Here is a 72,089-nt window from a genome sequence, read left to right on the forward strand (position 1 = left end):
AAGAATGCTTGAATGAAGGCACTGAGAAGACAGAAATAATGGTGTCTTCTTTTGCTTTGAAGCTTCCTAATTGGAATGCAGTCCTTTGGGGTGGAAGGATCTGCTTTATTTAGAGAATGGCAATTCAAACCATTCTTTTCCACTGGAAATATTTGTCACAGGAAGATTTTCCCAGAGTAAAAGCATTTTGTTAATAAACTTTTTTTTTTTCTTTTAATGTTGAGTTCCCTTACATGTAACTAACTGGAACCATGCTTTAGCCAAGGTTTCAGGCAAACCTCTGCCTTTGAATTGTACAGGCTTGACATGTCATTGCAGAGACACGTCACATTGCATTATGTTGTCGTTTTGCATCCTTGGCATTTCACTGACGTACTGCAGGCTCTTGTTCTACTTTTTTGTGCTTCTTTCCACGGTCCCCATTACAGGCTCCAAGACCCAACAACTCCTGTAAAAATTGGTAGCTTTTTTTCTCCTGTGAACAATCACTTCCTTATTTGAATGACTTAAAAAAATGAGCCTTTGGTTCTTAGTGTATGGAAAAAAAAAATTTACTTAGGGTGCTTTCAGCCTATTCAAATCACCAGCAGCTCTCTCTGTATCCAGATGTAAAGCGGGGATTCCAAATCTGCAGAAATAAACTGCATGAAACATATTAAAATAAAAACAAGTTGATTTAAGTAGGACATAAAAATTAGGTTTAAAGCGCAAATATAGGTAATCTCCTTATGAAAAATACAGTATTTTATGATTACAGAGGTTACTCATTTTTATAGTAGGGAGCTTTGGCAGGAAAGTAAGCAAAATGAAAAAATTAAAAATCATGTGTAATTCCCGCATTTAAAAATAGCCCTCCATCATTTTGTCTATTTCTATTTATATCTAGAGTGATACTGACATGTAATGCACATACATAAATGGTATCACATACAAAAAATATTTTAACAAGAAATTATATTATAAACATGTCCCCGGTCATTAATATTTGTGTAAAACATTATGTCCATGTATTATTATTGTTTGCGTGGTTATGCTATATTTCCTCAAGATAAATTTCTCAAAGAATAACGTATATCTAGATGGATATTTATCAAATTCCACTTCACTCCTTCAGAATTTGATGCCTCTTTCCCAGGTCCTCATGAATATTCTCAATGACAGTGTTTAAAAGTGTTCGTTTTCCCTTTTCTTCATCAACACTAGGTACTGCCATTTGTTAGCATAAAGAGTATAATCTGTGTCATTCTGATATATAGAAAAACAGTTAATATCACTTTAATTTGTATTTCTTCAACAGCTAGTAGAGCAAAGTCTTTTATTACATGTTTCTGGTCATTTGTAATTGCTTCTGCCAATAAACAAACAAACAAAAAACTGTAAGCAATTTTTGAAAAGCCCATGACATTATATTTTAAAGGTCCATTTTAAAGCAAAAAAGTAAGACTGAATCATTTCTGCAATCAGATTACTTTTAATTAAAGCATTTCACACCTAGAGCCCTCTTGGGAAGGTATGAAGTTTCTACTTCAACTAATAATCCATTCTTCTGCAACCTAAATGGTTCCTATTTGAACAATGAAACATTCATTATTCCTTTAGGACACATGATTAGTAGCCTCGGGATAAAAACAAAACCAGAAATACTCAGTGTTTGCATCATAAAATCGGTCTCTTCTCCCCGGCCCCACCAGTTTCTGTGGTATATCATTATGATTCTTTCTCTACAGCTTTCTGTATCTCCCTATTTCTAGCTTCCTTTTTCATTTCAACTTTTATTTCAGATCTCTGCAGTCCCACGGGTAAGTTCAAAGTCTTGCTTCCTTATATACGGGATACTTTGGAATTGTTTTTTCTTAAGTTTTATTTCTTGCTCCCGGTGAGAACAACACAGATGACTAAAAAATGAGATTGTGTTTCTTCAGTTATTGCAGAAAAATACCTATCTCATGAGCACATTGAAGATTTTTAAAGATTTATCTTTTTGAAATAATAAAACCGAAGACAATTGCTGCAGCCTTTATCATATGCTAGGAACTTTTATGTAGTATTTCATTTAATACACACAGAAGTGATATGAGATCGAAGCTATACCTCCCATTTAAGAGATGAGAGAACTGAAGCCTGAGGAATTAGGTAAATGGATTTAAGAATATCTAACCCAATGGTGTTTTTTACATAAGAATCAAAACAACATAAGTGAAAGTGTGTGTGTGTTTGTGTGTGTATGTGTGAGTGTACCACATAATTAAAACTGAAATATATTGTTAAATAAGTGCTCACTTAAATTCTCTGCCAGGAAAGCAAAACAAAACTTTCTCATCTCTTCAGATGTTCCTCTGTTTTGTCTTTATTTGTCTCAAATCTTTATTCACTTTGTTAAAGATGTTTCATAGAAGTATCAATATTTATCCACCTTTCAAGGCTGCTCCTAACCCACTTACCCATTCACCCAAGAGCAGAGTCCATGGGTGAAATGTTACACACTTAAGACATATCCCAAGAACCATGACAAACAGGATGATGGGTTGTATAACATATGCTGCTTCAAAACGTAGCCTTGGAAAATAACTTTTTTGTTTTCGTTTTTGTTTTTGTTTTTGAGATGGAGGTTCTCCCTTGTTGCCCAGACTGGAGTGCAGTGGCACGATCTTAGCTCACTGCAACCTCCGCCTCCCAGGTTCAAGCGATTCTCCTGTCTCAGCCTCCTAAGTAGCTAGAATTACAGGCATCTGCCACCACGCCCGGCTAATTTCTGTATTTTTGGTAGAGACAGGGTTTCGCCATGTTGGCCAGGCTGGTCTCTTAACTCCTGAGCTCAGGTGATCCACCCTCCTTGGCCTCTCAAAGTGCTGGAATTACAGGCGTGAACCACCGTGCCTGGCCAGAAAGTAATTTTTTAAAAATTGTTTACAAACTTTATTTTACTAATTCTTAGTAAAATAAATAATATAATGTAATGTAAATACACACAGTATTTTAAAGTTTACAAACCACCTCTATGTATCTACTTCATTCTAATGACTTAGACAAGAAGATGTTATTTTCTTTCTTGAGTTAGCAAAACTACAGCACACAGATAAAGTGACTTGGCAAAGACCTTATCCAGCTAGAAATGTGCAATTCCAGACTTGAAATTGGGTCCTCTGAACCTAAATCATAGTTAATCCCTTACCTTTTTCTATGCCTCAGCAGTAGTATTCATTCATCCACTTATTCATGCTTTCAAAGAATATTTTTTGGGCACATAGTATGTATTAAGGTCACAATAAGACTTGAGAGTGAAGGGCATGAAAAACCTAACCTTTACTCTCTTGGAACTTGCAGTCTAGCTCACGATTTCTACACTGAAACCCAACTAGATTATATCACAGTATATGTTCCAGAAGTGTCCCAGATTTGGAAGAATGGAGGAAACAGGATCCATGCATCTGTGTAGGAAGAAAGACATCTTTAGGACTGAGTCAGATTTTAAAGTATTTGTGGTTTGTCAGGTATTAAAGATGAGGAAGTTAGTCCTAGCGTATCTAATAGCATGTGAAAAGCCATGATGAAAATGCCTGATGGGGTATCTGTAGAGGGATGGGCTACAAGGTTGGCCAAATAAAAGGGACTGAGATGAATAATATGACATGAGTTTGTAGACATAGTAAAACCAGATTATGGGGGCTTGATATTCTAGCATAAGTACATGAGTTCTATCTCACATAGTGTGCATGTGCTCGCATGGATAAGCGTATGTGTGTGTTTCTGTGTGTGTTGGAGGGAGGGAAGGGTGTAACAGTTTTTGTACACTCCTACCCATTATCTTTAAATAAAGAACCTCATTTACGCTTCATGCCAAGCCTTTTCAGATGCCATTATTATTCCCAGTTGCAGTTGGGAGAATTGAAGCTTAGAGAGTTAAAAAAAAAAAAAAAAAAAAAAAATGACCAAGGTTACCCTGCTTACAAATTACAGAACTGGTATTAAACCCAAGGTATAGCTGAACCCATTGCCCATGCTCTTTGTACTGCACTACTAAACATTTTTTTTAAAAAGTAGAAGACCAATATAATTAAACATATGTTATACAAAGATAATTTGCAACATTTTAAGAGAAATGTGTAAAGATGATTGTCCAAGTGAGAAGGGATAGATGCCTGAAAATAGATATAGTAGGTGGATTTGAGAAATACAAAGAAGGGTTTGAGGAATGATCATAAAGATCTATGTAGGATAACAACTAAGAATAAATGACTTTTAATATTTTTTGCTTGAATGGCTGTTATAATGTGTTGTCACTTATTACTAGAGAAGATTCAATTATTACTAGAGGACATGCATGGGGGAAAGAGATTTGGACCAAAAAAGATGCTATTAGTTTCTAATATATCAAGGATGCACTCCGTGAGTGACATTTGTTACTGATTTCACTGGAAACAGAAGGAAGGACAGATGCTAGGGTCAGTCATAGGCACTAATGTGGAGATAATCACTGAAGCAATAGGCATGGGTGAGCTCCTTTAAGGAGAACATGAGAAGGAAAGATGAAAGATCTAGAATTGGGGGAAAACCTGATTTTAAGATGTAACATAAGATTCGTATGTTTTAAATCATGGTAGATTTTTATAGAAGAAATCTTGATCAATATTTTAAAAAGAAAGGAAAGAAAGATAAAACATATTGCTAGAACGGACACTAAATAACCTGTCAGGAATAAGATCACAAATGTCAATAATTATAAGAAAATGTAAAAGCGTTTTATTTGTTCATTAAAAAGAAAAAAAGATTGTCATAAAGACCAAATGGAATATGTGAGCTCTATGCTATTTACAGAGAGGTGCTGCTGAAAAAAAAAAAAAGAAATAAAAATGTTAAAATAAAGAAAGCAACAGATATGGAATAGGCAATTGTAAATGAAGGAAAGCAGAACTAACAGATTCAGTATCAGTCAAAGCAGAATTTAGGGCAAAAACTGCTGAGTGGGAGAAGTAAGAATTTATCATTCTAAATAAAAGCACAGTTCACAAAACTTACATGACCAATAAAATATGTGTGTAGAAAATATACTATTAAGCATAAATCGAGTTAAATATGTTAGATATCGTGAGAAAACTATCCCTAACGGTGTTTTCCCTCTACTCTCAACCAGAACAATTCCTAACACAGAAGACTTCTGCGTCCACATGTGTGGAGGTTTTTTCCCCAACACACCAAGCAGCGGTCACCAGCGGGGTGTCCTCTAATTCAGTCTCGATATTATCTAACCAGAGACAGTGTCAGATGTGACCGGTTGACAAGTTGAAGGCTCACTTCCCTAGGACTCCCCTCCCCCCACACCACTGACACCAGTCACGCAAGTCTGGGCCTCTGGAACTTCTGACAGACCGGCTTTAGGTTGGGGTTCCCGTGACCCCCTCTTTGGGTATGATTAATTTGCTGGAGTGGCTCACAGAACTCAGGGAAACACCTACTTACATTTATCAGTTTATTATAAAGGATATTGCAAAGTGTAAAGTGAGGTATTACAAAAGGGCTATGGAGTTTCCATGCCCTCCCTGGGCTCACCACCCAACAGGAACCTCCAAGTGTTCAACTATCCTGAAGTTCACTGAACCACGTCCTCCTGGGTTTTTATGGAAGCTTCATGATGTCAGCATTTCTTCCTTCGGGTATAGGGTGGGACCCTCTCATGGGTGAGTCTTAAGGCCCAAATTCAGAAAGGCAGGGAAATATTAGAGTCCTTTCTGGGGCAGGCGAAAGGAGAACAAGAGAAGGTCAGAGGCCTGCCCCTGAAGCCCCACACACCCAACATTATAACAAAAGGCTGTAATAAGGGCTATGGGAGTTATGAGCCGGGAGCCATGGATGAAAACCAATCTGTATCATAACACCGCAGATGGAAGGAGAAGTAAGGAGAATCTGACAGAACCGTAATCATATTGAAATACTTTAAAAATTTCTCTCTGAATTTTCTAGACCAAGGTGGCAAGAAATACATGATACTAATAATGAATAATTAAATAATACAATTAATAAATTAGATGCGAGTATTTATGTGTAAAATTTAACAAACTGAAATTCACATTATGTAAAAATTGATTTTGGAATATGGTCCTTTGACCATAAGGAATTAAAACTATAACTGAATCACAAAAATGCTAACCACTTCATAATCAAAAATCTAGTAAGTTAAGATCTAAATTAGCACTTTAATTTACTCTTGATTTATAAAAGAAATAGACACTGAAATTGTAGACTAGTTAAATTAGGCACTGTATTAAATCTATATCCCAAAAACTTCACAATGCAGCTAAAGCAACATTCAAAGGAAAATTTATAAAATATATTTATTTCAAAAAAGATTGGAAATAATCAGTAAACTGCAGAAGAAAATAAGTTTCTCAAAATCCTATGAATTTGATGCTAACATTGCCTTCATCTTATAAATGAATTAATTGCGGCTCAGGACTTATAAAACTAATAGAAAATGGCCAAAGACTTTGGAGTTAGATTTTAAATAGAGTCCTGATTGCACTGCTTACTACCTAGGTGAATCTGAGAAAATTGCTTATCCTACATGAATTTCACTTTGTTCAGTAAAATAGAAATATAATACCTGCCTTAAAGAATTGTGTTGTAATTAAACAATATTATCTGTGCAAACTTCTTAGAACTGAGCCTCTCATATGGGAAACCCTAAAAAAAATTCTATTTACAAGGTAAAGCACAACTTACAATCTCAAAATACAGTAGGCAGACAAACTTGCACTTGAACTCCTACTAATCATTACACTACTCTTTTGACATACCATAAATATATTGGCAAAGAAGTTTATGAATCACTACTATAAAACCATATTAAATCAAGAGCAAGGCCGTGTTACTGGATAAGAAGTATAGATTTTGATTCTCCCCAAATTAACCTATAAATTTAACACCTTCCCAATCAAAATCTCAGTACTTGGAGGAGGAAAGGGACTTAATATTTAGCGGTTCTTCATAAAAAATAAATCTGTGGCTGGCTGTGGTAGCTCACGCCTGTAATCCCAGCACTTTGGGAGGCTGAGGTGGGTGGATCATGAGGTCAGGGGATAGAGACCATCCTGGCCAACATGGTAAAACCCCATGTCTACTAAAAATACAAAAATTATCTGGGTGTGGTGGCATGTGTCTGTAGTTCTAGTTACTTGGGAAGCTGAGGCAGGAGAATCGCTTGAACCCAGGAGGCGGCAGCTGCAGTGAGCCAAGATCACACCACTGTACTCCAGTTTAGGCATTAGAGCGAGACTCTGTCTCAAAAAAAAAAAGAATAAATGTGTAAATATAAATGGAGGGAGAGACAGACTCCTCTTGTAAGGAAACAGTAATTATAGCAGTACGAGTTTAGCACAAAAATAGGCACTCAGGCAAATGAGAAAATAAAATTATAGAAACAGACCTCAGTATAAATGGAAATGTAACATATTTTGAGAGTTTTATTCTAAATCAGTGAGGAAAGACCAATAAGTGCTATTGGAAACTTGTTAAATTCTTACCTCATACCATATTTCAAAATAAAATTTTATTAAAATTTAAATACTGACAAAAGAAATAATCAAAGCGCTAGGGTAGTAGATGGTGAAATATATCCCATAAGTACCAAATGGACAGGAACCAATCCACCTCAAAACAAACTTCTACTTCACCAAAACAAAATAAACAATTATAACAATACAAATCTCACACTATAAACAATCAAAATATAGACAGCAAACTGGTAAATTATAGTTAGCACGAATGTGACAAAATAGGTTAAAATCCTTAGTATTTAAAGATCTCCTAGGGCATCAAAAAGCTAAATGCCTTTTTCCCGGCTCAATTTCAGCAGTAGACAAGTGGCTTATAGAGAATATTATTAAAAGGAAACACTTACATGTCCAATAAATTTAGAAAAATATGCTTGGCTTCAATAGTAAATATATATATTTATAAAAAAATTTATTTTACTTTTAAGTTCCAGGATACATGTGCAGAACATGCAGGTTTGTTACACAGGTATATGTGTGCCATGGTGGTTGCCTGCACCTACTGACCCATCCTCTAAGTTCCCTCCCCTCACGCCCACCCCCCAACAAGCACTGGTGTGTGGTGTTCCCCTCCTTGTGTCCATGTGTTCTCATTGTTCAGCTCCCACTTATGAGTGAGAACATGTGGTGTTAAGTTTTCTGTTCCTGTATTAGTTTGCTGAGGATGATAACTTCCAGCTTCATCCATGTCCCTGCAAAGAACATGATCTCATTCCTTTTTATGGCTGCATAGTATCCCATGGTGTATATGTACCACATTTTCTTTATCCAATCTATCATTGATGGGCATTTGGGTTGGTTCCATGACTTTGCTATTGTATATAGTGTTGCAATAAACATATATGTGAGTGTGTCTTTACAGTAGAATGATTTATATTCCTCTGAGTATATGCCCACTAATGGGATTGCTGGGTCAAATGGTATTTCTGGTTCTAGATCCTTGAGGAATCACCACACTCTCTTCCACAATGGTTGAACTAATTTACATGTCCCCAACAGTGTAAAAGCATTCCTATTTCTCCACAGCCTTGCCAGCATCTGTTGTTTCTTGACTTTTTAATAATCACCATTCTGATTGGCATGAGATCGTATCTCACTGTGGTTTTGATTTGGATTTCTCTAGTGATCAATGATATTGAGCTTTTTTTCATATGTTTGTTGGCCCAGTAAATGTCTTCTTTTGAGAAGTGTCTGTTCATACATACCCTTTGGCCACTTTTTGATGCGGTTGTTTTCTTCTTGTAAATTTGTTTACGTTCCTTGTAAATTCTGGATATTAGACCTTTGTCAGATGGGTAGATTGCAAAAATTTTCTCCCATTCTGTAACCATATATTTTAATCAAATCAGTAATAAAATATAAATTTTGGGGTTTCAATAATTAAAAATAATAAAAATCACCATATTATGTGAAATGGGAAAACTAGTTGCCCATACACTTTGCTGGGACTAAATATCTTACCAACAGTTCTATGAGCTGTTTATATAATTATTTATCAAAAATTTAAATTTACATCACTCTTAACTTTAAAAATTCTATGAATAGACATTATCCTAGGGAAGTCTATCCCTTAGGATGCTTTTGAAGGCAAGTAACAGCATCCCTAACCTTATATTGGCTTAAACAATAAAGTAAGTTTAGTAGGTCTATCTTAGACAAAGGTATCTTGCTTCAAGTTAGGTGTGAATTCACAGCTCAAGTGATAAAATTGCAACAACATTTCTTCCTCTGATTACATCTGCTTCATCTGTATGCAGTTTTGCATTGGGGAATAGACCTTATGTTTCAAAAGCAATTGGTAAGAATTCCAAAAGGAACATAATTCTAGGTTCAAAACCAGCAAAGAATAAAAACTCTGCTTGCCTAATGACTAAACCAAAAGTTGTGACATTGAGTCTACTTGGTTTTGGGTCATTTGACTTAAATCATGTATGATACATACATACTATATATAGATATATATGTGTGTGTATATATATGTAATGATACATACAATGCAGAGATGACATTATATATGTTTAAGTTTATATTTTTTGTTCTTATTTCAACTGTACTTTTTTTCAAGTGATGGGGAGAACCGATAAAATTATATCTGAGTTGGACAAAGAGCATTCCCACTAACATTTTTCTCCTTCCTCCTCCTCTTCCTTTCCTAATTACAGACATATCTCTTTTTTATTGTGCTTCGTTTTATTGCACTTCACAGATATTGTGCTTTCTACAAATCACAGGTTTGTGGCAACCCTGAGTCCAGCAAGTCTATTGGCACCATTTTCCCAATAGCACGTGCTCACTTTGTGTCTCTGTGTCATGTTTTGTTCATTCTTACAATATTTTAAGCCTTTTCATTTCATATTTAGGAAAAATATGTTTGGCTTCAATAGTAAATATATGTTATATTTACTGAGCTACTCAGGAGACTCTAACTGAGTCTCTTACTGAGTGTCTCTTAGTGAGTCTTACTGAGACACAACATTTAAGTTAGACAAGTTAATAATTTTACAATGGCCTCTAAGTGTTCAAGTGAAAGGAAGAGTCACACATCTCTCACTTTCAATCAAAGGCTAGCATGATTAAGCTTAGTGAGGAAGGCGTGTCAAAAACCCAGACAGGCCAAAAGCTAGAGCTCTTGCACTAAACAATTAGTCAAGTTATAAATAAAGAGGAATAGTTCTTAAAGGAAATCGAAAGTGTTACCCTAGTGAACAACGTGAATGAAAAGAATGTGAAACAGTCTTACTGCTGATATGGAAAAAGTTTTAGTGGTCTGGATAGAAGATCAAACCAGGCACAACCGTTCCCTTAAGCCAAAGCCTAATCAGAGCAAGGCCCTAACTGTTCAATTCTATGAAGTCTGAGACAGGTGAGGAAGCTGTAGAACAAAAGTTGGAAGCTAGAGGAGGTTGGTTCATGAGGTTCAAAGAAAAAAGCCATCTTCATCACATAAAAGTACAAGGTGAAGCAGCAAGGGCTAATGTGGAAGCTGCAAGTTATTCAGAAGATCTAGCTTAGATAATTGATGAAGGTGGCTACACTAAACAACCGATTTTCAATGTAGACAAAATAGCCTTCTATTGAAAGAAGATGCTCTCTGGGACCTTCATAGCTAGAGAGAAGTCAATACATGGCTTCAAAGCTTCAAAGGGGAGGATGACTGCATTATGGACTAACGCAGCTGGTAATAAAGTTGAAGCCAATATTCACTTACCATTCGGAAAATCCTAGGGCCCTTAAGAATTATGCTAAACCTATTCTGTCTGTGCTCTACAAATGAAACAAGAAAGCTGGAATGATGGCATGGTGTACCAAAGATTTTAAGCCCACTGTTGAGTTCTACTGCTTAGAAAAAATATTATTTTCAAAATCTTACTACTCATTGAAAAGGCACTTAGTCACCCAAGAGCCCTGATGTACAAGGAGATGATTGTTGTTAACATGCCTGCTAACACATCTGCTCTGCGGCCCATGGATCAAGGATCAATTTAGACTTACAAGTCACTCTTTAAGAAACACATTTTGTAAGGCTACCACTGTTGTAGATAGTGATTCCTCTAATAGATCAGGGCAAAGCCAATTGAAAACCTTCTGGAAAAAATTCACCATTCTAGATGCCTTCAAAAACATTTGTGACTCATGGACAGAGGTCAAAATATTAACATTAACTGCAGTTTGCCAGAAGTTAATTCCAACCCTCATGGATGACTTTGAGGGGTACAAGATCTCAGTGCAGAAAATCACTGTATTTGTGGTGGAAACCTTAAGAGAACTAGAATTAGAAGTGGAGCCTAAAGATGTGACTTAATTGCTGCAATCTCATGATAAAATTTGACCAGATGAGAAGTTGCTTCTTATGGATGAACAATGAAAGCGTTTCTTGAGATGGAATCTATTCCTGGTGAAGATGCTGTGTATATTGTTTAAATGACAACCAAGGATTTAGGATATTACGTAAACTTTATTTGATAAAGAAGCAGCGGCCGGGCGCAGTGGCTCAAGCCTGTAATCCCAGCACTTTGGGAGGCCGAGACGGGCAGATCACGAGGTCAGGAGATCGAGACCATCCTGGCTAAAACGGTGAAACCCCGTCTCTACTAAAAAAAAAAAATACAAAAAACTAGCCGGGTGAGGCGGCGGGCGCCTGTAGTCCCAGCTACTCGGGAGGCTGAGGCAGGAGAATGGCCTGAACCCTGGAGGCGGAGCTTGCAGTGAGCTGAGATCTGGCCACTGCACTCCAGCCTGGGCAACAGAGCAAGACTCCGTCTCAAAAAAAAGAAAAAAAAAAAAGCAGCATAGTTTGAGGGGATTGATTCCAGTTTTGAAAGAAGTTCTATGGATAAAATGCAATCACACAGCTTCACATGTTACAGAGACATCTTTGAGAACTTCATTGTTGCCTTATTTTCAGAAATTACTACAGCCACTCAACCCTGAGCTAGCACTACCCTGATGAGTCAGCAGCCATCAACCTCAAGGCAAGACCCTCCACCAGCAAAACTATTACAATTTGCTGAAGGCTCAGATGTTTGTTAGCATTTTTTAGCAATAAAGTATTTTTAATTATGATATGCACTTTGTTTGCAAACATGTGTTTGCACACTTAATAGACTGTAGGTAGTATAAACATAACTTTTATATGCACTGAGAAACCAAAAAAGTTCGTGTGACTTGCTTTACTGGGGTGGTCTAGAATCAAACTCAGTATCTCCAAGGTATGTCTGTACTGGTTTTTAGCACTTTGAATATAATTTGTGTAGGTGTGGTTTTCTTTGTATCTATCCTACCTGAAAAATGTTGGATCTCTTCTATCTAGAGTCTGAAATTTTTAATTAAATTTAGAAATTTTTCAGCCATTGTTTTTCTGGATATATTTTTCTATTTATTTATTTGTTGTTATTTTTTTGAGACGGAGTCTGGCTCTGTCTCCCAGACTGGAGTGCAGTGGTGTGATCTTGGCTCACTGCAAACTCAGCCTCCCTGGTTCAGGACATTCTCCTGCCTCAGCCTCCTGAGTACCTGGGACTACAGGCGCCCACTACCACATCCAGCTAATTTTTTTTTTTTTTTTTTTTGTATTTTTAGTAGAGACGGGGTTTCACCGTGTTAGCCTGGATGGTCTCAATCTCCTGACCTCATGATCCGCCCATCTCGGCCTCCCAAAGTGCTGGGATTACAGGCGTGAGCCACTGCGCCCAGCCATGAATATATTTTTCTGACCCATTATCTCCCCCTTTTCCTAGAACTCTAATTGCATATATGCAGAATGGCTTTATTTGGCTTCACAGGTCATTCTGGCTCAATTTTTTTTTTTTTTTAACTTCTGCTGTCTGAGCTTTAGTTGAATATCTCTTGATGTGTCTTCAAGTTCCTTAATCCTTTTATCTTAAATATTCAATCTGCTTTTAATCCTGTCGAATGAATTGTTTCCATTTTTCAGTTCTGGAATTTCCATTTAGTTCTTCCTTTGAGTCTTTAAATCTCTACAGAATTCTTCATCTTTTCACTCATTATATATATCTTTTCTTATAATTTATTTAATATATTTTAATATTTAAAAGTCATTGTTTGCTAATCACACCATCTATAATTGTTTCTGTGACTTTCTCTATAATGTCTTCCTATCCAAATAGACCAAAAACTTTAGAACACAGATTATGATTGACTATTTCTCTACTTTATCCAAGAGTAAATACCTAATATGTATTTGTAGAGTAAGGGAATGAATAAAAGATCAGACCCCTAAGCACTGCAAGCTTTACAAGTGCAGTGCCATAAAAATGCTCATAAAGCCACTTATAACAAAGTTTTGAACCAAGCCCCAAATATAAAAATTGTTCCAATGGCATATATATTTTTCACTATTAAAGTTATAGTAATGGAAGTCATTTTACTCAAATGCTTTTTAATTTTTCATAGTTGATCTTAACATAAGGATTTTTTTTTTGTCTGGTAGTGCCATAGATGGAGCAGAGTGAAGCAAAATAAAGCCTGTTGATTTTTAGATTCTTGTAATTTTCTTAAGCTTGGAGATGAGTAGTCATCATTGTTATGATTCTCTTTTTCAAAACCACCCATAATATTTTCTATGGTAATCCTGTGTGATTCATCTGTAGTAGGTTGTTCATGTAAAGATCACGTAACTGCAATTGGCTATTCTCTCTCTCTCTCTCTCTCAAAACTTAACTGGTAAAGCAACAGAAAGCAATACAAATCTCAGTGAGAAGCCACTAAGTGTACCTGATCTTGAAAACTACTTTCTTTAAATACATTTAGAATTTAACCTGACTGTAGGTTTCAGAGTCCAAATCAAATCCCATGTGGAAGTCAGCCCCTTTGAAAAATTCTCATAAGTTTACCAGTGGACTAGAAAAAGGTAGTTAAAAAACAAAAGTGTGCCAAGTAGAGTCAGATGACAAATCTCCAGTACCCAGTATATTTTTAAAACTACGTTACTATATTTGAACCAAAGGTATGGAGCTGGGAAATTCCAACAATAAAATGACTATAGCGTTTCCTCTGATCTGAAGGGGATAGGTTCCAAGAGGCCCAGTGGATGCCCAAAACCACAGATAACAGTGAACTCTACAAATGTTATATATTTTTTTCTATATATACATACCTATGATAAAATTTAGTTTCTAAATTAGGCACAGTAAATATTAAAAACTAATATTTAAATGGAACAATTTTAACAATATAGTGTAATAAAAGTTACATAAATATGGTCTGTCTCTCTCAGAAGATATCCTATTGTGCTGAACCACAGGTAACTGAAACCACAGAAAGTAAAATAGTGGGTGGGGGTAACTATCCCATGTATATCCTGGCATAAATAGCCCTGGATACACATAGCAATGACTCAAGGATAAAGTCCGTAACTCCTTTAATTTTATACTCCAGAGTTTCTGCCTTTCTAACAATCTTGAAAAATAAGAGACTGCATTTTGTTTTTGCTTCATTAAAGGCGGGTGTAGTTAATGTTTATAGAATATCAATAATGTAGTTTGTAGCTTTGCATAATTAAAGGCACCCCTTATGTTAATAAAATTACATGAAAAGAGGCAGTACAAAACAAAGCATAAATATGTTGACACATTTGGTCTTATTTCAGGCAAGCTTAATTACAAAGACATGGGTGTCTGCTATACCTATAAAAATATTTTTTGTCACTTAGAGCTATCAAGCCTTATACCCATTTATGGTATTAGTGAAAAAGAGCAAACATCATCATAATGGCTCACCAGTGAATACTCGCAGCCATAGCTGTGTAGACTATGAATCTGCAAACAGAAGCATATGTAAATGAACAAAGACTTTCCACACACACACACACACACACAAGAAGATATGTTATTCTCTGTGTCTATGTTAAAGTGCCAACCAACAAAAAAAGCTGAGGAGATTCATTTCTCACGTGCCTCATTAGTGTCAGATGTAGCAATTGTGATCGCGCAAAACCCACAGTTGTTTTAAGTTAGAAAATGCAGATTGAGTTCTAGCTTCTGCATTTCTCCTGTTCATCACTTCATGCCATTGGGCAAGACATTTAACTTCTCTGAGCCCCAGATTTTTAATTTTTGAAGGTTAAATCAATAATTTATAAGTCACACACTTGGTATGAGGACTATACAAAAGTTACATAGTGATTTATATTTATATTAATAATTTTAATATCTAGTGTCTGGCACATATTATGCAGGGAACAAATATTTATTCTACTTCCTCCTCTTGTCTGACAGAATTGTGAAGATCAAGAAAGATAGTATATATGAATGAACTTTATATAAAAGATATAAAATATAGCTATTTTCCTTGTTGTTGTATCAAAGAATATAAGCACACTAAGTTTCTACCTGAGAACAAACAATTGAACTGTGATTCATTTTAAGATTACAAGATAGTTCAGGGCTGGATTTTAGATAGAGAGCAGCAAAGCTCACAATGTTTTTGGACAAAATTTACCCTGAGCATCCATTCAGAGAGTGAACTAACTCTGAGACAATCACAGGCAATTGGAACAGCTTTTGGGACTCTAATATGCATATGAGTTCCAAGCATGCTGTTCCTTAGATATGCAGAATAAGCAATTGCCTAGATAAGATTTGAACTAGGTACTATGCAATCCCTGTATTTCCATAAATAGCCAGGTTCCAAAGTGCCTTATATTCCACCAAGGGAGATTCATTTTACTATCATTGGTATAGGGGTTACAGAAGATTACAGAAATAAAAGCACTTTGTAAGCCGTTATTCACTTGACAAACTAGACTGATTATCACCTTCATCACTGTCACCATTGCCATCAATTGGTTCCATTCCCAACAAATTACTTCTGGTTGAGAAAACAGGTAAAATTTATTCACAGGAAATTTTGGGTAAAGGACAGGAGAGATCAAGATCACTATTTGCCTTGCTTTGGTAATATAGTGGGTTAAAAGGGTGACCTAAAATATGGAAGGAGTCAGAAGAAAAAAAACTATATTGGTACCAATTGTAACATTTGTTAATAATCTGCCAAATAATGCACTAAGCTCATTACATGTATTATCTTATTTAAGGAATTAGTTAAGGGATGACTTAGGACATTTACAAATACTTTATAAGAGAATTTGGAGATACTAACACTCTCTGGATATGAAGCATGGAATTTCATTAGCCATCATAAGCTTATAAAATGAACTACCCTGAGAATAATGCTGACACCCCAAGTAGGGCAGAGTCAAGAGAATCACAGAGATATAGTGCCACTGCCCTGATTAAGGGACATATGATGCTCACCATATTCTCTTATTCCCCTTTAATGTGCACCTTGGTGAAAAGTAAACTATAAGATGTAAATAAATAGCATAGGGCCTGCCTGGATGTTTGACCCCTCTAAATCTCATATTGAAATTTTATCCCCAGTATTGGAGGTGGGCCTAATTAGAATTGTTTGAGTTATGGGGGCAAATCCCTCATGAATGTCTTGGTCTTCTTACTCTATTAGTTACCAAGAGAGCTGGTTGTTAAAAAGAGCCCAGCACCTCCCCCACTCTTTTCCCCTCTATCTTGCATCCTCTCTGCCTTGCCATGTGATCTCAGTACACACCAGCTCCTCTTAGCCTTTTGCTGTGAATATAAGCAGTCTGAAGCCCTCACCCAAAGCAGATGCTGGCATCACACTTCTTGTACAGTCTATAGAACTGTGAGCTAAATAAACCTTTCTACTTTATAAATTACCCAGCTTCAGGTAGTCCTTTATAGCAACACCAAATGGACTGAGACACTGGCCTAATGCCTGTAAGGTTTTGCCTATGTATAATCTTATTATGAGAATATCACCTATTGCTTGTGTATACCCACATTGCTGAAATCCACCCATTCCAAAGTATGTCCTTCAAAGAGTGGCACAATTTATATCTAGAGAAAAATTAACATAAGAAGTAAGTACTTAAGAAAATTGTCTTCCTTGAATTCTAATCTATTTAAAGAGTGTAGAATGTGTGTCAACTTGCCTGGGCTACAGGTGCACAGCCATTTAGTCAAACATTATTCTGATTGTGTCTGTATGGATATTTTAGATTACATTACATTTAAATCAATAGATGAGTAAAGAAGATTGCCCTCCCAGTGTGGGTGAACCTCATCCAATCAATTGAAGACCGTAATCAAACAATAAGACTGAGTAAGAGGGAACTTTTCTTGCCTGAGTGGTGTAAGCTGGGACATTGGTCTTTTCCTGCCTCCAGACTCAAACTGAAACATCTGCTCTTTATGGCTTGAGCCTGTTGGCTTTTTGACTAGAACTTACACCATCAGGTCTCCTGTTTCTTAGGCCTTCAGATTTAGACTGGAACTACATCATCATCTCTCCTGTGTCTCCAGCTTTCCACGTGATCATAGAACCTCTCAGACTCCATAATAATGTGAGTCAATTCTCTATAATAAATTTTATATATATATAAAAATTATATGTGTATTATAATATAATATAATATATAATATAACCCCCTGGTTGGGGGCTTCTGGCCCAGAGAATCATTGCACTCTGGGACGGTGCACCTTCCAGTTGTTTCCCATCTGAAAGACAAACTCTCTCTCTCACTCTCTCTCTCTATCTCTTTCTCTCTTTCCTTCTGTCTTTGACTTTTTCTCTCTCTTTCTCTCTGCTGGTCTTTCCCTGTCTCTGCCAGCTGCTTATGCTGCTGTTCTCCCCTCTCCTTCCCCTTTTTGATGGCTTCGGCAGTGTAAGACTGCCACCTCCTTGGGTTTTTGCACTGAGTGCAATAACTCCATGATTTCCTTGTGATATTTAATGGGGGTTCCCCCAGAGGTTAGGAACTCCCTTTCTTTCCATATTGCAGCATGGGCATGTTGGATTAGAGAAGCATACTTGCCATCTGTATACACATTTTTTCTTCTTCCCTTTCCCAGTTCTAAGGCTTGGGTAAGTGCCACTAGTTCTGCTAACTGGGAGCTGGTCCCTGGGGGAAGAGGCTTACTTTCAAGTATGGTTACATCACTAACTATGGCATAACCTGCCCTTCGTATCCCATTCTCCACAAATGAACTTCCATCAGTATATAGTTAAGGTCAGTATTAGCTAAGGGGACTTCTAAGAGATCATCTTGGGCAGTATAAGTCTGGACTATAATTTGTTGGCAGTCAAGCTCGATTGGTTCCCCATCCTCTGGGAGAAAAGTGGCAGGGTTGAGGGTCGCACTCGTGCATATTTGAAGCACCAGTCCCACAAGGAGTAGCACCTGATATCTAAGCAGGCGGTTGTCTGATAGCCATAAACTTCCTTTGGCATCTAGTTTGCCATTTACATCATGAGTAGTCCAGACAGTGAGATCCTTTCCTTGTATTATTTTGATAGCCTCTGATACTAAGACGGCCACCACCACAACAACCCTTAAACAGTGAGGCCAGCCTTTTGCTACTACATCAGTTTCCTTACTTGGGTATGCCACTGGTTGTGGGGTTTTCCCACGAGTCTGAGTAAGGACTCCAAGAGCTAGCCCTGCTCTCTCTGTGATGCATAAAGAGAAGTTTTGTCCTGTAGGAAGGCTTAAAGCTGGTGCTTGAGTTTGTTCCTTCCAATGCCCAGACTTCAGGGTTGATTCCCTCCTCAAGTAGAGGACAACAAATGGGTAACTTGTTCCCCATATTCATGTAGCTAATAGCTCCAGCTTTGGCTAATATATCCCTCCCTATTAAGGGTATGGGGCTTTCAGGCATAACAAGAAAGGCATGTGAAAAGAGCAAAGTACTGAGGAGGTGGGAGAAATACCTGGTTACAGATTGTCCCAGGATTCCTCGGACGGTAACAGACCTTGAGGACAGTCGTCCAGGACAGGAGATTAACACTGAGAAGGCCGCACCAGTGTCCAGGAGGAAGTCAATTTCCTGGGCCTCCATGATTAAACACCCCCGGGGCTCTGTGAGGATGATGACATGAGTTGGCGCTTGCCCCAGGCACCCTCATTCCTGTTGTTGGATCATCTGGTTGGGGGCTTCTGGCCCAGAGAATCATTGCACTCTGGGACAGTGCACCTTCCAGTGATTGCCTCAGCATAGTGGACATGGACGAGGGGGCAGCTTCTCGTTGGACAATGTTTTTTAAAGTGTCCTTGTAAACTACACTGATAACAAGCCCTACAGGGTGATTGGCCTGCTCCATTTTCTGTCCTCTCTGAACCTCCAAGGTTTGTTTGTCTGAGGGCAATGACTAACGCTGCAGCCTTTGTCTGATCTCGCTTTTCCTTTTGGGTCTGTTCCTCTTGGTCCCTATTATAGAACATCAAGGTTGCCAGGTTTAATAATGCCTCCAGATATTGTTCAGGGCCCAGGGCTCACTTTTGGAGCTTTCTCCTGATATCCACAGCTGATTGGGTAGTAAACTTATCTTTTCAGATCAATTGACCCTCAAGTGAGTCTGGTGACAGGGGAGTATATTTTCTTTCTTTTTTTTTTTTTTTTTTCTTTTGAGACGGAGTCTCACTCTGTCGCCCAGGCTGGAGTGCAGTGGCGCGATCTCGGCTCACTGCAAGCTTAAGGCCTCTCGTAGCTGCTCGAGGAAGGCAAAAGGTTAGAGGAGGCTTATCATTAATAGGAAGGGGTGCTATAGGGAGGTTAGGATATGAGGGTAAGCTGAAAGGTCCTCTTGTGGGATGTAAATTGCAAGCTTTGCATAGTTTTCTATTTTCTTCAATGAAAAGAAAGCTTGGACATAAGGTATTTCACTCCATTTGCCTTCCCTCTTACAGAAAAGGTCAAACTGCAGGATAGTACTGTAATTTATACTCCCCTCAGGTGGCCATTTTTCCCTATCAGAGAGAGAATATTGGGGCCAGGCCGTAGGGCAGAAAAAAATGAGCTGCATCTTTTTCAGGGTTTGCAGGTTGAATTGGTCCCAATGGCTTAGGATGCATTTCAAGGGTGAGCCTGTTGATGCCTGAGAGTTTCTCATCTGAAAGACAAAACCTCCCATGGTTTTGGTTTGTTTTGTTTCTCCCCCTGCCCAAGAACCCACAAAGGTCTCTGGACCCTGCTGATCAGAATAGTTGCACTCACCGACGCAGGAGCAGAAACACTAATTTTCCTCCTAGACCACCAAGAGGACTGAGGAAGGTCGGATTTAGTGGCCCTTACAGACACATTCTCAAAACCTACACCCTGTCCTCCTAGACCACAAAGAGGACCAAGAAAAATTGGATTTAGTGGCCCTTACCGATGCATTCTCACAAACCTGTTAGAGTCCTAAGCATTCTTCTGTTAGTATTGGGACCTTACCCATGTCCTATAAAGATGTTATGCCCCAAAAATGAAGTGGAGGGTCATACCCTGAGAGAGGGAAGGGATCTTCAGGGTGGGAAGAGTGGTACCTTTTGTCCTCACTTATATGAATAGGAAGGATACAATTTCTGAGGCTCCCCATATCCTAGCTTCAGGAATAGCTTTTGTTAGATCTGCTACTCTGAGGAGGGGTCCTAGAATTCCAGATAGTTCCTTCTACGATGGGGCTTTGGGCGAAAATTATGTCTTTCTGATTGGTGAGTCCAGGTGCCTAAGGAAGGGAATAGAGTCCTGGAGTTTATACTAGAAATCATTCTTATAGGAGAAACTAGAAAAGCACCAGAGATGGGGAGTTGTTTTTAGAAGCAGGGCTAGCCTCGGAGAAGAGAGGCAAGAGGAAGTTTGTCTGGCAGGCATTAGGACCCAGGGGGCAAGGGTTAGGATACATAGGATAGATGTGTGAGTCTTGCTTGGGTGACATGCCTTTGAGAGTTCCTCTCATGGCCGCAGGGTCAACCAACTTGTGGTCAGGACCCCCGGAGATGAATGGCTGTCCTCTCCGTAGACCCTTAGCTCAGCCCAGAAGTACAGGAAAAGTGGAAGCTGGTTCCAGGCAAACCAATGCTCCCAACTCTGAAGAGTTGGGGGTTGTTAGAGAGCCCTTTCCCAGAACGCCTGACACCCATGCCTTTGGTTCAGCGGCCACACTAGTCACTTTTAAATGGCCAACAGGTGCTCAGTATTTAGCCCCCAAATTCTAAGGAAAAATAGGACAGAATAGCAAGTGAAAAGGGTCCGATGGTACTCATCGCTTGGTGATTGTTCCATCTGGGTCACCAAAATGTATCTGGAATTTATTCCTTCCAGTGGGTTCTTAGTCTCGCTGACTTCAAGAACGAAGCCGTGGACCCTCGTGGTGAGTGTTACAGCTCATAAAGGTAGTGCAGACCCAAAGAGTGAGCAGTAGCAAGATTTATTGCAAAGAATGAAAGAACAAAGCTTCCACAACATGAAGGGGACCCAAGCAGGTTGCCACTGCTGGCTTGGGTGGCCAGCTTTTATTCCCTTATTTGGCCCTGCCTACTGCCTGCTGATTGGTCCATTTTACAGAGCGCTGATTGGTCTGTTTTTACAGAGTGCTGATTGGTGTGTTTACAAACCTTTAGCTAGACAGAAAAGTTCTCCAAGTTCCCACCTGACCCAGTAGCCCAGCCAGCGTCACCTCTCACAGCTACAGAAGCAGCAACTGCAAATATGCACACAAATTCCCCTCAAATCCTGAACTGACCCTAAATTGCACATAGATAAGGCAAGGTTTCAGGGACACTAGCAGAAGGATACAGGTGGAAGGTTTAAAGAACTTCTAGAGATTTCAGTAGCTGCCCATTACTGGAGAGACAGAGATTGGAGTTGGAGTCTTGTCAAGTTAGAAAGGTTTAGTAAATACCTTGCATTTTCCCTTGACACCAAACTCTATATCCAGTAGCAAAAGCAAAACAGAAGTAGGCTTATCCCAACAAAGGTCCAAACCAAGTTTCCACCAGTAATTAAACTGCTCACTATAATAAAACAAGTCATCCTTCATAAAAGATTTCTTTAAATGAAAAGTTAAAAAATGGGCAAAGAGATGGGTACATTTTTGGAAAATGTACAAACTATAAATGAACTACATGAAAATTCTAGACTTGAAAAAAGAAGCATATGAAATAAGAAATTTATTGGAGAAGTTTACCAACATATTTAGCACAACAAAAGAAAAGATATATGAAGTTGAATCACAGGAAGATAAAAAGAATTAAGACAAATGAGCAATCCCTCAATGACTTGCGGTATAAAATCTAAAATGCATGTAATCAGAGTCCCAGAAATAGAAGATAAAGGGAAAAAGTCACTTTTTCAATACATAAATACAGGAAGATCAGAGAACCCCAGGAAAAATATTTAAAAATACAAAAGAAAACAGATAAATAAAAATAGGCAATTTGGAATCAATCTTACATTAACCAAAGAAAAGAAAAGAAAATCTTAAAATTGGTTGAGGGAGGGGGAACTATTGCTTACTGGGGAACAACAATAAGAATGACAGCATTAGGAGATAGAAGATAAGAAAACAATTTTTAAAGTGTTACAAAAAAAAAAGTTTAGCCTAAGATGATATAAACTGGGAAATTGTCCTTAAGAGATGAAAGCCAAATAAATACATTTGCAGAAAAATCAAAATCTTGAGAATGTGTTGCATATAGATTTGCACTACAACAAATGCTACAGGTTTCTCAAGTTGAATGGAAATCATACCAGATAAAAGTACAGTTGTTCCTCAGTGTCCGTGGGACCACCCCCCCCCCCCCCCCCCCGGGGATACCACAATTCACAGAGGCTTAAGTCCTTTATATAACAAATGTATTATTGCATGTAACCTACAGATTTTCTCTTGTATACCTCAAATCATCTCTAAATTACTAATAATACCGAATACAATGTAAATGCTGTATAAATAGTAGTTATACTGTATTGATTGGGGGATAATGACAAGAAAAAAAAGTCTATACAGTACAGACCCAACCATTTCTTTATCAAATATTTTCCATCTGCACGTATATAAATCTGTAGATGCAGAACTCACAGATGAGAAGGGCCAACTGTACAGATCTCTGAGAAGAAATTTAATAATGAATATGTGGGTAATAATAAATACGTTTTTCTTAAATTCTTTGGAAGTTAACTCACAGTTTAAATAAAAACAGTATTTTTTTTTTTTTTTGGTAAGACTTATAATAGATCCAAAGTAAAATTCATTATAACTATAGCATAATAGACAGGAGGTGTGTAAATATAATAAATTACAATGTTGCAAGGTTCTTACTTTTTCCACAAGGTAGTAAAATATTAATCCATAGTAGTCTGTTGCGTGTGTGCATTCTAATACCTAGAGTAATCTATTGACAAAATAATATAATGAAGGGACTCTAAAAATCAAATAGGACAATAAAATGAATCCTAAACAATACTCTGCTCAAAATTAGTCAGTAAAAGGAAGAACAAAGATCAGAGGGTGCAGATACATAAAACTTAGCAAGACAGTGAGTTATAACATCAATAAGTTTATTAAATGTAATGAATAAAACACTCTAATTAAACTTATGTCAATAAATCAATGTGAAAATAATTTAGTTTGCCCAGATAAAGATAATAGACTAAATATAGAGATTTAATTTCTGCTCATTTCCTGCCTTATATAAGGCTACTAAAATTAGAGTAAAAGTGTTTTATTTTCCTTTTTGCCCCAAATGGTGTTTTGGGTGTTTATCCCTAAATCAAAGAGAATATGAAAGGAAACAACACATTAAAGATGTGTGTGTGTGTGTGTATGTGTGTGTGTGTGTGTGTGTGTGTGTGTATATATATATATTTCAGAAAGTGATAAAAAAAGGAAGAAGAAATCATCAATGACATAAGTCAAGAAGACGTCACAGAACTGAAGGACATAGACATGAGCTCCCAGATGTAAATGGCTCAACAAGCAACTGGTACAATGGTTGTCAATTAACCCACATCATTGTGAAATTTCAAAGTGCTGAAGGCAAATAGAAGGTGCTACTGGCTTGCAGAGAGGCAAAAAACAAAAACAAAAACAAAAAATGTTTTTTATACAAAGGTATGGAAGCTAGTTGATGGATTTTTTTTTTTTTTTTAAGCTAGAAGACAGTGGAGCAAGTCTTCAAAATTCTGAGCAAAAATGATTTCTAATCTACAGTTCCATACTAATGCTTTGTAATTTTACTTCTAATGTACCTTTTTTAATATGCTACTGAAAATAGAATCCAATAATTTAAACAACAATAAAAAGTAAACAAGAAGGAGAAAGACAAGAAATCTAAGAAACAGGGAATCCATCACAGGATGGAAGTTAAAGGAATCCACAGGATGATTGTAGAGGGAAAGCCAATTCATATTCATTTGCTATGCAGCAGGTCAGAAATCTCCAAAAGAGATTTTTTTTCAAGAAAATAATGGGTAGAATATTTAATAGGATTTAATCTAGTAAGAATAAAATTGTGCACACCAGTTAAGGAAGGTTTGGGTTTGAAATACTAAGATAATATAAAATACTAAGACAAAAATAGTAATCCATCAACAAGGGCAAATGACCAGGCCAAACATATGCCATGTCTGCTAAAATGGCAACAAGCCACTCTTAACAATGAAGCTAATTAGTGAGAGAAAATCATGAAAATTATGGAGACAGGAGCGGTAGTTGAGTTTAGATTATTTATTGTTCACTCCATTCTTGGAGAACACACAGAAATCTAATGGAGCTGGAAGTCAGATTCTGTGTGAGAGACTTTAAAATTACATGATGAGGGAAAAGTCATGCAATTTAAATGGATACGGACTCTTACTGGTATTATAAGAGGCTAGCATCCAACAGCAATACGATATGGAAACTAACCCTATTTTATAAGCACCCTATTTATGTATGGGAATCACTTACCTTTCTAAAATGTTATAGGCACCCTCTGAGGTGGCTACTAATGATCGGCACTTCCTGGTGTCCATATTTTTGTTTAATCTCCCATTCTTTGAGTGTAGGCTGGGCTTATTGACTCACTTCTAAGGAATGGAGTACTGTAGAATATCACTTTCTAAATTAGGTTATAAAAAGACTGTGGCTTCCATCTTTGGTTCTCCCTCTCCCTCTGTCTTAACTTGCTCACTCCGAGTTCCATGTCATGGGGCAGCCCTGTATATCAGCCCACATAGTTGAACTTGGAAACAGATCTTCTAAATCTTACCAAGGTCACATGTGTGAACTTGTGACTCTCCCCCAAGTCAAGTTTTGAAATTACTGGACTCCTTGATTACATCCTCTTAAGGCAGTGAACCATAACCCTGCAGCTCACCTACTCCTCCTTATGACTCACTGTAACTGTGAAGTAATAAATCTTTGTTGCTTTCAGTTGCTATGTCCTGGGGAAATTTGTTATGCAGCAATAGACAGCTAATACACCTAGTGTGATCAGAAAGCTGGGCTTCGATCTTTGTAGTTACAGCTTATATGGTAAGGCGAATGGTTGACCCAATTTACCCCCTCAGCTTTCTACCAAAACTGATTGCCTTAAGCACTCAGATATGACCAGTTTTCATAGAATTTTGTAGGAGGCCACCTTGCAAAGAAGTCTTAGACAAACTGATCTTTGATTCTTAGTTTATACCTTCTCTGTGATCACAAAAGGGGACTTCATAGATTAGAAAGATATAGACATCAGACCTATAGATCAGATTAGAACACACTAATATGTCAGTAACTTGTAGTTGCAATCCTAGTCACAAATACGACTATGATAAACTCTGGAGGATGGATAACAGAATACATAGGAGAAGAAATACTTCAAAAATACACTTGAAACTCTCTTTTATATCAGACTGTAGGGGCTCTGATCTGGATAGAGAAGAGGTCCCAACATTCTTACTGGGGTGCCTTATACAAACATCCTTCCTGTTACTCTATTCAGGACAATGATTCTCCTACTTTTCCACTTGTTGATAAACTATATAAAACATAATGCTGCTAAGGATGTAGCACTTCTTCATTGGCCAGTATTGAAAAGCCATTACATTGTATAAAACTACCCTTGCCAAATAATCTTAGCTAGCCCACTGTGACTCCAAGTCCCAGACTATCTAATTGGCCATTTGACTTAGCTTGACTTAGTAAAAAATCTATATTGTAGTCAGATTAATCACCCCTACATGGGGATAAAATATAACTGAGGTTGTGGATTATTTTGACTTTCACTATCAGTGCCCTTTCCTTCAGTAAGATACTTATTTGAACCACAGGGGTCAGAAAACAAGCCCTAGAAAACTCACTGTGGCCAGATAACCAATTTAAGGCAGCATATTAGAGTCTCCTTTGGCAGACAGGGGAGCATCACGTATCTACACAGAAAGAACCACATGGAAAGGGCACGTTGTCCCATCCAGAGGGGGCCATTTATAGTCCTAGGGTCCAGTCACTGGCTGCTCTCATAGATCTTATATTTTAGTGGGTAAGACAGACAATAAAGCAAAGAACCATTTCAAAGAGCTGTGAGTGCTATGGAGAAAAAAAAAAATGGGTTATGGGTAGAGAGCAACTGAGGAGGATGTGTGGGAGATATTTAATAGGGTTACCAAGACAGGTCCCTCTAAAGGAATGATATTTGAGTTCAGAGCTAGTCATACAAAATATTGGAGAAAATATTCCAGATGACAAACAAGTTCACGGTGAGGAAGAAGCTTGGTATGTCCCTGAAACAGGAAGCTACTATGACTTGAAAGTGAGTGGGAGAGTGTGCAAAAGAGTTCCAAGGGCAAAGGGCCATGTAGAGCCTTGAATGTTTGGGTAAAATTTTTAATTTTAATTTTGTGTATGAGCTGAAACCACTGGGAAATTTTTAGCAGAAAAGCAATAGGACCTGATTCAAGTTTTTAAAAAGATGTCTTTCTATCTTGTTTGATAATTGATTCCAGGGCATGAAGCAAAAAATCCAATGAGTAGACCATTGTGGTAGTTCAAACCAGAGATGATAGTGGCTTGGAATAAATGAGAACAGAGACATGACAATGTGTAGACGGGGTCCCCAAATATTTTTGGGGGAAAAGTTTAATAATTTGCTGATAGACTGGAAATGAGGAGAGACAGAAAGTGAAAAATCAAAACATGATTCTCAAAGATTTACCTTGAGAAGGAGGGAGCTGGTAGTAGAGAAGGTGAAATAAAGCCTACTGTTTTTCATCTATGTAATATTGAGATGCTATTAGCCATCTAAATGAAGATGTCAAGATGAAGGGTCAGTTGAGGTGAGAAACTGAATAAAAATTCAGGACTTGTGATACAAATTAGAGACTTATCACTGTATCAATGGTGTGTAAAATTGTAGAACTAGTTGAGATTAATAAAGGAAAAAAATTCGTTACAAGAATCATTGGATAGATTTAGGGATATGGCAGATGGGAGGTAGGACAAGATTGCTCCAGACACAGCAGTATGTGGAGGCTCGCACTGTGAATTTTAGCTCCAGATTGACTACAAGAACAAACCAGAAATCCTGAGAGCACCCACAGACCCTCTGAAGGAAGTGGACTACTCCTGCAGGACCCAGGAAACACCCTGAATACTGTGAGTGCCCCAACTGCAGAAGTGGGAAAGGGAAAGTCTCCTCTCCCAAACACACACCCTCACTGGAGAAGTCGAAGGTCTGTTTGTGGGAGAAGTTTCCGACTTCACTTGGAGCTGAGTCAAGTTAGAGAGTCGAGCTGGACAAAATACAAGGGTAGAGGAAGGAGCAGAAAAGCCCTGAGAGCTTGCTGGGTCCTGACACAGACTATTCTTGCTTGGCACCATAAGGATCCATCAGGAGGGTGGCCAGAGAAGCTGGGGGTAAAAATCCACAGGCAGAAGGAATTCTCTAGCTGAACTTTGTAACAATTTGAACAGGGCGAGAAGTCTCCTAGCCAGAACTTGGGAGAGGGTGTGAATCCGACTTACGGACTTCACAGGTGGAGGAAGAACTAAAGCAAAAAGAACAAATCTGGAGGCATCACACTGCCTGATTTCAAACTATACTATAAAGCCATAGTCACCAAAACAGCATGGTACTGGTATAAAAATAGGCACATAGACCAATGGAACAGAATAGAAAACCCAGAAATAAACCCAAATACTTACAGCCAACTGATCTTTGGCAAAGCAAACAAAAAATAAAGTGGGGAAAGGACACCCTTTTCAACAAATGATGCTGGGATAATTGGCTAGCCACATGTAGGAAACTGGATCCTCATCTCTCACCTTATACAAATACCAACTCAAGATGGATTGAAAATTTAAAACTAAGACCTGAAACTATAAAAATTCTACACGGAAAAACCTTTCTAGACGTGATTTAGGCAAGGATTTCATGACCAAGAACTCAAAAGCAAATGCAATAAAAACAAAGATAAATATCTGGGACAAAACTAAACGAGCTTTTGCATGGCAAAAAGGAACAGTCAGCAGAGTAAACAGACAACCCACAAAGCGGGAGAAAATCATCACAATCTATACATCTGACAAAGGACTAATATCCAGAATCTACAACAAACTTGGAAACAATCCCATGAAAAACTGGGCTAAGCACATGAATAGACAATTCTCAAAAGAAGATATAAAAATGGCCAACAAACATATGAAAAAATGTTCAACATCACTAATGATCAGGGAAATGCAAATCAAAACCACAATGTGAGACCACCTTACTCCTGCAAGAATGACCATAATAAAAAAATCAAAAAACAGTAGATGTTGGTGTGGATGCGGTGATCAGGGAACACTTCTACACTGCTGGTGGGAATGCAAACCAGAACAGCCACAGAAAACAGTGTGAAGATTCCTTAAAGAACTAAAAGTAGAACTACCATTTGATCCATTAATCCCACTACTGCGTATCTACCCAGAGGAAAATAAGTTGTTATTTGAAAAAGATACTTGCCCACGCATGTTTATAGCAGCACAATTTACAATTGCAAAATAGTGGAACCAACCCAAATGCCCAACAATCAATGAATGGATAATGAAGCTGTGGTATATATACACATGATGGGATACTACTCAGCTACAAAAAGGAATGAATTAACAGCATTTACAGTGACCTGGATGAGACTGGAGACTATTATTCTAAGTGAAGTAACTCAGGAATGGAAAACCAAACATTGTATGTTCTCACTGATATGTGGAAGCTAAGCTATGAGGACACAAAGGCATAAAAATAATACAAAGGACTTTGGGGACTGGGGGGGAAGAGTGGGAGTGGGGCTAGGGATAAAAGAAAACAAATATGGCACAGTGTATACAGCTTAGGTGATGGATGCACCAAAATCTCACACATCACCACTAAGAATTTACTCATGTAACCAAATACCACCTGTACCCCAATAACTTAGAGTAAAATAAAACAATAAAAATTTCTAAAAAAATAAAACATAAAATATATGAGATGATATTCACAAAAAAAAGAATCCTTGGACTTTTCAGTTAAGGTAAAACAATTCCTGGGATTTTCACGTATGAACCATTGAGTCATCAAAGCAAAAAGAGGCCTCCTCAGTAAACAATGTATTAATATTTCGGTAACTGTGTCTTTGAGAACCTAAATTATCCAAACTCTTCATGCATGTGAACTCACTGAGTGACACCAAGTCAGTGTAGTTTCCTTTGTGTAGGTGACTAGTATTTTCTTTAATATTGTAATTATCAGAAGAGAGAAAATGAATTACTGTGCTAAATCTGTATCTATAAAGACAGTGTTATGGAGGCATGGCTTTTTAACATAATGACTTAGTCTTGTTGATTCATTTTAGAAAAGAGATTGCCATAAAATATGTGGTAAATTGGAGATTCTCAATAATGACGACTTTAAATATTTTCTACATAAGTATTCACACGACTCTTTTCCATTGAAGCTGTTAGTACCTGTTCATTAGTACCTGTATAAATGTTCTAACATAGGCAGCTGTACAACCAATGCTAAATGAAATAAAAAAGACATATTTCATTTCAGAGAAGTTTTGTGTTCTTCTCACATATTTTTGAAGATTGAAGATTGCTCTGTTTTCTTATTATGTCAAAAGAGGTATATTTCCTGTTTCGTTTTATTTTGTTTTGTTTTTTCAGAGAAAACTCCAAGTATTTTTTGCAAGGAAAAGATGATGATACTGATGATGATGGTGATGGTGGTGGTGGTACTGATTAGAGTGCTGATGGTAGTAGTCCTGGTGAGTATGTTGTTGATCATAGCTAATCATCACTGAGATACTACTATATTTCAAGTGCTGAGATAGGAGCTTAAACTGTGTTCTCGCAACACAACAAAATGCAAATTATTTACTTATTTTGCAGATTAACAAAATGAAGATGAAACACAGTAAATTACTTTTTCAAATTACTTGACTGGTAAGACTAGGATCCACATCTTGGTCTATCTAACTCCAAAGCATTTATTCTTTACACTTTTTCATCCTGCGCATCGATCTATTAGAGTTCTTGTGTTTATGTTAGTCATACTCCTATGTTTAAAAGCAAATGAAGATAATTCCTAAGTCAAATGTGTGTGTATGTGTGTTTACATTTCTAAGGATACTGAGACAATTGCTATATAAAATTCAAAGGAAATATGGCTTCACAAATTGTAGCACATGTCCCAACTGTATTCCCTGAGATCTCACCATTGTAAGGAACTACTGGGCTTCCAACTGCCTGAAAGTACCACGACAGATCAGAAAGTGTTAAAATACATTCTGCCACCCACCCCATGCCCAGTATCTCTCAACCAATGATAGATTTAGTATACAAATCCTTAGCTCCTTTGCCCCTGATCTGAGCTAACTCTGAGGCACTTGTCATATATGACCCCAGAGTTCCCACTTGAAATTCCCATTTACCTTGCCCTACAGGTAACCGGCTTGAAAATGTACTCTTTATTTTGTGCCTTTTCTTTTCTGCCTCAGTTCTCCACTCTCCTAACAATGCTTCCTGGGATCTCCTGCCAAGTAAACCAGTACATTTCAAACCCTAGCCTCAGGGTCTACTTCTAAAGGCACTCAAACTAATTTTCTCATGAATTTCCATGTTTTTATTATGGCTTGAAAATTTTTGGTTACCTATTGAGATCGTATAGCAATGAAAATATTTGAGCAGATTGCAGGCAGTATTATATCCACCATGGTACTCTCCCTTCATTTTTAATGAAATAGAGTTTCAACTATGTTCACTGCATTCTCAATCCCTAGCTATTAGATCTGGGACAGCTTTGCCTTTAAACTAAAGGTTATTTGATTTTTTTTTGGCCACTAACAGTGCAATGCTTGGAACTTCCTATATTTATCTAGTGCAAAGTCCTTTATGTGTGGTAAACAAGAATCTAAGGCTCAATGGACTCTCACATTTCATCATAGTTGCTATAGCACTCCTGACCTCAGCCTAGAATTGTGAGGGTGCAGGGCTGCTCCAAAACAAGTGAAGTTGAGCTATTTTGTTTACTTGACACTTTTGACAGAAGAGAGAGCTTTCATTCTAAAGAACTCATTCCTGTAGAAGTTTGATTTACAGGCATACCCTAGAGATATTGTAAGTTCAGGTCCAGACCACCGCAATCAAGTGAGTATCACAATAAAGTGACTGACACAAAATTTTTGGTTTCCCAATGCATATAAAAGTTGTGTTTACACCACACTGTAGTCTATTAAGTATACAATGACATTACATATAAAAATTACACATATCTTAATTTTAAAATACTCTGTTACTAAGACACGCTAACAATCATTTGAGCCTTCAGCCAATTACAATCTTTTTGCTGGTGGAGGGTCTTTCCTCAATGTTGATGGCTACCAGCTAATCTGGGTGATGGATGCTCAAGGTTGGGTGGTTGTGGCAATTTGTGAAAATAAGGCAACAGTGAAGCTTCTCATATTAATTGACCCTTCCTTTCATGAAGATTATCTGTGCATGTGATACTGTTTAATAGCATGTTATCAGCAGTAAAACTTCTTTCAAAATTGGAGGCAATTTTTTCAAACCCTGCCACTGCTTCACTAACTAAGTTTATGTTATAGTCTAATTTCTTTGTTGTCACTTAAACAACATACACAGCATTTTCACCAGGAGCAGATTCCATCTCAAGAAACACTTTCACTGCTCATCCATAAGGAGCAACTTGTCATCCAGTCAAGTTTTATCATGAGAATGCAACAATTCAGTCATTTCTTCCAGCTCCACTTCTAATCCTAGTTCTTTTGCTGTTTCCACCACAACTACAGTGACTTCCTCCACTAAGTCATTCACAGAGGTTAAGATTACCTTCTTCCAAATTCCAGTTAATGTTGATATTTTGACCTCTGCCCATGAGCCTCAAATGTTCTTAATGGCATCTAGAATCATAAATTTTTTCCAGAATAGTTTCAATTGGCTTTGCCCAGGTCTGTTAGAGGAATCACTATCTACGACAGCTGTACCTTTACAAAGTGTATGTCTTAAAGAATAAGACTTGAAAGTCAAAATTACTCCTTGATCCATGGGCTACAGAATATATGTTGTGTTAGCAAGCATGAAAACATTCATTTTATTGTACATCTCCATCGGAGCTTGTGGGTGATGAGGTGCCATACCTATAAGAAATAATATTTTTAAAGGAATTTCTTTTTCTGAGTAGTAGGTCTCAACAGTGGGCTTAAAATACTCAGTAAACCATGATGTAAACAGATGTGCTATCATCCAGGCTTTGCTGTTCCATTTATAGAGCATGGGAAGAGTAGATTTGGCATAGTAATAAGGACCTTAATATTTTGGGGATGGTAAATAAGCATTGGCCTCAACTTTAAGTCACCAGCTACATTAGCTCCTAACAGGAGAATCAGCCTGTCCTTTGAAGGATTTGAAGCCAGGCATTGACTCCTCTCTAACTATAAAAGCGCTAAATGGCATCATCTTCCAATAGAAGGCTGTTTCATCTATATTGAAAATCAGTTGTTTAGTGTAGCCACCTCCATCAATATCTCAGCTACATCTTCCGGATAACTTGCAGTTTCTATATCTGCACTTCAGCTTTACCTTGTATTTTTAAGTGATGAAGATGACTTTTTTTCCTGAAAACTCATCAACCAACCTCTGCTTGTTTCAAACTTTTTCTTCAATAGCTTCCTCACTTCTCTCAGCCTTCCTTGAAGATTAAAGGCTTTCTCTAAAGTAGACTTTGGCCTGAGGAAATGTTATGGCTGGTGTGATCTTCTTTCCAGACCACTAAAGCTTTTTTCCATATCGGCAGTAAGGTTACTTTCTTACAATTGGTGCATACCCTGGAGTAGCACTTTTAATTTCCTTTTCCTTTGCATTCACAACTGGGCTAACAGTTGGGCTATCTTTCAGCCTTTCTGGGCTTTTGACATGCCTTTCTTGCTAAGCTTAATCATTTATAGCTTTTGATTAAAAGTGAAGGATGTATAACTATTCCTTTCATTTGAACACTTGGAGACCATTGTAGGGTTATTAATTGGCCTAATTTCAATATTGTTGCACTGCAGGGAATAAGGAAGCCTAAGAAGGAGAAGAGAGACAGGGAAACAGCCAGTGGGTGGAGCAGTCAGAACACACACAACATTTATAAGTTTAGTTCACCGTCTTATGTGAGCAGGGTTTGTGGCACCCCAAAACAATCACGATAGGAACATCAAAAATCAGTGATCACAGATTACCATAACAGATATAATAATAATGAAAAAGTGAAATATTGTGAGAGTTACCAAAATGTGACACAGGGACAGGAAGTAAGCACCTGCTGTTGGTAAACTGATACTGATAGACTTGTTGGACACGGTTTCTGCACACCTTCAATTTGCAAAAATTGTAGTATCTATGAAGTGTAATAAAGTGAAGTGCAATAAGGTAAAGTATTCCTGTACACAGTGTAGCACTTAGATGTAATTCTGAATGATTCTGGCTTACCTTCACTCACATTTCTTTATTCCATAAAATTTTTAACTCATTTTATAATTTGTTTTATAAGATAGCTAATGGGTTGTTCATTAACTTATTTAGAGTAGTGGACAATGGTTTGTTTACACTAAGCTCATTTTTTGCTGCTGTATAATTAAATAATTTTTTCTGAATTTAACTTACTCTGCAGGCATTGTTGGAGAAAATGCATCTGCAGTATTTACGTTTGTAACTCCTTTTTAAATTTACTAGTACAGGGAAATTTTATTCATTTTTAACACATCTTAGGTTTAGTTCTTTGTCTCTTAATCAAATAGAGATCATAATTACTAGAACATTGAATGTCCCATATGAATTTCTCATGCTCCTTACTCTCTGAGAATTAATCTGCACAATTTAACCACAGGAAGAAATAAACATTTCTTTGGATTTATAAGAAGTAAAATATTCAAACCTCAACTGAAGAAACATTCATATCATCTGGGTATGTTCAAGAAAAAAAAAAAATGTAAGCCAGACCATCCACCAACACATGAAAAGAGATAGTCACTTCTCTCATCTTGGGGCTGGAAATTCCTTTTCCAACTGACATTTCCAACATCTGAAATATAGCTGCCATCACATTAACCAGATATACAGCACTCTGAGCTGAAAGCATAAATTGTACACATCTTGCTGTCAGTAGCCGTGAAAAGGAAATGTAGGTGCAAGGTCAACACAAACCCCTCCTATAGGAGAAGTCTACTAATTGAGAGGGGATCAGAGATCCTGCTATTGCTGGGATTGTTCTGTTTTTTGTCAAGCTATGTCCTGGGACCAAGAGGCTCAGGAAATGAGCAGGAAGACTTTGTTCTGGATGAAAAGGACTACTTCATGTAGCCTTTGACATGCTTTGAGAGGGAGGATGGAAAAGGGAGAAATAGCATCACATTAAACTCCCGGCTTTACCATTTACCAGCTGTGCAACCATTTAAACACTTATGTAACAATTTAAACACTTGACCCTTGGTTTTCTCAACTGTGCTGTAGAGGATAATCATTACTTCTTTAACGTACCCCTACAGAGATTTTGTAGGGAATAGATGACGTGATGCATGGGAAAGCACATTGTGTATTGTAAAACTGCATGCAGTAATTATAATGACTTACTTTTATTGACCCTGTAGCGCATGCTAGATATCCTTCTCAGGGTTTCATATAATACCTCATTAAATCCTCATGGCAAACTTTGAAAAGGTACTATTATTATTTTCATTGTACATTTCAGTAACTTGAACAAGGTTACAGGACAAGTAGAATATGGCAGAGATAGAATGTGAACCCAAGCGATCAAATTCAAAAGACTATACTCTAAAGCAATGGCACTCAGGGAGTAGTCCATCAGTGCCTGTGCACAAGATAAGTGCAGAAATTGAGCACAAATGTTTCAAAACTTATATGGCTTTTTGATATTGCCTCAACGTCAATACATGATCGTTTTTATAGTAATATGTGTTAACTGTCATTTATGAAATACCGGTCCACAATGGATTGAAAATAACTCATCTTTCATCACAGATGGTTCGAAAAGCACTGTTCTGAAACACTACAGAACAAGGCTGTGTTACAAACTTGTAATTGATTTTGTTATTGGAATATCATGGGCAACTTGTAAGACAGACTTGCTAAGAGAATTAGAAGAGAAGCTTTATAAATAATTATATCTAATTGAATGTTCTTATGACTATTATAAAGATAAACAATAATTTCTTAAACTAATATCAGGCTTTTGAGTTCAGTCCTCCGGGTCTGGCCAAATTTCTCCACTTTCTTTCCCTTTTTCCTGCTCTGTACTTTAGATAGAGTACTACCAGAACAGTAGTTTTTCTAAAAAACAAATATTCTATAATATATAAATAGTATGGGGGGAGCACAGGGGAGTTTCATCTTTGGGAGAAAGAGACTTGCACTGGCCACAATCGCAAATATCCCCCAAATAAAAAATGGGGGGAAATGAACAACTGTTATCAGAAATCTTGTGTCTAATCAATTATGGAATAAATGAAAAACATCTTTATTTTGCCTGAGATTTTATAACAATGCTTGGAAATATATTGAAATTCCATTTTTCTCCATGAGACAGTTTCTAGGTCTGACTTGTTTAGAATAAATGTTTGAATTTTTACTTTCACTGAAATCTTCTTATATATCAATCAAACTTATTTCATTTTCTCAAAGAACTGCAATTTTCTTTTCTGCATTTTTTTTCATTCAAATCCCACCTCAAAGGAAGAAATTCTGATAAAATAAGAAATTCCTAAAGATTATTTTAAATATCTTTTCTGGGTTACACATGAAACCCATTGTTCAAGGCTTGTGGAGCACTTACATAAAAACCAGTTTCAGTCAGAAATTGAACTCATAAGCATATGTTGTATAAGGATTATAAAATCTAATTTGGTGAGAAGAACAAATGAACATATTAAGCTTGAATTAAAAATAAATATAAAATTTAAGAAGTAAGTTACATTTGGAAATTTTGGTCTAAGAATAAACGTCTCCATGAAAGATACAGAAAGGAGGTTGATATTTTTTGGAAACATTGGGATTTATTTATCTTTCTCTACTAAAGATATATAGTTTCTTCTTAGCACAACAGTCAAGACAGCACCTTGGACTCTCAGAGATGGTAAATTCTACTCCCAATTGCCCCATTAACCCAATATATGACCTTGGAAGTTTCTCTAAATCCCTTGGTGCCTCAGTTTCCTTTTCTATCAAATACATGTGTCTGAAATAACTAAATCACTTCGCACTACCTTTAGTGGGGAAAAAAACAGGAAAAGAGCAGAGAGTAAAATATCTGAGATTAAAGAAAGTTGGCATCTAAATGCCATGTATCAGTTGAACTGTAATATGTATGAAACTCAAATGGGAGTAAATAACAGTAACAAAAATCAGTTGAATTTTAATATGTATGAAACTTAAATGGGAGTACATAACAGTAACTTAAATGGGCGTAAGTAACAGTAACTATTATAGATTACTGTAAAGTACTTAACAGGGGGCTCTGGTACATAGTAAGCCTCAGTAAACTTTAGCTTTTACTGTTGTTTTTATTATCACCATTACTATTATGATAAAAATCAAGAATAAGGGCAGCAGAGTCAGTGTGAGTGTAGTGGGGAAGGGGATTTACTCTAGGAAGTAGACCTTGTAGAACTGAAGGAGGAGCTAGAGGAATTCAAGTTTTGAAAGGGAATTGGAGGATTGGAGAAAGTGTCATCAATCAGTCAATCTATGAACCAAGGCCATCAATTCATCAAAACTAGTATTTCCAGACCCAACAAATTAAAAAGTACAGGATGCTCAGTTCAATTAGAATTTTAAATAAATAAATCCTTTTTTTTTTTTTTTTTTTTTTTTTTAGATTGAATATGTCCCTGCAGTGGAGGACTATGTCTTTGAAGATAAAATGCCACGATTAATTCTCTGACACGTTCAGGATTGGCCTTATTAGGAGATAAAAGATTATTACCAATATTTCACTGCTATAATTAACTCTTGTATTATTTGGGACATACTTGTACAAAAATATTTATTGTTTACCTGAAATTACAATTTAAATAAATGTTTTGTATTTTACCTGTTAATCTTAGACTATGAAAGGAGAGTTCTTAGGGAGAGTTATGGGAAGGTTATCTTCTCTGTCCTTGTCTCACCACTGTAGGTCCACAACCTGGCATTTAGTGGTAGGCCTAGAGCTGCTCTTGGTCAACAAGGTCAGAAGTTAGGAAGAAGAGCTATATGTCAAGCAGAAGAGAGTGAGAAGAAACAGGAACCCACTTCTGCATCTGTCTATAGCGACATCTGATCATAACAACCTACAAAAGATAATGGCTGCTGCTTCATTTCCAACCCTCCAAATCTCAAGCAAGTATATCTCTGGGACAACTGTAACCTATAACTCTATAGGGAAGAGGTTTCTGAGAACTGTATGTCACAGCTTAAACACATGAAGACAATACAAACCATCCTGATGATGATGACGGTTGATGATAACGAAGATAATAATATGAGTGTTTTCTCAAGGAAGGCTACTTTTTGATGGCAGTTGTGGGAGACATTAGAGAAGTTTCATTTTTACCTAAATGGTTTAATGTGTGACAGTAAATTATTGTGTGACAGAGTTCAAGTTATATGACATAGTAGATTCACATTATGCCAAAAACTGTAAGACTCCCAGACACAGCCCAGGAATTCATTCTGAGAGTTTTCATAGGCTTCTGAATGTGCTACCATCTATGCTCTTAATTTAAACCTTGATTTGCTGTGTAGACAACAGCCTATTCTGAAAACAACACTAAATGCTGCAGTGCAGGACTATCTGTTGTGGATAAAGTAACAAAATTACATTTTCAACCCATTATGGTCATCCTCTTGTTTGGAAGATGTAGATTGTTACCAATATTTAACTCTTATAATTAACTTGAATAAATTTCCTTACAAAATAAATATGTACACTTGTAAATATTCCATTATAGTATCTTTCTTAGTGTAGATATCCTGGAGTAAAAGAAAAATATTTAGAAAACAAAGTAACAATTTTTGAAGCAAAGTATCTATTATCAAATTTTTCTCCAGATGGGTATTACCAATTACACATCCACCAGCCCAGCAATGTGAAAATATCATCTCCCACACCCCCATCCACACCCACGCTGACAATTATTATTAAAAACTCATTTTTACCAACTTGAGAAGGAAACAGCACTATTTTAATTTTTTTCTGTGGTGGATTCATATGTTTACTAGATATGTATATGTATCCTTCTATGAGATACTTGTTAGGTTATTTCCCATTTCTCTGTTGTGGCATTCGTTTGTTTTTCTTGTTAATAACGCTCCCGAAGTTTTATGTCAGTCTTTTCATTTGTTTATACTATTTTATGGCAAAGGATTTTCTTAATTAAGTGGTTGTAGTCAAATCTGCTAGTTTTTATCTTTGTTTTTGGTTTGTCATGTCATGTATAGACATGCCTATCTACCATTGAAAGTATTTTAAAAAGCAATTTGTACGTTTTCTACTTTTTAAGAATGTGCATTTTCTACCAAAGTCTTTGGTTTGATATGTGCAATGAAGAAGAATATCTAACAATACCTCAAGTTTTCTCAAATAATATTCCAATTATCCTAATATTCTTTGTGACTTAAAATTCCTATTCTGACTTAAAAAGACTTTTATCATAAGTGCTATATATAATCATAGTCTTAGCACATAGTGTGAGTCCTACAGTCAGACTACAAGGTAATTACTGTCACTTACAAGCCGTGTGACCTTAAGCGATTTATTTAATCACCCTGTGACTAAGTTTTCTAATCTGTAAAATTGGAATAATGTGAGGATAAAATTATCACAAGGATTAGCAAGCTGAATTAACACGTGTAAAGCTCATAGACGACTGCCTGGCACATAGTGAATATGCGAGAAATGTTACTGGTTGTTGTGTAGCAAGATGTACAATGAAACACTGCCACAGTTTCAGATTTTGGGATTTGAGGACTGGTCTTGGAGGGTCACCTTGGAGAGAGTCTCATAGAGTCCCACATCTACCCTCTGCCTCAATGAGATAGGATCCTCCACTTTGATGAGATATTACCACTTGGAGAACTTGCTACATGTCAATCCCTGCTATGGGCAAAGTAGACTTTTAATCTAATACAGTAGACTTGAAATCATTCAAATGTGAGAGAAGAGCTGGAGTCAGAATGAGATAAAAAACGGCCTGAGACTACACTCTAAATTGTTAATATATTTAAGGGATAGAAGAAAGAAAAGGAGAACTGTTAGAGAAAATAGAAAGAAATTGTTTCCCGGATCAAAAGCAGTTCTAGACTGAACTATGTCTCCCACCCCTAGTAGTATTGAAGCTCTAGCCCTCAATGGGACTATATTTGAAGATAAGACCTGTAAAGATGTAATTAAAGTTAAATGAGGTCCTAAGAGTGGGGCCCTAATCCAATAAAGCCTGTGTTCTTGTAAGAAGAGGAAGAGACTTCAAGGATGCCTGGAAAGGCCATGTGAGGACACAGCCAGGCAGGAGCCATCTGCAAGCCAAGAAGAGAGCCCTCAGGAGAAACCACACTTGGTGACACCTGGATCTTGGCTGTCCAACCTCCAGAATTGTAAGAAATACATTTCTGTTGTTGTAGTCACCCAGTCTCTGGGATTTTGTCATGGAGGCCCTGGCAGACAAATATAGGATCCAAGAGAAGAGAGAGTTTGAAAAAGGAGGGAGTGATTGATTGTGAGAAGTGCTGCTGAAAACATAACAATAAAGTAAGCTGAGAACTTCAGTGTCTGTTGGATCAGGAAATAAGAAGTCATTATTAATTTTGACAACAACATTTCAATGGACTGGTAGAGGCAGGTTGCAGTGAATTGAAGACTAAAGAGCAGGATTCACATAGAAAATATGGCAATATTTCAAATCATCAAAATGACAATATGGCTGAGTAGGCATTATATAATGAATAAAGAACTTCATAATTAAATGCTTATTCACAACTTTTAGTCTGAACATCTTTTGCTGTAGGAGATCTTGCCAAATTGATTCCCTTCATGCTTCCCGGTCCAAATCTAAAGTAGTCACTGCTCTTACATACATGTTACCTTATCATTTTTAAACTGTAGTCTGTATCATAGTTACTTATACTTCTGTAGTTACTTAATTTTCTGTCTCATGAGGCAGTAAGCAATGTGAGAACAAGGGTCATATTTGGTTTATTCCATTATCTGTGATTAGAACATAGTGAACATTTAATATGCATTAAATAAAACTAAAATTCATTCAACAATATGTCATTAAAATCTTTACATACCAAATATCTCATTTTACTGACTGGATTTTATGTATACATATAATTTACACCAGCTTTTCCTACTATAAATTATACTATCTAGAATTGTTTAGCCAGTTAAGGATTAAATTCTGCCATAAAATTTAACTTTTTTTTTCCTTCAGAAAAACTGTTTTGACCCTGGCCGCCTTTTGCAAGTAGTTTTCTAATTTTCTAAAGAATGTTTTGGCCTGTCATGGTTGCTCATGCCTACAATCCCAGCACTTTGTAAGGCAGAGGTGAGAGGACAGCTTGAGGCCAGGAGGTCGAGATCAGCCTGAGCAACATAGTGAGACCTAACTCTATATATTAAAAATAAAAATAAAAATAAATTAGCAGGGCATGCTGGTGCATGTGAGCATGGGAGGTCGAGGTTACAGTGAGCAGTGATTATATCACTGAACTCCAGCCTGTGCAAAAGAGTGAGACCCTGTCTCAAAAGAAAAAGAAAAAAATATTTCATGGTAATTGCCTTATTCAAGTTTCCAACTCTAGTTGTACATAGCATTCTCATTTTTAATCTGTGTTAAGTAATTGTTTCATATTTCTTAATTCTAACTTTGATGACTTTTTTCCTTTAAACTTAATTGACATATAATTTACATATAATAAAATTCACCTATTAAGTTCTACAGTTTGATGAACTTACACAAATGCCACCACCATAAACAAGATACAGAACACTTCCATCACTCAGAGAAGTACACTCATGCCCCTTTGCAGACAATCACTTCTACCTCTGCCCAAGGCAACCACTGATATACTTTGTCAATTTAGATGAAGATCTCATATAAATTGAATCATATGGCACACATTCAGCAGAACATGATGTCACAGGGATTCATCCATGTAGTTGTATGTATCAGTAGTTGATTCCTTTTTATTGCTGCATAGTATCTTTCCAATAAAACACTTTATTCTTTTCAAAGAATAAAAAAATTATTTAGAAACTATTGCTCATCCATTCACAAGATGATAAATATTTAGGTTATCATCAGGTGCTTGAGTTTTCTATTGCTGTTGTAACAAATAAACACAAACTTGATGGGATACAATGACACAAATTTATCATCTTATAGCTCTGGAGATAAAAAGTCCAAAATAAGTTTTATGGTACTAAAATCAAGATGTGGCAGGACTCCATTTCTTCTGGACATTTAGAGGCAGTATTTTCTTTCTTTTTCCAGCTTCTAGACGTTCCTACATTCCTTGGCTCCTGGGCTTCTTTCATCTTCAAAGCCAACACATCTTTCTCATAGCTTTCTTATCTCTGACTTGACAATCTCTCTTTTTCACTTGTAAGCAGCCTTGTGATTACGTTGGGCTTACCCAGATCCAGATCATCTAGGATAATCTCTCTACCCAAGATCTTTAATGTAATCACACCTGCAAAGTCCCTTTTGGGAAGAAAGGTAATACATTCATAGTTTCTGGAGATTAGGCCTTTCCAGGCAAAGATGTGGAAATCTCTGTGGGGCCATTTTTCTGCCTCCTACACAAGGTAAAGGATATTATGAGTGAAGCTGTGGTGAACATGCATGAACAAGTCTCTTGTGAACATAGGTTTTTACTTCATTTAGTGGCAGAAGTGCTGAGCCGGACAGTAAATATATGTTTAGCTTTATGATAAACTGCCAAATCGTCTTCCAAAATGGTTGCTCCATGTTACATGCTCACTAACGCTGTTTGAGATTTCATTGCCTCCATATCTTTTTCAATACTCAATACTGTCAAACTTTCAAATTTTAGCCATTTATTGGGTAAGGAGTAGTGTCTCAGTTGTGGTTTTAATTTGCATTTTCTTGATGACTAATATGTTGAGCATCTTTTCCCATGAAAACTGATTACACAAATATATTTTTGTGTGAAGTATGTGTTCAACACTTATGCCCATTTTCATTGTTTTTTGTTGTCTCATTAAATTGTAACAATGTGTGCGTGTGTGTGTGTGAAAAAAAAGTGTTTTTTGAGATATATGTATTTTGAATATTGCCTCAAAGTCTTGGGCTTCTCTTTTTCTTAACTGAATATCTTCCTATGAGCAAAACTTTAAACATTTGTTGTAATTTAATTTTTCATTTTTTTCTATTATTATTAGTGAGTATACTGCATAGGATACCATCATGATGATGATTTTTCCCTACCCTCTCACAATCTGTTTTGTATTTTCAGCTTTTACATTTAGTCCTGTGATCCATTCTTAGTCAGTTTTCGTGTACAGCCTGAGATAAGGGCGAAGGCCCATTTCTTCTCCATAGTAATACCCAATTGTTTCAGTACTATTTATTGAAATTACTATATTTCTCTTATTGATATACATTGGCAACTCTGTAAAAAATTAATTAAAGTATTGTACTTAGCATTTTAATAATATTTTAAATCCTTTTGTTAAGTGTATATTGCTAATATTTTCTCTTTATATGTTTCTTTTGACAGCCTTTCTAATATATACCTGTTTAATAAATATGTCAAAATCAGCTGGATTTTTCAGTATTCTTAAATCTTGGATTTATAAGTCAATTCTATAAATTTTCTCTCTTGCAATTTTGCGAGGGATTATGGGAATTGATTATAAACCTGTTACAAAAAATATTAGAATTTAATAAGGTAGAGAAATTGAAAGATAATATATAAAAGTCTATAATTGCCTATGTTCAAATAATCAGCAATCAGAAAACAGAATATTACAAAATGTATGCTGTTTAAAAAACAACGGAAAATGGTAAAATGGCTAGATATAAATTTTACAAGCATTGCATCAGACATAATTTAAAAAGCTATAAAGAAGTATAAACAAGGATTCAAATAACTGAAAAGCTATCCTATGCCTTTGCATAGGAAGATATAATTGCATGATTATGTCACTGTTCACTAACTCTTCCATATATTCAATACAATCCTAATTAACAAACCAATAGGATTTTGTTGTCATTTACATGCTTTTTCCCTTGTAGTTTTTAGATTTATATTTGATTTTTGTACCTATAGGAAACTAAACAAATTATATTAAATTCACCTTGAAAATAAATATGTAAAGAGGTTAGGACATTTTCTAATAATGGAGAAAATTAGAAAAATCTAATAATGGGGACAGATAGTCATAGAATTTAAAAATATATTATCAAATAAAATAATTATTAAAACCTTAGCACTAGAAATGAATACATATTTTTAATGGCACTAGAAATAAGTTAAACCAAATAATAAAACAGAGTAAAGGAAAAAGAAAGAGACACACACGATTGGCTTTAGTGTATGTTAATGATGGCAATGTAAATTAGTAGGGAAGATAGGGATAATTATATATAAATCATAATAAATAAAAGTAAAGGTAAGTCATCATTCTTTAAAACAAAATAAATTTTTGATGGAACAAAGATTTAAAGCAAGCATAACATTTCTAGAAAGAAAGCACTGTGTATTTATTTATAATACAGAAATGAGAAAGACCTTTCTAAATCAGACATATAAACTAAACACCTTTACAAAGAATAGATAACACTGACTACATTAAAACAAACAGACAAAAACTTACCATAAACAAAGTCAAAAGGCCCACAAGAAACTGCAAAATAATTTTGCAATATATGCAACAGAAACAAAACAAATTTTCAAGTTTTTCAAGATGCATATATAAAATCTTGAAGAAAAATTTGCAAAAGCTATAAACAGGCAGTATAGAGAAAAATATAATGAAACATGGAATAAATGTCTGCTGAGATATAGAACCCCACTCACACTCATATTTATATAAAATAATTAACTCATTCAATAAATTTATTGAGTATTTCTTCTATGTGTTGGGAAAACAGCCATTAACAAAATAAACCCAAATCTCAGCTCTAATGCTGCTTACATTCTGGTAAGCAAATAATAGACAATAAACAAGATAAATGAATACAATATAGTTTATTAGATGAGGACTGAGTGCTATGGAGAAAATAAAGCAGAGAAAGGAGAATGGAAGTTCTAAGGGGAGGGAGGAGTGCTGCAATTTTCTATATGATAATCAGGCACGACCTCCAATAAAGGTAACAATGGGATACATTTCACAATTCCACACCTAATGGAAATGTGTGTGTGTGCTGCAAAAGATATGTTCAAGAATGTCTATAGTATCATTATTTGTGACAGCAACAACTGGAAAAAATCCTATCTATCAAGTCTATCAATACTGGAATAAATAAATATTTTGGTATATTCACACAATAGAATCACATGCAACAATAAGTCTGAATGTGCTACAATTACAAGAGAACAATATGTTGGAATCTCAATAACATATCTGAAAGTGAAGAAAGTCATATTTCAGAGTCTTCACTGTGTGGCTCCATTTAGATTAAGGTTAAAACTGGGCAAAACTAAAAGTAAGTTTAGAATTTAGGATAGCAGTTACCTTTGAGGAGGAGAGAGAGTGTAATAATTACACTGTGCTTGAGGTTGTCTTTAGGATACTGAGAGTGTTCTATTTATTGGCCTGAGTAATGGTCACACAATTGTTTTCTCATGGGACAATTCACTGAGCTGTGCAAATGCAATTTATGCAGTTTTCTTTATGTCTGTTATATGCCAGTTTGAAAAAAAATAAAAAGAATGATTTAACTTTCTCTTTCTAGATGCCTAAGATTCTTTCATTATTGTTGATGTTTAAAAACTGAACCATTCATTTTTATCTTTTCGTTAACTTTTCCTGCTACTCAGTGAACAGTTTGATCTGTATACTTGGGCCTTTCACAAGCCAGAGAAACTTCTTCATGTTTTCCCTCTTTTCTTTAATAGTAAGTATTACACTTCATTGGCTCTCTTGTCTCTGGTCTTCGATTTCTACCATATTCGTTCCTATTGTCCTTATGTCTTTGAATATTTCTGCTGCACTTTAAGAGTAATTACCATTTGTCTTTCAAATTATTTATTTGATTTTCAGAATTATCAATTCACTTCTGAACTTTTTACTGTTAGTAATTTTCATTCTGAAATTGCTTTTTACTTTCCTAATATAGTAGTTATTGAGGCTGTTCACATGTTTTTAGTTTAGTTTAGTTTTTTTTTTTTTTTTTTTTTTTTTTAAGGTTGCAGAGAAGGTACTGTTCCCATTGAAATCAGTAATGGCCATGTGACCTGGTTCAACTCATGAAATGTAAGTGGAAGTTGAATACAGACCTTATGTGCAGAGGCTTTAAGAGTTATGAGATAGTTGTCATACTCTTATCCATAATCTTTATTATTACCTCAGTGATTAGCAACACTCCCTGTCATGGCTTCTTCATCATTCTGTATCCTAGAGTGAAGTCCTATAATGTTAAATACGTAGGACAAGCCACAAATAAGATCTTCCTGCATGAAGCCACTGATATTTTGGACTTTTTGTTACTGCAGCAACGTCATACCTATCCTGACTGATATATGGCATATAATCATTCCTAATATTTTCCTAATATTAGTAATTTATACAATTTCATTTGTTTACTGTCATAATTACATAATTATACAATAGTTACTTATATAATTTTATCTGTTTAATGTCATAATTATTCAAAAAATTGTGACCAATTTCTTCATATTAATTGCCATTGTCTCTTTTCTTTTCTTTTTTTTTTTTTTTGAGACGGAGTCTCGCTTTGTCGCCCAGGCTGGAGTGCAGTGGCCGGATCTCGGCTCACTGCAAGCTCCGCCTCCCGGGTTTACGCCATTCTCCTGCCTCAGCCTCCCGAGTAGCTGGGACTACAGGCGCCTGCCACCTTGCCCGGCTAGTTTTTTGTATTTTTTAGTAGAGACGGGGTTTCACAGTGTTAACCAGGATGGTCTCGATCTCCTGACCTCGTGATCCACCCGTCTCGGCCTCCCAAAGTGCTAAGATTACAGGCGTGAGCCACCGCGCCCGGCCCATCGTCTCTTTTCTTACAGTGTGGACTTTTTCATCGTCTCAATGGGATGTTTATCTAAAATGCATACATCCTTAAATGAAGAGTGCCCTTGACTTCCCCTCACTGTATATTGTGTTATTGTTAGAATTTTCAAACATGCTAAAGGAGCTGATAAGTCTAAGTTCACATCAATAATTACATTATTCAACAACCTGTGAGAAGTGAAGCCAAGTTGAGTGTAGTCCCAGTAGAGAGATGTTTTCTATGTTCTCTTTCTTTTGTGTTTAGTAAAGGTACTTCACCAGAGGTCAATTTTCTGTACCAATTTCTGTTTGGCTGGAGCAAATTCCAGCTGTGTCTCTGCTTGGTCTCCCACCTGATGCCACCACATCAGAGAGAAGCCCATATTACACTCGAAACAAGCCCCTGCTTCCCTGCTGAGTTTTGTGTTTTGTGACGTTCCCAAGCAAAATTTGAAATCTTCCTGTTTTAATTTTTGTAATGTTTATCATGAAAATAATACTCTCACATGGGAATAAATCAAATAATAAGATTAGCCTATCCTAATTTCTCTACCTCCTACCCCCATACCTGTTTAAACCTGTAGTCTTACTCTCCAGGAGAAACCTCTTTTTTTATTGGTAATGTAGGTGTTAATTTTTAATATTTTTAATATTTCAAATAAAGAAAAACAAAGAAATAAAGTAAAATTATATGTTAAAAATTAGTTCTAATTAAAATTCACTATAATGGTTAAAATAGCTAACGTGTATTGAATGATTATGCTCTGGGCACTGTGGAAAAACCTCTTTAACATGTTCCTGTTACCTCCAAAATACTAGATAACAAACTTATATCTCTGCCACTTTGTTTAAAAACTCCAGATAGGTATTGATTGATTGCCTGCAATTTTTTAAAAAGTTTTGCTAAGTAAACCTTTAACCCGCTCCACTTCTCTTCTCACTGCTTAATAGAACCATTTCTTGCAATTCTTCAATTTGTTGTTAGATTATATTTAATATTTCACATATTAGGGTGCTTACATTTGCTTCCACACTCCCTCCACCAATTCACTTCCCACTGTCTGTGTGCTATTCTTTTACATTTATACCAGATTTTTTTTTTTTTTTTGGTTAATACATTCATTTAGTTCTGCATCACCATCTAAGTCTTACACAATTTATCCATGAGGTGACCAAAGTTGAAAATCATTACATTATTATGTTGTTATGAATGCGAGCTAAGGTTACGTTCCCTTTCCTATGTGAATAATACCAAAACTCCTAAGCCACCTAGAAGAGAATTTTAGGAGCACCAAGGCAAAGATAAATCCTCTTATATTCCAACATTTGCTTCAAATCACTTGTTTATATGCTACTTATTTTTTTCCTGAAATTTCATATTGCCGTTCCTTTTCTTTTGAATCACATGCTTTATAATACCTCCAGTTTGTGCCATTCCCTCAATCACAGAGTTCTCTGCATGACATCTCCTTTTCTGTTCATTGGCCTCCCTCCCAGAGCCCATCATTCTCCTACGGCACTCTAAAATGACCACCTTAAAGCCAGATGGACCACTGTCATCCTGAGATTCCCCTGTATTGCTCTGCTTCTTTGACCCTGTATCTTTGTACTTCTTGATCTTCTCCCTCATTTTGCTAGAGTACACCCTCAGATAACTTTACCAAAATGTAAAAAGATTCGTGAGGTGTGGCTGCTTGTTTCAAGATGTGGGACCTAGTTATCTCTGCCTCAATATCCTTTCTCTTTTTCTTACTAAGGAACAGAATTTGAGGTTTGTTTGTTTTTTCTTTTTTCTTGGGCTTCAAAGTGCCCAAATAAAGATGCAACTTTGCAGCTAAGTATGTTCAATAATTTAAGGAGGCATTGTTAGGTGCAATTTCAGGGAACACTTCTTTGATGGGTGAAAATATCTGGTAAGCACTCCATAGACAAGCATGCACCTACTTCTAACTAGAACGCACAAATGATAGGAGGAACTCCAACAGCCATTTGAAACATGAGGTAACTTTGTGAACAGAAGTCGTGCACTAAGGATAACAAAACAGAGGAGCCAGGCACTAAGAAGCCTGGGAAGTTGATGACATCATGAAACTGCTAAACTAGCCCTGTTACAATATACTGTACTTAAAACATAGCTGCCACTTACTTAAAAATATATTTTACAAGGGAAAGAGAAAAATTTATATGCAATTTAAGTAACTGTTATTTCTGATCTCAGTTGCTAGCTACTGAATGCAATTACATATTGAAAATGGTGATAAAATTTCTGGGCTCTTAAATATCTAAAAATATTTTAGATATTTAAATTCTGCCCTCATACTTGCTAACTATTTTGTGATTACAGAATTCAAGGTTGAAAATTACTTTCCCTCTATGCTGTAGGCATTTCTGTGTTTTCTTCTAGCATTCATTATTGCTGTCAAGAATCTGATGCAAGTTTGATTTTCATTTCTTTGTGGGAAATTGGTTTTTTTCCTCTTTGAAAAGTTTGGAATCTTTAAGATTTTCTTGATGTTTTAAAACTTTACAAGAATGTATCCAGATGTGGGTTTTGTTTTCATTTCCATTCTTTGTACAAGGCACTCAGTAATACATGACCTAAAGATTTATGTTCTGTAACTCAAAGAAAGTGTCTCCTATTATTTCTTGGATAATGTTCGCCCTTCCTTTTTCTTTGTTCTGTATGTCTACTTGTCAGTTACTGAACCTCTGCATTTGCTTATTAGGTTCCATCCTTTCCTTTATGTTTTTGGTTCTACTTTTTTTTCTCTACATTCTGGAAGATTTCCTGTATATTTGAAGCAGCTTTCTTGACTTTTTAAAATTTTAGCAATTATATTTTTAATGTCTAACATCCCATTACATTTTAGTAATTCTATTTTTAATGTCTAACCCCATTCTTACATTATAGTAGTTACTTTTCATAGCATCCTATCATAATTTTATGGAACACAATATCTTCTCAAATATCTGGGTGAATATTAATTAAAGGTATTATATTTTGGTGTTTATTGACATTAAAATGTTTTCTACTCCTTGTTTCCTCTGAGAAAACTTTTAAACATCTTTTTTGGTTGGCTTATCATGCTTCTTTTGTGTTCTTAAATTTTTATATGTGTCTTATAATCTTTGATGATTTTTACAGAAACAGGACTAGGTAACCACGTGGGTATTTTCTGCATCTGTAAGGAGCTAATTTTCTCACTATATCTCAGCTTGTTTCTCCCTGAGCAGAAGGTCCAGCCAGGAGGTGGAAAGTGTGAGAGTGGTATAGTGCAGGCAGACATTGGGTCCCCAAATTACAGAATGAGGAGGGTCACCAACACCACACTTAAAAGACTTGACTTTTCTGGATGGCTATTTAATTTTGCTATGGAAGAGATTTGACTTGTGGTAAATATCAGACTGAATTCACCACCCTACAGCACAGATATGGGAGGGAGAAAAGGGTATGAACAGGAGTAGTTATTTTGTTGCTGTCTTCTATCATACTCTCTAACTCTGGGGCAGAGTCTCTCTGGGATTCACTGGGTCAGTTGGTTTCCCTCTTCTCTGCAGCCATCTTTGTACAATTTCACCATTCCTTTCCTGTCTTTCAAAAATGTATTGAAAAATCTCATTCATCAAAATTGACTACCCAATCAGTTTTCTTCTCTATTATATATTGAATCCTTTTGTTCTTTCATTCTTTTATTTTTGTGAACAGAAGTACATCATGTTGCCCTAGATTCTGTATTCAAAGGGAGCTGATTCATGCCAGTAAAACAGAATCCAAGTGGTATGTTCCCTGAGTTCTTTCTGTATCTCCAGCGCTCTTTTTTGGTCAATAAGCTTTCATTCTATGTGACACAGACTCAACAAATAGTTATTGATTTACTTCATTAAAATATCCAGAGTTAGACAAAGCTTGTGGCATGGCTCTACCCCAGGGTTTATTGTTGTCAATCCCTCTGTCTCCCCATCTCTTGAATCAGTATTCTTTTTTGGCTTTACTTTTATGATGCCACTAGCAGCTCTAGGCTTATATCAATGCAAGATCAAGTCTAGAAGAAGAGTTCCCCAGAATACAAGCAAATTTGCCATTCTTAGTTTATTTGCATTCCTGTTACAATCTCTGTGGTGAGAGGATTATAATGCTCTCTGCAGTATAGAGGAACTGCATCTCTAAACCATTTCTATCGGCCAAAGGGATGCAATGCTCTGAGTGCCCACTCTAACACCAGGGGTGGTGTTGCTGATATTGCTAGTTTCATTGAAAATTCATTCTCCCTTTCTTCCCTTATAAATGTAACTCTTGGATTTATTTGGCTTCATGGCTTCATTTCCCATTCTCCCTTAGAGCTAGATATATGCTCATGGATGTATTTTCATCCATAGCATGTAAGAAGTGTATATGCCATTTCAGGGAGGATGGCAGCACAACAAAAGTGATGGAATTTAGATCTGGAATACCAAAGGGCTTATTGCCAGTCCTGGTCACTCATCTATCTTAATTTACATGAAAAATAAATTTCAATCTGTTTCGGCTATTATCTTGGGTTTTCTGTAATTCACAGCTAATTTTTTTTTCTTTTTTGTTTTTCTTTCTTTCTTTTTTTTCTTTGAGATGGTGTCTCACTCTGTCACCCAGGCTGGAGTGCAGTGGTGCCTTCTTGGCCCACTGCAACCTCCACCTCCTGGGTTCAAGTGATTCTCCTGCCTCAGCCTCCTGACTAGCTGGGACTACAGGCATGTGCCACTAAGCCCGGCTAATTTTTTCTATTTTTAGTAGAGATGGGGTTTCACCGTGTTAGCCAGGATGTTCTCAATCTCCTGAACTCGTGATCCACCTGCCTCGGGCTCCCAAAGTGCTGGGATGACAGGCATGAGCCACCGCACCTGGTCAGCTAACCTTTTTTCAAGTAGAGATACTGTCAGTTCCTTATGAATCACATGGACATTGACAATTGACATAAGTAGCTAACCAAAAAAAAAGTAATAATCAGAAGTTCTGAATTTACTCCAAATGTTTGGGGCATTATTGTGGGCCAAATAAATGCAAAAGATGAGGATGCAGTGTATGCAGATAAGGTCATGAATGGTGGATTCCTGGCTGAACTTTTTTGAAGCAGTTACCTTACAGTAAGAGGTATTGTGTGTTAGTCCTCACCGCCAGCATTTTGTCGTCCCCATCCGCATGCACTTAGTAGATATTCCTTGACATGTCTGCCTTAAGGAAACCATCTTCTCTAGTTTTTTAGTGCATATGTTGTCTTTTCCCTATTTTAATACTGCTTGTTATTATAAATTGAATTTTATCCCCTACCCTCACCCTTACCTGGAAGTCTATAAAACATTTTCTCATAAACTTTTGTAATGCAATTCAATTATTAAAACCAATTATACTGTTTAAAATAAAAGCCTTTAGAAAGCTTGTCAGCTACTTTGATATATATAATATTTAAAGGAACTTCTTCCTTTTTTAGTTTCTTTAGAGTATAATTAGCTTCTCTAGAAAATGTTTGGATTTTTGGAAAAGGAAGCTACATTTAATTTTTGAAAAACCAATATCCCTATTCAGACAACCAAAATGAAAACTTTTCTCTAGCATTTGAATTTATCTTTTTTAAAGAAATGTGTTTGTTTTATTATGATAAATCCTGAAATTTAAAATGTCCATTAAATAAGGAACACCTTATGAAGACAAACCTGAAAATAGACCAGGACTAGCAATTAAGAAAGCAGGAATTGATACCCAGCTATCTTGCTCACCACTATGTGACCATGAAAGAGTCATTGGTGGACTTGAGATGTTTCACAGCTACGTCCCTTTTTGTCATAGTAAGAATCAAGCTGTCCCAGCCATCTATCCCTATCCGTGTGCAAACCTCCATATTCCTCTGAGTTTCTTTTCTTCAAACCTCCAATCTTAGCTCTCTCTCCCACTTTAACTTTTTCCTATTTGATCTCTGTTCTAAAGAAAACAAATTATCCCACATGCTCAGTTTCCACAAGCCTCTCTCCTCACCTTCTTCCTTCAGCCCTCCTCCACACCTCCCATGACAATGCCACCTCCCCGCACACATGCACATCTTCTCCCTCATTCCACTTTTGTTCTTTGAGCTCATGGATACATGATTGGCTCCCTGATTCTTTCCTACCCACCCAGTGCCTCCATTAGGATTATTCTTTGTCCTTCCAGTTTAACACTCAAGGTCACTCTAATCAATATGCAACTGAAACTGACATTTTCAATGCAGGCACTCCACTGTTTCATAGAATTTACCTGGAACACACCATCTTTCAAAAACTCCACTAATATCTTCCTGTGCTAAAAACTAAAGAAGGAAATCACATCTGCATAAATTCATAACACTGAAACTTTCAGGTTTCAAACTGCAAATGAGTTTGAATCCTTTCCAGTGAATCTATCCCCTTCCCTCCGGTGTTTATATCACATCATAATAATTCGAATCTTGAATCCCATGACTCCTCCATCTGCTTTAGGAGAAAATGAAAGCTGTGGTATAGGAACTAGACCCATGCTCTGCTCTTGACCCTACAGAGTCAATTGCATCTGCAAACATCTCTCCCTCCTCTTCATCCATCATAGAAGTAGTATTCACATTCCCACCTAATGTGGGACCCTGGGTCCTGCTTCTTCCTGAATCCTTGAAGATTTGAATCTATCAGTTATTATCCCCTCTAGTATTTCCAGTATCTCCTTATATCCTGGTCTTTCTTGTGACTCTCTAAACATATTCAAGGCTCACCTAGGTTAGAACAAATAAACAAACTTCTCCTGATCCTGTGTGCTTATCTCTCTACTGTCTTTTCTCTCCTTCCACCGATACACTAATTTCTTTGAAGTGATGACTGCACTCACTGTTGCCGCCTTCTTATTCTCCAGGTATCTTTAACTCACTGATCTAACCTTTCACAAAAACCGTTCTCACCAGAGTCATCAGTGGTCTCTGCTGTGAAATCCAGTTATTTAATTTTTTTTGTTCTTGACATCTGCAGCATTTGAAATGATAAATTATTTCCTCCTTCTTGAGACTGTGCTCCTCATGCCACTTGATATAATAATTTTGTATTTTCTAATAATTCTCTTGCATCTATTGCTCAGAGTTTTATAAAGACAACTCTCCTTCAACAGTTATACCTCTGATTTTGTAGCCCATGTTCCTGTCTTTATTTTTTTCTCTTCCAACTCTGAACTGTTGGTTTCTAACCATTTCAGGAATCTGTTAAAAGCCAAGAATATGTCAGGAAAACAAACATATGTGATGATTTTTGTATACAATGTCAGAGTTTTACCAACTTTCTAAAAGTCCTCCATGGATCCCACTTCATGCATTCTCTCACATGTTCACATTCCCTCTCATGTTTTCAGGAACCACTCGTATGCTATTTATTCACTATCACCATCTCCAGCCATGACTGCCACCTTCCCACCTAGCTCTAGCTGAATGTTTTTCGACCTAGCTCATCCTCGTTCTGTCCAAAATGAAACCCACCAGCCTCCTTCCTGTAAACTTATTCCACCCTTACCACTGGAGCAAAAACTCCATAAGACAAGGGATCTTCTCTATCTTTTATGGTTTTACTTGTAACACCCAGAAGAGTGCCCTTCACATGATAGGTACCCAATAAATTTTGGCTGACTGGAGGAATCAATGTGTCTTAGCTCAATAGATAACCCTATTATTTTAAGCACTTGACAAACTATAAACCTGAGTCTGCTTCCTTCCCCACAAGCCTGAGTCATTTTGTCTCTAACTTCTTAATTTCACTTTTTTTTTTCTGTAGTGCTCTAATGGCCCCCTCATTCCCTCTGTCCTTACATCCTCTATTCCACTTGTTTTCAATATTGCTAGAGTCATCTTTCTAGAATGCAAATATGCTTATGTCCCTTTCTTCTTAATTTTTTTCCAGAAATTCTGCATGGCTTTTCAGTTAAAGTTCAAATAGCATAGAACAGAGGCCTGTAATGGTCTTGCTTGTGCTTTCCTTCCATCTATCCCTCTCTGCTTTCTCCTGATACAGATTCTATACCTGACCTTGCCACATGAACAACTAATCTTGCTTTCCTGAACCTGTCTTGTTCTCTTCAACTTCAGGCCATTGCTCATGGCTCTCTGCCTGGAATACTAAATGTATCTGTCTCTCTCCAAGCCACTGCTCAGGACTCCTGCCATATGCCCTTTCCATGGCTGCTCCCTTCTCACCCTCCAGTCTGAAATAAAACTCTTTTCTAAATGCTTCCATGATACCTTGTTCTCACCCTTATCCTAACACCTGTCACATTGTGGTTTAATTGTTTATGACAGTCACCTCACCTCATTCTCTACTAAAGGGTAACTTTCATCATTGCAAAAACTGTGTCTTATTTATATTTGCTTCCCTTGTGTTTAGTACAGTGCTCAATAAATAGGCAGGGAGCCAATTAATCTCACTGCTCTTGGCTTTTGTTCTCTACATGGTCCGGTTCTCCCAGATGAAATTTTCAATGTTTTGGATTCATTTCATGCATTTCACTGTCACCTTCCAAATAAGCCTGGGTCATGGAATATTTCCCTAGTGCAGGAAGTGAATAGAATAAATGTGTACATAGATTGTATGTCATGGTAATTAAATCATTAGTGCTGAACACTGGTATTGAGACTAGAGCATGCTAACATACGTTTTTATTTGTCCAAAACAATAAGTAAAGATGAAACCTAGTCATTATAGACTGTGAATACAAAGGAGTTTTTTGAGTGGTCTATCATAAGTCTCAAAGAAAGGAAAGTAAAAAGGCAAACACTAACCAGTATTTCTCCAGACTTCCTTAGTAAATATGATACTGGCATTCTGACACTCTGTGTAATTTTAGGAATCAAACTGGTAGTACTTTTGTAGGTGTAATGCCATTGTTTCAGGTATTCATTTTCAGTTTTGTTCATTTTTTTTTTGTTCTCTCTTCATCTTCCCATCCTTATCTTTCTCTGCCTCCCAAACCCTCCCCCTCATGACTCTGATATCCTCAGCCGAAGCTCTCACAACTTCCCTCTACCATTCTCCTCTAAGTCCTTTACCTCTTCCTGTCTTACTTTGCCCCTCTCCACCAAATAATGCCAGATTCATGTGGTGAAATGTTTGTGTTACCAAATGTATTACATTTTTATTTCTACTGATTTTTAAAATCATATATTATGAACATATTTGTTATAAAATATCAATATCACTGGTGGTATTTTAGTAATGCATTAAAAAAAATAGGGTGATTTAAGATATACACCTCTGTAGTGATGGAAATATTCTTGCCTCTATCCAGGGCATTCCTAAGTAATCAATAAATTAGTATTTTTCAAATAAAAGGAATTTGTTTGATACATCAGTTTCTTGTGGGTAAGTGGAAAATGTGTTATCACATGAAATACGTAAATGAGCAGTAAACGAGCTCTGTTATATGTGGTATGGAAAAGCACTAGTAAGATATTCTCAGACTGCTCATCAACAAGAAAATCAAGAACAATATTTCCGATAGACATAGATAGGTGAGTTTAAGGAAAAACAACCTGAACCTAACCTAATCTTAACCATCCTCAACCTAATCCCACCAAGGAGATGAGAGAATGTTTTTCTTTTAAGTCACTGAAATATGGCTTCCTCTTTATAGCTGGAAAGACTGTAACTATGTTTGCATATTCCAATGGCTTCGAGGATCATCAGAGCTCAGGTTATGGAAAGATTGCAGTGTAAACTTCACTCATTCATTGCATAGGCAAAATTTTCTTCTGGCCTCTTCAGTGATTTAACAAGTTCTGGCTTAATACAGTATAAATCACACATGACACCTCTTCTGAGACAGCAGTATCAGGTGCGAGTTGGGGTCCTCTAGTAGAGTTGTAAAGGGATCAGAAAGTTCTGAGCTGTGGGCCTGAACAGCTGGTTGGTGGTGGCAACAGCAGCTGTCATGAAGAAATGCCTTCCCCGCAATGTGCTTCTCTGGCTCTCCTGTCCCCTTTCTTGTCAATAGCCAGTCAACATGTATTGATTGTGCAGAGGCTAAGGGCTTATTCTTCTGTGCATGCTTATCCATCTGCCCCTTTTCTTTTGGCTTACATTGTCTCTCCAGGGTTTTATTTTGTTTTTATAAACATCTTTCTATCTGCCTGCTTCTTCTCACCATATGGCAATTCTGATATGTATCTTTTTTGCTGGGGGGAATGTGAAACAGAAGGAGAGGGGAAAGAGTCCCTAACGACACAAGATTTAGAATACTTATCATAAGAGTGGATGGTTTAATAAAGACTGCTTTCTTCAGCATGATCTTAGTCAGATGACTATTAAACTTCTTTTTCAAAAAAAAAGACTAATATTCATAAAAACAAATGTTGTCTACAACCAACCAATGTTTCTAACTCTTACCTGTCAACATTAGACAATTCAGTCTGACTTCTTGCCTCCCTACTCCAATAAAGTTGTTGTTTTCCAAGTCACAAATGACTTCCACATAAATCTAAAGAGCATTTTTCAATTCCCAACTTACTACACTTCTGAGCAGCATTCAAGATTCTTAATCATGTCTTTTTCTTGAAATATCATGTGGCTCCTATGACTTCATACCCTCCTAGATTTCCCCCTCTCTCTCTAACCACATCTCAAGCTCTTTCAACAGCTCCATTGTTTCATTTAAGCTGCAAACATTGGGATTTTCCAGAACTTTTCTCTGACTCATCTTATCATCTCTTCTCTACTTACTACTGTCTGTAATTGACCTCATCCAACTTTGCAGCATTAAATACAATCTCTCTGCTTACAATTCCCAAAGTTCTATCTCTAACTAAGATTTCTCTTTTTGAGCACCAGACTTTATATCTGACCGCCTTCTTGACTGCTCTACTTGGATTTAATCTGAATGAAACTAAACTCTCAAAGAACCCCAACAACCTTTTCCTCACTCAGCCTGCTCATCTTGGGAACCCATCTCCTCACAGTTGTTCACATCAGAAATATAGGAGTCACTCTTGATTTATTTTCCTTCCATCGATTTCTAAATGAAATGCTTCTGTAGAAAATTGCTTTTATCTTCCAACTACATCACTAAATCACTTTTTTTTTTTTTTTTTTTGCTTTTAACATTTTTCCCTGTCACTACTATAGTCTAAATACTGTCTTCTCCAGCATGGAATATTTCAGCAGTTTCCTAAGTCATCTTTTCCATTCATGGCCTCCCAATTATTATTATTATTATTTTTTATCTAGAAAGCATCTATAATGATCAGTAAAATGTTAAACCCTGAGGATGTCACTGTCTGGCTTATAATTCTTCAGAGCCTTCCTACTGAACTTACAATAAACTTCACTCTAACTTGCCTCCATGTTCCCCAGTGATCTGGACCTGCTCATTTCTTTGTTCTTATCTTGTGGCCCAAACCCACTCTGCCCCAGCAGACTCCTCTGGCTATTCTCCCCATATGCTGTTTCCTCCATCTAGAAAGCTGTGCCCTCTACTCTTCATATCCAGGCTTCTTCTTATCCTCCAAGTGTCATCTTACATGTCAGTTTCCCAGAAGAGCCTTCCTGACAATCCAGTCTAAATTAGTTTCTCACTCACCTTTTTGTAGTCTCTATCATATTATTTTTCCTCATAGAGCCAATCACACCTTTTGTTGTGTGTGTTTGTTTTAAGAACCACACATGTCCAGTTTAAACAACCATACTAGTGCCTAACAATTGACCTGGCAGCGAAAATGCTGTAGTCCCCACCTTCATAATCGTTAAAGATAGACTAGTGTTGTATTAACACGGATGATCTGTATACAGTACGGATGATAAGCATGTGATAGGTCCCAGTAGAAGTTTGGATAACTGGTATCAATTATAGGGTAGTTTGAGAATATAGTGAAAGCAAAGCAGAGAGGGAAATTATAGAAGAAAGGGGAGGACTATGGTATGTGGGCAACCCTGGGGATCAAAGTGAAAATAAAGAAGATGCAGTAGTTCACAGAAAATCAAATCCAAGGAATAAAAAACTAGATTCAGGCATGTTTTAATATACTGGAACATCTAGCCCAGTGTTTCAGGAGGGATGTAAAACATCCCTTCTGAAATAATGCCAACAATTCTGCTCAATCTGTTTAATTAGCTTCTTAAATTCATGATACTCAGTTTAGATCAAGGTAGATCTAAATTAGGGAATGCTCTAGAGGAAATACCATGAGTTGAAAAAAAACCTCCTCTCTCCTGATAGGGATCTGCCTTAAACTACTGAAGGGCCAGGGCCCTGGAGGAATCCTCAATGTCTGTGGTAAACATTTTGGTGGGCTGGGTAATACCCAATTCATACAGCCAAGCAGTGAGAAGATTGAACCCAGCTCAGATGGTGAACCCTACTTAGCCTAAACCTGTAACGGTCATCCCTCAAGATTTCACGCTTAAGCCATTGAAATTGGCTAAAGGAGTAAGCATGTGACCTTATTTAGGTCAATGAAATGAAAGTAAAAAATTTGGAGGGATTCAGGGAGATGTTTCCTTATTAGTAGTTGACGAACACAGAAGACATAATATTCTTCCTTCAGACTTTGCTGCATGCAGATGTGAGGTCAGAAACTGGTTACCACTTTAGGATAAAACCAGCACACAGAGGAAGGGAGAGCCAAGGGAATTTCCTGGGAAAGAAACTCATCACCAGAAAGAGCAACCTGAATCAGGTCTACTTTAGACTCCCAGTTAGGAGGGCAATGAATATTTTTGTAGATTTAGCCAATTTAAGTTTGACATTCTCTTATTTGCTATAGAAAGCATCTTAACTAGTAAAATGTCCCAGAAATACATATATGAGGAGGGTAAAAAAAACACCAGGTAGGCTGTTTATAAAGGCAAATTTTAGAAGGTGGCAGGATGATCTGTTATCTCCCCACATGCCAGTCTTTGGGTTACACTGGGGAGAAGGCTGCTGATAGCTTCCTGACCTCACTGGTTCAAGCTGGAGCAGAGCTAGAATGGGCCAGGTAGTGGCTATATTTCTCTCATATTTGCTGAACAAGGACACTTTATTACCCAAACTTTCAGCGGACATTTTTATTTTTTCTAAATGAAGAAAAAACAACGCAAAACACACACACACACACACACACACACACACACACACGTAAGTTCAACCACATTCAATAAGCATAGTACTTGTCATCAGATAATTGTAAGACATTGTAAAAATAATTATAATAGCGCTTACAAAACAACAACAACAGAAATACCAACAATAATAGTAAACATCTATATAGGTCTTACTATGTGCCGGACAGCATTCTAAACACTCAATGTAATTAACTTCTTCAGTCTGCATATGAAGTAGGTATTACCAGTTTGTTAATATTACTGATAAGGAAACCAAGACAGAGGAGGTTAAGTGACTTGTCCATGGTCATACCTCCATTTAACGGAAGACCCTGTTTTCAAAATGACCATTGTATTCTAGAAGCTAGGGCTTTTAAGCACTAACCGAGATTGCCAGTTATTGTGGGTCTATAAACTGAAAGAGATGATGAAAAATTGATTTTGTGTTCAGGGAGCTAACAGTTTGCTGTGCTCTCTGTAAGCTCAGCCAGTAATAAGAATATTTGCTTCCATTTTTAAATGCAGTAGAGACAATGTCTATATTTTGTTAGGTCAAACATTCCACAATATTTTTGTGACTGTTGGTGATTTCTTATTGATTGTTTTGTCAATATAATTTTATATTTATGCCACCCAAAACCACTTCTCATTTTCAAACTACATTAAAATAATAAAGGACATAAACTGCAGTAAGCTTTTCTAGGGGATTAAATATTTTCATCACTAATTTTACCCTATAAGAGTATGACACATGCTTCATTTAAAGTTTTAATTACCAAAAAAATCTCATGTGTTATTATTCCAGGGACATGTGAAGCAGTTTTATCACATGAGCCTTAAGTATCCTCTAAGAATCAGCAAAAAAGAGATTGTTTCCTAGGTCTGCATAACTGATGGCTAAATTATTATCCAGAAAATCATTCGAGAAAACTTCATGTGTGGCAGTATGAGCATGTAGACTGTAAAATATCAAAAATGACTTTATTTCATATGCTAACAGGAATAGTCCATCATGCAGTTTAACCTGGGACATTAGATAGGTTTAAGTCTTTTAGGCTTAAGCGAAGAAAGGCATTGCATTAAAACTCCCCTCAAGCTTCCCTGCAGACACTTTGAACATGCCATCCCTGTCATCTTGGAGAGTAGGTGTAACTAGGTAACTTCCCCAGCTGCAGTAAACATTTAAATATGTTGGTCTTCTGCTCCCAGAGGTTTCCCAAGCTGCTCTGTCAAATCTGTTAATATAGAAGAATCAAGCCAAGAAGAAAAACTGCAAAGAACTGAGAGCAAATCAAAAATGAAGAAGAGAAGACAGGAGTAAGAACAAAAATGATTAAAGATCAATTGATCGTCATACATAGAAATGGAATTGTTCACATACAAGGACTTAGAAACAAAATTCTCCTTAAATGAGGAAAAATATACAAGCCATTTTGCATAGGTCCTAGGAGAAGGAATTTTACATATTGATACTGCTTTACAATATCATGCTTCCTTCCAGGGGGTAATACAACAGAAGTGCATATCTTGAAAGCTCAAAGAATTTGTTGGAAGTATAGGAATATTTAATGTTAACTTGTGATCTGTGGCGAGAACATTTGAAAAATATTAATTGATATTTACTTATTTGAAAAGTCTTGGTTGTGGCTATAACAGCCTCTCTGCACAATTAGCATATCTAGTTCCTCTTATAAGGCAACAAACTTTGGAATCCTATCTGACTCCACTGGTCTGACCCCTATACCCACCATCACTGGTAACCTTTTTTTTTTTTTTTTTTTTTTGAGACAGTCTCGCTCTGTCACCTAGGCTGGAGTGTAGTGACAGGATCTCGACTCACTGCAACATCCACCTCCCTGGTTCAATCAGTTCCCCTGCCTTAGTCTCGCAAGTAGCTGGGATTACAGGCGCATGCCACCATGCCCGGCTAATTTTGTTGTATTTTTAGTAGAGATGGGGTTTCACCATGTTGGCCAGACTGGTCTCAAACTCCTGACCTCAGACAATCCGCCCGCCTTGGCCTCCCAAAATGCTGGGATTACAGACATGAGCCACCATGCCCAGCCCACTGGGAACATTTAATTCCTATTTGTTGCAATAGAAGAGCTTATGTGTCAGACACGGAAGCTATCATTTTTTATCCTATTGCTGCTATTTTAACTATATGATAGTGCATAGGTTTAATTTCAAGAAGCATCAGTTTTATTACTTGAAAAATGCCTACCTCTTTATTTTCAGAGTGTTCCAGAGTCCCTGAAATAAATAGGTGAGAGCACATGGACATTGGTAGGCCCTCAAAACACACTGCTATCATTTCTTCCTTCTCTCTTTTTCTTTTTTTCCCCAAATTCTGGAAAGAATGCTGGATTTCATGTTTTAGAGTGGCAAACAGATGAAGAAAATGACATATTTTAAAGTATTTTCCACTCAAGCATTGCAATTATTGCTCTACATGTACTCTCATGTAATCACTGATGTGGTTTGGCTGTGTCCCCACCCAAATCTCATCATTGTGGCTCCCATAATCCCCATGTGTCATGGGAGGCACCTGGTGGGAGGTAATTGAATCATAGGGGCGGGTTTATCCTGTGCTGCTCTTGTGACAGTGAATAAGTCTCACAAGATCTGATGCTTTTATAAAGGGCAGCTCCCCTGCACATGCTCTCTTGCCTGCTGTCTTTGCACCTCCTTTCCTTTCCACCATGATTGTGAGGCCTCCCCAGCCAGGTGAACTGTGAGTCCAGTAAACCTCTTTTTTTAAAAAATAAATAATCTGGTCTTGAGTATTTCTTCATAGCAGTATGAAAATGGACTACTATAATCACTAAAATAGCCAGTAATGTAGTCATTGGTATCCCTATGTTACATACCAGAAAGTGAGGTTCAGAACGTTCTACTAACTTGTCCTAGACCATTTATTAATCTAATAATATTTGCTGAGTGTTTGCCATGTTCTAATCATTAAGCAGGGGCCATAGACACAAAGATGACTTTGCTAGAGTATTTCTGTCCTCTATAAGATCTTATTGTGGTAAAGGACGGGAGGACAGACAGTATTAATACACTGTATTAGAGGCCAAGGCCAGAAGAGGCAAAGCCCTCTGACTGTTTTTGCTACACCAGCCTGACTCTTGTGTTCAATAATATTCTATCAATCTAACTCTTAGCTATGCGTAGTGTAAGTAGGATCTTGCTTTTTTCCCTGGGACTCACCCCCTCTTCAGAAGTATATCTCTTTTTAGGGTAGTATATCTTCCCAGAGCACAATGCCACACCTTTACCTTCGCTACAACACATCACCTAGTTTCATCTTTTCCCCTGGACTGATCTACTCAAATATATAAATATTCATCTAAAACTTTCTATGTATCAGTCTTTATGCGATGCTCTAAGGATAAAATATATACATGAGAATAATTTTTTAATTACTGTGCTTGAAAAGTTTAGAATATTAAAAGGGAAGACTGTTATTGAACAGATAAGAAGAGTAAAATATCATAGATACTGAAATAGAGGTGTGTAAGAGATGAAGTCAAACAGACAAATAAAATAACTGATCGGTAATATCTGCTTTGTGTAACAGTGGGTTAGGGAAAAAGATGAAGGGTTTTGTTGTAATATGTTGAGATTGAGTTGATTGTGGCACCTGCCAGGGTCCTGTTCAGGTGGATATTTAGACCTTGAACTCAGGGGAAACATCTTGCTTAGAGATATACTTTTTAGAATATATATAGATGTCACTTAAAGATATGAAATGGTAGATTGCCCAGAAAAGTTAAGGAAGAACAGGACAAAGATGAGCAAGGACAGAGAACTAGCCTTTGTAGGGGACACTCTCATCCACAATCAGAAGCTTGTCCACAGCCCCCAGGTTTGTAACAAAATCACATACCAGAAAAGGGTTGAATGAAGTCTATTATTAATACTGTTAAGAAAATTCACTGAATTGAAACTTTTTATGGTTTTTATTAAAGCCAACGAGAAAGAAAAACAGATGAATGAAAAACTATAAATTCAAGACCTCAACTTATGTCTTAGTGCTCCATAAATGCTTTAGTTTATGAGTCAAATAGTGATATTTTAATCTCAAGGTGGGATCTTCAAAAGCTTTATAAATATTATTGGTTGTATAGCTGTAACTGTTATCATTTTAGCACCTAACTCATACAATTAACCTTTTTTTCTTTTAAACCATCAGCATATTAAAATACTATAGTGATTACTGATTGGTTTAGTTCTATTCTTAATCTGTTTTGAGTAAATGCACTAATCTTAAAAGAAAAAAATGATGCCTTGTATTTCTTATCTTTCAGTAATTAAAACAAATAATTTAATAGTTACATTTTTGCTACATAATTTGTTTGTTTTTTTAATCTGAAAACTTACTCCTAAGGGGAAAAAAATGTTCTTGCTTCAACCTTTTTACTAAGACCTAGCCTTCAAGAGAGACTTATAGGAAATAGGCCATTAGGTGTTTTGAAGATTGTTTAATGCAGCAATTCCCAGGATCTTATGCTGAGATAGCAAGTACCCAGGAGTAGTATTATGGGGTGGGAGAAAGCATAGTTCCTTGTAAAAATAGGTTTGGAATATGCTTAAGTTAAAGAGAGTACTGTAGGACAGGACTTCTCAGGGCCTTTAATGGGCTTGTGTTCAAGTCAAATTATTTAAAAAAAAAAAAAAACTGGCTTAAAAGCACTGATCAAAAGACCATAGAAGACAAAAGAAAAAAAAAAAAAAAAAAAGCATGGCAGAAACCAACTTGAGTGATTCAGTCAGATAAAATGAAAAGCAGAAGTGAAATGACAACCTTAGCCTGGGTGTGTAGCTAGAGAGAAAGAAGAAGTTGAAGGTCAATTTTATGACATTACAAATAAAGCCTATGTCTGACTTTTAGGGAAATTGCTGTTGGCTTTACCAAATGTCTCTTGGAGTCTACTTCCCCCTCTAAGTAGAGGAACCTAGTCTCTTTCCTACCACTGCATCTCCAGTGCCTAGAACAGTGTCTGTCACAGAGAAAATCCTAAAACATTATTTATCAAGTAGAGCAAATAATAAATAAATGATAAAGCATAATAACTAAAATTATATAATTTGGAGACTTCAATGGATGGCCCACTTGTAGAAATGAAGACTTCCAGGTGTTTCCTAATCCTGTCTCTATCCTGAGGGATTGTACCTAAGGGGTTTTCCACAGGAACAGTTTGCACAGCCTTGGCAACCTGCCACTGCACGTGAAGGCACAGTCAAGGGTGGTTATTAATGAGAAAACAATAAGATTTGAAAGGAGGTTGACTGTCCTTTGCACAGTATGTTTTTGCTCATTAAATAATGTTAATTTTAAGCTTAACCCTAAAGCTTGGATTTTTATATTGATATTGCCTCACATTTATAAAATAGTTTTCAGGTCTCTTCCAAATTGATTAGCTCCATCAGTCATGAATAAAATGACAAAATAGCCCATTGCATAAAGAGGAAACAAAAGCAAATCATATGAATGATTTTCCCAAGGTCACAGAATTTTTATTGGAAGACCCAAGATTAGAACCGAGGTCTTCCAACTTCTCTATTCATTATAACACACAGAAAAGCAAACATTAATTCCATCTGGTTTGAGAAATTCCCTGACTTGCAGTGGAATGGAAACTTTCTTTTAAAAATAACCTCTATTTAAAAAGAAGTCTACATGACTAATTCTCTTAAAATAATAAAACAATAATAAGACCACATAAAAGTCATCTAAAAAGCCGGGTGAAGAGATCAAAGATGCTTATGTAAGGACAAGATAGAAGCCAAGCTTCAGAATTCAAAGCTTTTGTGAGCTCTAATCATTTTGCTTGCATTCATAAAATCTTAAACATTTTCTCTCTACTTTTTGATGTATAATATTCAATCAATTGTAATGGAATATAAGTGGAGAGTGCTAGTAATGGCTCCTAAGCATGAAAGTGAAATCATGGCCCATGTGCAGCGCTGCCGCCCAGAGGGGAGAGGCAGCCTTTTCCTTCGAGTCCGGATCCTTTTAGAAAAGAGAAATGGCCTGCGACTGACTGGTGCCACTTTTTTTCCTTTTCTTACAAGTTAATTGAAACAGAAGGACTTTGTTTTTTCCTCTTTTCCACTCTAAAGTCAAAGGCACTGATGAGGTTCACTGCTGGGCTATAGATGTATATGTTCTTTTTCAATGGAATTGTACATTTCCTTATAAAATATATGTAATATATAATATATATGTAATAGATATTAAATGGATGGGGGACCATTCTGTGACTTCCTGGGCAATAGCATTTTCCCAGTTAATTGAGATTTTTGAATTGCAGGTGGGATTAAAGCGTCATGACTGACCCACTTCTTATGCTACTGCACACAAACTGAGGGAGTTGACATTAAAACTCATGTGATTAAACAATTCATAAGTCTTTTGAAACTGTACATTTTGACATGAAAAGAATGAAAAATATTCACAAATTACTTAGCTAGTGAATTGTGAGCTTTTAACAGAAAAAGGAAATAAAAGAAGGCTTTTTATTTTTTTAAAGAAGTGGTTGTATACAACCACTTTCTCAAGTTTTCTGGTATGTATTTATGAGATTGAATGTATAAAAGAATTATCCATGTGTGGTGGTCTTCAAACAGTTAAATAACAAGCTCCTGTTGAGAAAACATCTTGTAGCAACAAAAGAGCTTTTAATTCCAAATTTAATAAATGGAGGAAGGGGAGCTTTTGACGGTAAGCAATGGAAAAGACAGAAGAAAGAACATTGGAGGGATGGTGGAGGGTAAACAAAATAGCATTCAGCCTAGAAGGTATTCATTTTCTGTCCTTAATGTAAGGAAAACCATAAAAACACCTGCCATTGAAGATTCAGAAAATTTTCACAGAGAACATTGGGTTTTTATAAACAACAAAGAGAGTCATATCAAAATTTCCTTCCTTGAAACACTTATGTAACAGGAATTAGGAATAGGAATCAAAATAGTTTCATTGTGAATAGTTAAGGCTGAAAGTATCTGCATTTTGTATTACTGAGAAGATCCTATAGAGAGTATATCCCTTTTGTCACAAAGGAAATATTGGTTCATCATGTACCATCATGGGTTCCAGGACTAGGACTTTTAAATTAAAGAACGTGCAGAACAAGGTTAGTGAATGAAGAGGACAAGAGTAGAGACTCAGTCAGTTATCATGATGATGGAGGATGGTAATTACCACCAAAAGTCATAGTGAATGTTTTGCGTATCACTTATAATTTCATATATGTGTGTGGTATTCCCTAGCAAATATTCAGTTTATCTTGGTTAATCCCTTTTTGTGTCTTTTTTAAAGCTCCTAATTGAAAATTTTTTTGTCAAGATTTGTTAAAGAAAAAAGTATTCTATGAAACATTGTTTATTAAAGAAAAATGCATCCAGCCAACATTGTTATTTTCATCCTAGCCTGAGTGAAAAGTCACATAAGCATATCACTTAGAGAATGATTTTTAAACAGAGTCTATTATTATTTGAGTGACTTCACTCCAATCCAAAGCACACCGGGAACTGTAAAATGTTACAGACACTATTTCATCACAAAGGCAGTGTGTTATGAGGGAAATCATTCTTAGTTGTATGGGAGAAGTCATGACTCCCAATCCAGCCACGCATTGACCAACTATGTCACAATGAGAAAATCACTTATAATCTGATACTTTTCTTATCTGTAAAAAAGGAGAAGAGAATTATAATATATGCTAGGACTAAAGAGAATAATGACTGAAATAATGCATGTGACTATTACTATTTTTGTTATTATCAGCATAAATAAAAACTCATATTTTATAGCACTTTATAGTCTACAAGGTACTTTCAATTGCTTTATTCTGTTTAATTCTCACAGCAACTCTCTGAAACAGGTTTCATTGTCTCCATTTTTCAGATGAGGAGATGGAGTCAAAGAGGTCAGCACCTGTGTGATATGATCAGGAAAATGAAGTGCCAGGACTAAAATTCTGATTTTCAGATGCCCTACATCATGACCCATTACACCAAATCATCTCATTATAAATATTCTGGTTTCATACTACTTTACAGAGTCAACAAGGGACATTAGGCATTCCACAACTACTTGAATAGTTCCAGAATTGGGGTACCCTTTCCTCCCGAGGAACCCGTCTATATTTCACTACTGTCATCTTTTAAAAGGTCTCCTTTCTCTTGATTCAAAATCTAACTCTTTGTAACTTCTGTTTATATTTTTCTATTTTTGCCTTCTAAGAATGTGCAAAATAAATGAAATTCTTTTTCAACTGAATGACTTTTGAGTTACTCCAAACTTTCATCTGTTTTCTGGAAACTAATCCTTTCTAAAATACTTAGAAGATACACTTTCTAGTCTCCTCATCACGATGACTTTTTTTTTTTTAACTCTGGAAATACATTAGTTGTCAAAGGCATCTTTTTTTTGTGTCTAGTATAGTGCTTATAAGATTGTGTTTGATTTTATGTTTTAAATTATTTGCTTCTTCAAGGTGGAGAGGGGATCATAATATTTATTTTTTATTTGTTTCCCTGAGACCCAATATAAACCTTGGAACATAAAAAAACCTTTAATATTGCATGTTAAATTAGTACACTAAAATATTAATTGAATTTAACACTAAGCAGCATCCCCAAAATTGATGCTTAATTATAGAAATTCAATCTAGAGAGTGAAACAGGCCAGTTCAACTTGAGCATTTCTTTAGTTAGTGCTAGGATGTAATAAAGGGCTCTTAATTTGCAAAAAGGAGGTAGACACTGTCCTCCAAAGCTAATGGTAGAATCTAAAAAGACTTCACAAGAGAAGTGACAGGTCTTTTTATCTGAAATTGGAAGAAAAAATATGCTTTTATGTAAAGCAAAAGTAGTAAGAGTTTAATTCTACAAAATACATTGGGACTATATTATGTAAAGTTTTGGAAATTGGAAAAAAAAGGCTAAGACTTTATCTCCTAGACAATAGTGACAAGCAAAAATTGCTAAGCAGAAAAGTTATGTGATAATATTTATGATTTCAAATATGACCCTGAAGCTGACAAACCCATTCTAAATGTTTTGCAGTCTTCCCGAATCAAGATGATGAGCACTTAAACAAGATTATTGACACTCTGAAAGGGGAGCAGAGGTGAAAGTCATGGACACGACAAAGAGGAGGGAGAAGAAGTGCTTTTGGGGTGCTACATGAGTCTCCCAAGAAGGTTAAGGACATGCACTAAATAATGGAAGGACTTTACTCCATTAATTTATTCATTTAACAAATATTTATTAAATGTTTACTATAGATATGGTTCCTGTTCTTATGCAGCTTACAGTGTAGTGTGGGAAAGGGCACCATTTAAAAGGAATAAAAGTAAAGTGGGATCAGTTATAAACTGGGCCAGTTTCACAGACACTGGGTCAGTACAGTCATACAAGGCCATATACTCAGAAGAGCCAAGCTCTTGGAGTTTGATATTCTGCAGTCATTGTCTTTAAATGTTTGATAATTTTCTCTTTAAATCTGTGTTTCATAATTACCATCCAATGAGACAATGGAGCTTTTGTTGGAGGTTTGAAGTTTTAACTTTCATGCAGTTCTGGCTTTCCCTTCCTCTCCCACCTCTCTAGGAAGGTTCTTAGCTGCCTGCTCTCTGCATCCTGGTGTCCCAGGCCCTGCCTGACATTCCTCTTCCTGCCCCAACCACTGCCACCCTTCAAGTAAGTGGCAATAGGTCTCAGTAGCAGAAGGAGGCCTGTCCTCTGCCATTGCTTCCAAAGAGTGCCTGGGCATGAGCACAAGGACAGTTGAGTGGATGCACATCTAATGGCATCTTGCAGGCATGGGGGTACTGGTGGGAGCAGCGAGAATCTGTGCCTCAGAGGGCAGTGCCATGGCAAATTGGGCAGGTGACTTGGTGGGTGCCTCGTATCTACCCTCTAGCAAGCATGTCCCAGAAGGGGGATTATAATTTCCTGGGGGTTTCTTATCTACTGTGTATGGAGGTGGTGGCCCATGGAAGGGGATATTGATTTCCCTTGTGACAGCCAGGCCTTGAATTCTTGTTTTACATAAAGGTCTGCAGACAATAAAGCAGGCCCTGATTATAAAACGCTGAAGTTAGGACAGTCTGTAAGTACATAACCCGGTAGGGAGTGTGGAGGCCTGGTAGTTTCCCCAGACATTTAATCTGAGACTGTATCTAAGAACTGATAAGAGTTACCCAGGCAGAAAAGAGGATGAAGAAAGTCCCAGAAAGAGGAAATAACATATGAAGGCCCAGGGTTGAATCGGAGCCCAGCAAGTGTTCCAGGAAGAAAGAGAAGTTGAGTGTGATGGGAATGGAAATGGTGAGCAACATGGAGGCAAATGGCAAGTCACGGTTAGAGCGGAGGCCAGTAGCTCTGCCAGACAACGAAAGGGCTTGGGAAGATAGCTGGAGGAGTAGCAAAATTAAAGAGTGTTGTCTCCCAGTGTTCGCTACATTTAAGATCCATCTTACCTACCCTGTGCCTGTAGAGTCCATTTTTGACATGTAAGTAATGGATGTTACAGTATTCTCTGTAATATGTCATGTGGTTGGAATGAGTATGTCATCCTCTCATTGTCAAACTTAGATCCTGGATCCTTGTCACCTATGAATGTGAAGAAAAGTGCCCCTTTTCCTCAGATTTCCGCAAGCTGGATATTCTGAAGAAAAGTGCTCATCATGAAATAAAACAATCACAAGTTTATCTTGTGCTTCATCGCCAGCCTCTACTTACGGAAATACTGTAATTATTTTACCCAAATTCTCCCTGGGAGATTGTGTTATGCAAAAGCTAAGTGAATAGACCTCAAGAGTGCACCAAAAAAATGTCTCCAAGTTGCAACAAAGCAGATTTTTCAGAATTGACATAAAGTAGATTTTTTTCCTTAGTAAGAATTGTTTTTATCACATTGACATTTAGTTTATTAGAGCTAAGTTTACAAGACCAGTTCCTAAAGAGCTTTTTACCTAAATCAGTTACCATTTTATTTAGATAAGATGAGAAAATGCTGAAAAAGTATGGTTTTTCCCTCAAAGATTATTCAAAATAAAATCACATCATCAGTTCTTTACCACCAGGAAGCAGCATAATTACCTCAGACTTTCAAGGAAACAGGTATGCCCAGCAATTGGTTTAATTTAGGCTTGGAATTGTTTTCTTCATCCAAATTGCTAGTTTATTTTTTCTATCCTTGATATACTTTTTAATGGAAAAGAATCTATTTCTATTATTGACTTGGAAGAATATAATTGAAAAATAATTAGCAAGGCTTTTACAAATGAATGCAGGAAAGAGAAAAGATACATACGTGTGTGTATATATTTTATATATATATAAAATATACACACATACACACATACACACACTTCAAAAGCAGTTTCCAATAAATGCCACTGGTTTGGTATATAATAAATGTCACAAAAAAACGGAAAAGAGAACTAACTTTTGTGGCACTTTTAACATGCACCAGACAAGTTAGATATTATTATTCCAACTTAATATTCACAGCATCCCAATGTTACCCAAAAGAAAATGAAACAGAAAGGGTTCAATAAACTTGTCCAATTTCACATGAGAGTTACTGATAGAGTCAAGCCTTAAATTCAAGTGTATCTTACTACAAATTCCTTGCCTCTTCTGTCTCATGTTAAAACACTGAAAACCAAAATGGAGTAGAATTCTGTGATTGAAGTATAATTTGCAAGAAGAAAGTCATGTTATTTATTTAGTCAATAGGAAAGACCTTAAATCAATGTATTTTTGCCTTGCTGTACTAATTGTTTGCTGCATAGTGTTTAACTAGCTTTATCAGTATCTATAATATGATTTGATTAAATCATGTCTTTATTTTAGGTTCAGGGGTACATGTGTGGGTTTGTTACATAAATAAATTGCATGTCATGGGGGTTTGATGTACAGATTATTTTGTCACCCAGGTAATAAGCATAGTGTCTGATTGGTAGTTTTGTTGTTGTTGTTGTTGTTGTTTTGTTTTGTTATTGAGATGGAATCTCACTTTGTTGCCAGGCTGGAGTGTAGTGGCGCGATCTCAGCTCACTGCAACCTCCACCTCCCGGGTTCAAGCAATTCTCCTGCCTCAGCCTCCCGAGTAGCTGGTACTACAGGTGTGCGCTACCATGACCAGCTAATTTTTGTATTTTTAGTAGAAATGGGGTTTCACCATGTTGGCAAGGATGATCTCGATCTCTTGACCTCGTGATCCACCTGCCTCGGCCTCCCAAAGTGCTGGGATTACAGGCGTGAGCCACCGCGCCCGACTGATGGGTAGTTTTTTTTATCTTTAATTTTCTCCCACCCTCCACCCTCAGTAGGCCCTGGTATCTGTTGTTCCCTCCTTTGGGTTCACATGTACGTGTGTTTAGCTC

The sequence above is a fragment of the Theropithecus gelada genome, chromosome 1, assembly GCF_003255815.1.
Source record: "Theropithecus gelada isolate Dixy chromosome 1, Tgel_1.0, whole genome shotgun sequence".
Classification (NCBI taxonomy): Eukaryota; Metazoa; Chordata; class Mammalia; order Primates; family Cercopithecidae; genus Theropithecus; species Theropithecus gelada.